General features: G+C 39.7%; 2 protein-coding genes across 11 annotated transcripts; one reads left to right on the top strand and one right to left on the bottom strand.

Annotated features, from left to right (window-relative positions):
• Positions 1 to 1,313: 1,313 nt before the first annotated feature.
• Positions 1,314 to 9,580, bottom strand: ATP5PF (ATP synthase peripheral stalk subunit F6). Of its 4 annotated transcripts, XM_061425264.1 has the most exons (5): positions 9,106 to 9,192; positions 8,588 to 8,627; positions 4,933 to 5,103; positions 2,099 to 2,223; positions 1,314 to 1,494 (listed from the first exon to the last, which is right to left on the bottom strand). In XM_061425264.1, the coding sequence occupies exons 3-5, from the start codon at positions 5,094 to 5,096 to the stop codon at positions 1,457 to 1,459; spliced, it is 327 nt and encodes a 108-aa protein (XP_061281248.1). In that variant the 5' UTR covers positions 5,097 to 5,103; positions 8,588 to 8,627; positions 9,106 to 9,192; the 3' UTR covers positions 1,314 to 1,456. The 4 variants fall into 4 exon arrangements, with proteins under 4 accessions (XP_061281248.1, XP_061281406.1, XP_061281481.1 ...); XM_061425422.1 differs by lacking the exons at positions 8,588 to 8,627; positions 9,106 to 9,192 and adding an exon at positions 8,455 to 8,542; XM_061425497.1 differs by lacking the exons at positions 8,588 to 8,627; positions 9,106 to 9,192 and adding an exon at positions 8,466 to 8,534.
• GABPA (GA binding protein transcription factor subunit alpha) lies at positions 8,570 to 46,850 on the top strand. 7 transcript variants are annotated; one of them, XM_061424875.1, is made up of 11 exons: positions 9,646 to 9,735; positions 12,395 to 12,540; positions 16,641 to 16,743; positions 20,646 to 20,790; positions 25,228 to 25,312; positions 27,452 to 27,697; positions 29,564 to 29,758; positions 33,948 to 34,001; positions 34,908 to 35,048; positions 38,528 to 38,720; positions 43,261 to 46,850. In XM_061424875.1, exons 3-11 carry the CDS (start codon positions 16,667 to 16,669, stop codon positions 43,487 to 43,489), a joined length of 1,365 nt encoding a protein of 454 aa, XP_061280859.1. In that variant the 5' UTR covers positions 9,646 to 9,735; positions 12,395 to 12,540; positions 16,641 to 16,666; the 3' UTR covers positions 43,490 to 46,850. The 7 variants fall into 7 exon arrangements, with proteins under 7 accessions (XP_061280778.1, XP_061280816.1, XP_061280859.1 ...); XM_061424981.1 differs by lacking the exon at positions 12,395 to 12,540 and adding an exon at positions 10,728 to 10,803; XM_061424902.1 differs by having other exon boundaries at positions 9,649 to 9,735; positions 12,398 to 12,540.
• The last annotated feature ends 14,098 nt before the right edge of the window (positions 46,851 to 60,948 follow it).

The following is a 60,948-nucleotide window of genomic DNA, read 5'->3' as shown; positions in this document are numbered from 1 at the left end:
CAGAAGCCCTCTTTGGTTAACAGTAGCACTAGACAGACACGTAACAGGCAGGCACATGTCCATTTCTGGTTCCCATACCTTTCCTCAACTCAAATTTGTCCTTTTAAGAGCACTGGGGCTCCCCTGGTGGCTTAGATGGTGAAGAACCCACCTGCAATGCAGGAGGACCCACGTTTGATCCCTGGATGAGGAAGATCCCCTGGAGAAGAGAATGGCTACTCACTCCAGTATTCTTACCTGGAGAATTCCATGGATGGAGGAGCCTGGCTGGCTATAGTCCATGGGGTCACAGAGTCAGACATGACTGTGCAACTAACACTTACACTTTCACCAGGTTTAGATTTCAGCTAATACGGTATGCCATAGTAAAAATCTATTCCTTTCGAAGTGAGATAACCTAGTAAGACTGTTTTTTTCGACTTCACTTACAACAATCTCCAAAGTTTTACTAAAGAGACGTATTTATTGACACGAGAGAGTGTCAGATTTAAAAAGGCACAGTTGCCTTTTTTAAAAAAAAGAAAACTATAAAATAGAACTGTCTACTTACTGAAATTTTGATGCACCTGCTCTCCCACTTATCTGGCACATCTACTTGATATTCCATCCACTGGGCAAACACCACCATACAGCTTTAATCTATTTTCAAGGAAATTCCTTTGTAGAACCCTCCTCTCCTCCGCCCCCAGCATTCCTTGATCTATCTGCATAGCCTTTAATAGATACAGTGACCATTACACTGTAAGGGGAGAGGAGAGAGGTGAGTTATTGGGATAATAAGAACATTCAAGACAGGAGATGGAAGTTAAAACATAAAAGTCAGTCCCTGGACATATTCACAGTCACACCCGAGTTCCCTGAAAAAGCTATCATCAATGATTTCTGAACCGTTTCTTCATATTCTGGGAGCAGGTGTGACATCCCCCACTGAGAACACTCCTTCGTTCAGTCAGGGTGGCTCCTCTCCAGCAGTAAGTCTCCAAAATAAACAGGACACCTCAACACTCTGAGAAGACTCTGCCAAGTTCGGGGCAAATGGTACTCAGTTAATCCAAGGTCTCCTTCTGTTTTCATATAACCAAATAGGAGGATCTCAAAACAAAGAATTTGGGGACTTCCCTGGTGGTCCAGTGGCTAAGACTCCAAGCTCCCAGTGCAGGGGGCCTGGGTTCAGTCCCTGGCAGGGAACTAGATCCCACATGCTGTAACGAAGAGATCTCATGTCACAACTAAGATCCTGGACAGCAAATAAATAAATATAAAGTAAAATCAATCGATTAAGAAAAAAAAAAACAGAATTCAATACACTCAGCTGTATACCTAACATCACCAAATAATTTATTTGAAATCAGAATTAAAAGAACATTTGACAGCTATGAAATGTTTATTCTGTTACTTGTGGCCAGCTGTACAACTAATCTAGGACAAATTACCAGATCAATTTTACATTACTTCTTCAGGATTGTGGTTTCTCGACAACTTCGAACTTGGGGTCTAAAAAGAGGAAAGAAAGGTTCAAACTTAGTCATATTGCAATAAAGCATATTTTCTAAAAAACTTTAATATTTATCTCATCTATCTTCCAATTTTTTAAAGAAACATCTACACGTAAATATAACTTAAGATTTATTTAGGACTTAAAATGAACCAGGCTCTATGAATTTACATATATTACATCATTTAACTACAACTAAGACGACAGTATGATCTTACCCAAATGTCAGATTAGAAACAAGGACCAGTTAACTATCCAGAATCCCAGAGCCCATAATGATACTGTCAGGCGTTTGATTTTAGGTCCCCACCGTTTCACCTCTATGCTATGTGATCTCTTCCAGTGGCATTTACCACAGTGCTTGCCACACATGCCACTGTCCTAATACCTTCACATGTTCAGTTCAGTTGCTCAGTCATGCCCAGCTCTTTGCGACCCCATGGACCACAGCACGCCATGCTTCCCTATCCAGCACCAACTCCCGGAGCTTGCTCAAATTACATTCACGTGTAATTGTCATTTAATCCTCCAAACAACCCATGTAAATATTCTCTACTTAAAATGATCTCCCACAACAATGAACCTGTGATTACAAAGACTTACCTTCAAACGTGAAGTTAGGGAACGTATTCATGTCTGCTTTACCATACATTTGCTTAAGTTTAAAAAGCTCCCGGTCTAGGTCTTGCTGATATTCTGGGCCAGCATCAACAGGTCCTCCAGATGTCCTGTAGTGTACATGACCAAGTGAAAGTGTATTTTAAACATTAGTTTACAGAAACAAAATTAAGTTTCACAGATCTTCTGAGCGTAGACAAGAGCAGACTTTTCTGAAAGGTAACAAGTATTTCAATTTGAATGTAAATGTAAAATCAAACAATTTTAAATATGATGAGGGTTCACACAAATGAGGCAACTTCAAACAACATTCAAGGTCTGTCAGCATCAGTGTTATGAAAAGTCAGAATTTCTCAGCGTCTGAGCAGCAATAAGGTGTAAAGGCTAAGTCTATGCGCTTGGGGTGAATAACTGTTTGTTTTATTGTCAGTTCTACAATCTAGTTACTGTGTGAACTAGAGCAAGGCATGAAGCTCTCTAAACTCTAGTTTCTACACCGACAACTCCAAAATCCTACCTGACAGTGCTGAGGGAATTCAGAGACTGTGTACATGTACCACTCGTGGGCCAGTGCCTGGCACACCGTGAACACGCAGTTATCTACTATCACTGTGCTTTAAATCAAACACCACTGAAGGGTTTAAGTCTGTAACAGCGGCCTATCAAAGAAGCAAATTACTTCCTATCCTCAGAGGTTTTACCATTTACAAGAAAGAAAAAGTAGCACTTATAAACATTTATGCCGAGAGGCAGTCAGTTTAACAAAAAGCTACTGGAGGTGAGGGGTCACTTTTGCTAAGCTCAACAGGCAGATTGCATTTTAAAAAGGTGGCATTTGTGACAAACCATGCATTTGGGTCAGACTGTAATTTGAGACATTCTAAGACTCAAAAGCAAGGATGAGAAGGTGGGAAAGCATTGGCTGTATGTGGGAAATGCTAAGCAGCCTAGATGGAAAAGCTAGCAGGACCCAGATCACAGGAGGCCCAGAATGTATAGTCTGGGAGTCTGTATTTTGTTTGCTAAGCAATAAAATGACAAAATTAAAGAGCTGTGCTTTGTAAAGATAAACACAGCATCATGGATCAGCTGGGCTTCCCTGGCAGCTCAGATGGTAGAGTCTGCCGGCAATGTGGGAGACCTGGGTTTGATCCCTGGGTTGGGAAGATCCCCTGGAGAAGGGATACCCACTAAAGTATTCCTGCCTGGAGAATCCCCATGGACAGACAAGCCTGGCAGGCTATATAGTCCACAGGGTAGAAGAGTTGGGACACAACTGAGCGATTTTCACTTCACAGACCAGCAACGGGCCAATTAGACCTAATTAACTATTTGCACAAATTCTTTTTTGTCATAATGTTACTGCCCATTTAACAATGAACAATAAAAAAATTATAAGTGAAAATTCCATCAAGGCTAGTATTTTCACCTATGCCTATGATAAGGCATAGGATCTTATTTGTTATTTCCACAAAAAAATACTAAGCCAGCTCTAATTTAAGAACTTGTTAATGATGTTTCTTGTCACGGACTCAGTTTTCTTCTATATCAGTATGTACAACAGAAACTTTCTATGATAACAGAATACTCTGTGTCTGTGCTGTCTAACATGGTAACCACTAGCCATATCTGGTATTGAGCACCAGAAATGTGGCTAAAAGGCAAATGAGGAATTGAATTTTTATTTATACTCAATTAGAATTTGAATAGTCACATGTGGATAACAGCCACAGAAATATATAGCACAGTTCTAGACAGAGCCTTCTAACTGGATACTTGATGATTGACGATCATTGTCCAGTTCTTGGATCCACAAGCTTTTGGAAACATTACTCTTCCATGCCACCTTTCAAATGTACCAGCTAGAAAAGAGGATTCCTTCCAAGAAGTTCCCCAAACACTGAATGTGTCAGTACCTTATCACTTAATCTATTTTACCTTCTATTATATTTACTTGCTTACAAACTTTCTACCCTCTTAGACTTAAAGAATATTATGGAAATGCCAAGTGGCTTCTTTCTTTGTAGCCCACCATTCTCAATAGTCCAGTGCTCTGCATATGGTAGACAACTAAATAAAACAAAACTCTGAACTAATCTGTATCACTTTCCCAAAGATTTTGGGGTTAAATCTGATGATGGCTAAGGTCATTAATCACCTTCAAAACTTTGCGGTTCTGTAATTAGGTTTACCCTGGATTTGCTTTATACCATTTCAGAGTCTTCTGTCTTTTGACAGTCCCAGAAATATATTAACTATGGAAATAATGTTAAAGAAAAAAATGCTGTGCTTATACATTTCTCCCCAAATCAATTTAGTGGCCCCAAGATCACTAAATTGAGAGAATATTCTGAGTATATTTTCCCCATAATTAGTTTTATGACCTTAGGATAATCATTGTCCAAGGGGCTTAATTTTCTCAAATACGGTTCCTAAATGATTTCTAAGATCCTGGTATGGATCTTGTATGAATTGTATGGATCTTGTATGGTATACCTGTATGAATTGACTCCAGTTTATAATAAATGACATTACAATGGGGATATATCTAAAATGGCACTAGATTTAATGCAATTCTCCCTGGGAATTCATAATATAAAATTTGGGACTTAAAAAAAAATATATCAAGGTCCTCCTCTTTTTCTTTTGGAGCAGCTAATGAACCTGTACCACAGGGATCAGCTCAGTGAAGGTCTTAGACACTTTGAAACGCCAAGTAATTCTTTACCATCTCAAAACATACATACTTTGAATATGCACATTAACACCAAGGTTTGAATATGCACATTAACACCAAGGTCCGTGATCTACCCACTTACTCTCGCTTAGTTCTATATTCTCTAATCTTATCCACGAAGAGTTTCTGCACAGGATCAAGCTCCTTATTAAATGCCACTGCTGTAATACCAATGTTCCTCCTCCAAGAGACTGAGATTGCAGACTGAACAGCAGAGGACAACCTGAAGAGTCTCTGAAGAATCATGGTGATCCTGTTATTGGAAACAAGAACCAGCATGTGAAGATACATTAAGATTGACATAATTGTAAAAGCCCTGTAAAAGTGTTACAGTGGGTACCCAATTCTACTAAGTGCTACAGAACTCAGTGAATACTAAGAACAGTCACCTGACCAAAGATCCTTTTCCCTCTCTACCCCTCACTGCAAGTGTTCTGCTGCTCAAGTAAAAGGCCCTGGGATCTAGAATTCAGAATCACTCAGGCCTGCATGCACTCCACTAGGTCAGATGCAGAAAGAAAGCACAAAATCAGGGATGGCGTGTTTCTTCTCCACGAACTTTTTAGTCTTGACCGCCCACCCTCAGCAGAGAGACAGTAATACCGGTTCCAAAATTAGCCTACCAGGTTCCCCTGACTCCCTCACAAGGCAAAATGGGATATAAACAGGAAGCCTGGAGACAGCTGCCTCAACCTCAGTTTGCATTTCACAGGCCCACAGGGAGAGAAACTGCTCTGCCTGGTACAGCTGCAGGATTCCAGGCATTCATGAATACTGTAAAAACCAGATCTGAGTCCAAAAGAACCAGCAAGAAAAAACAGTAAGGGAGTCCAAAAAAACAAAACAACACACAAGGGAGTCCATCAACAAGAGAGGGAAAATCAAGCAGTACAACCTCATTATATGCAAACAGGAATTCCAAAAGAAAAAGAATAAGGAGATCATAGAACAATTAGAAGAAACTGCCCCAGATTAATAAAGGGCTGACCAAGCCATGTTGGAATGATAGAGTCACACTTCGATATAGCCTGGTCAAACTTCTGAACCTAACACGCTAACATGATTCCCCAGCTCCCCAAATGACTTAAACAAGCACCGTCACACCAAACTGTTAAATTTAACACTACTGCTCCAAGTGTGGTCTGAGGACTCTCAGTAGTACAGTGTTAGTGCTCCACTATAGTATCAAAATTGGGAATAAGCATTTAGAAACTTTTACAGCAATCTGACAGAGTAATTCATACCTGCAGAATTCAATAGTGAAAGTGAAAGTCGCTCAGTCACGTCCAACTCTTTGCGGCCCCATGGACTACACAGTCCATGGAATTCCCCAGGCCAGAATACTGGACTGGGTAACCTTTCCCTTCTCCAGGATCTTCCAAACCCAGGGATCAAACCCAGGTCTCCCGCACTGCAGGTGGAGTCTTTACCAGCTGAGCCACAAAGGAAGCAATTAAGAGTTCGTATTTTGTGTCTCCATGTTTTGTCTTTCATCTACTACATTTTCCAGTAATTCACTTTTACTGGATTCTTCAAAGAATCCACAAGGGCCAGGGGGAATGTGGCCCTTTACTAGTGAGAGTTGGAAAGCATTAAGCTAGAAGACTGAAGAGTGGCACTGCAGTTCTCTAATCGCGGCGGGGATGTCCCACAGGAAATACCTGGCAATGTTTGAAGACATTTTTGGTTGTCCTGACAGGGCGAATGTTACTAGCCTCTAGTGGGTAAAACCCAGCAGGCTGCCAAAATCCTGTAACAACAATAATAGCACCCTCCCCACAACAAAGAAATATTTGGTTCAAAACGTCAATAGTGCCGGGAAGCTCATGAAATCGCACATAAAAAGACTATCAAAATAAATCCTACAATCTACCAAATATCCTTCACCTACAGGATGAAAGAAAACTATTTGAATGACCTTAAGGTGCTACTTCCCTGGTGGCTCAGGTGTAAAGAATCTGCCTGCAATGCAGGAGACCCAGGTTCCATCCCTGGGTGGGGAAGATCCCCTGGAGAAGGGAATGGCAACCCCCTCCAGTATTCTTGCCTGAAGAATCCCATGGAGAGAGGAGCCTGTGGGCTATAGTCTATGGAGTCACAAAGAGTCGGGGACACAACTGAGTGACTAACACCCAAGGTGCTACTTAATATCATTCTCACTTCACACATACAGAAACTGTGGCTTAGAGGTAAGTACCTGATTCCAGGTTACACAACAGAATCTGACAGGACACAGGTACATTTTTAAAATTGTGCAACTCAGTGTATATTTTCCCTTTTGGCAACATAAACACAAACAACACTTTCCAATAGGGTCACCCTAACATCTGTTCAGACCTAGGTATTCTGCCAAGTACTTCCATACATATTCTCTCCTGGTACCCTTACAGCAATCCTGTTAAGAAACAGAGCAAAGTATTCTTAAGCCTCCTTCACAGATAGTAAGACAATATGCAAGACAGTTTATTAATGATCCCCAAATCACACCTAATTGTGCGTGGTCTTCTTCCTGAATTCCAAACCTATACATCATCATCTCTCATCCTTTCAGAAGTCTTATCTTGCTCTCGAACTCAATTTATCTAAAAAATGAACACATCTCACTATCAAAACTTGTTCCTTTTCCTCTGTTTCAGTTTTTTCCCCAAAGATTGAATATCTATTGCGAAACATACACGTCGTTACACAAATAGGTATTGACGTGTCCTACTCTTTACTACCTCATGGACTGTAGCCCACCAGGCTTCTCCATCCACGGAATTTTCTAGGCAAGAGAACTGGAGTGGGTTGCCATTTCCTTTTCCAGAGATCTTCACGACCCGGGGATCAAATCCGGGTCTCCCGCATTGCGGGCAGACGTTTTACCGTCTGAGCCACCAGGGAATCCAAATAGGTAATATAAAGTATCAACTATGATTAAGCCCTCTATTCAAGTACTATGCGAGGCCACGCACGCCAGCTATGACAGGGATTGGACATACGCAAAGAAATTGGGGAAAGCAACAGCTAGAAAAGAACACAGCAGAAGAAGCGGCCCTGTGCTGAGAGGGAGCATGGCTCTCCCGTTTACAGTGACGACTGGCCAGTACAAGGTTAGTGCTCTCCTCCAGGAAACCGTGATGTAAAACAAAAGCTGCTTAACCAAATTTCAGCACTACCAACATCTTTAGGTGGCGTCCAAACTTTTAAGATGACCATTGTCTTTTTCTCTCAAGTTCTATTCCTAAATAGTTCAGAACCACCTCCCACGCGTCCGGGATGAGCAGGCCTGGCTGCAGACCGGCCCCGCGGACATGACCTTGGGCTGCCCCAGACGGGCTGCAAGTCCACGAAGCGCCGGCCTCCCTGCAGCCCGCGCCACCCTGTGAGCCAGGCTGGCCCTCAGAGCGGGATTTTCTGGCTACTTATTGAATCTACAGCAAACTTCAAGGCCGAAAGGCGCCGAGGTCGAAAATAACCCCGGGCCAGGCCGTTAAGGCGCCCCGGGATATAAGACTGCTCTCTTTTCCAAAGTCCTAGAGGGAAAAGGGCATCCCAGACCTCGTGAAGAAACCCAAACCCAAATCCCAAGAGGCCACGTTAGTCCAGTTACCCTCCCAGTCACCTTGCACTCACTGCCGAACCGCCAGCCACCGCCGCCACCGCCCCGTTCTACTTCCGGCCCTGGCTCCGCCCCCACCCGCCTACCCGCCATCGCAATGCATTATGGGCCGCCGTTTCAGACGGTCGACACTCACCGGACAGGAAGCGTCTCGGAGACACTCTGCGACCGGACGGCTGTAGGTGAGACAGAAGCCAAACAGGAGGAGGAAGTGGAGGGTAAGTGCTTCCGGGTCCTCTAGTGACGCCTCCGCCATCTTTCCTTCGCCCAACTTGACCCGCTCTCTTTTTCCCTCTCGGAAATCGTGTGGTTTACGCATGCGCCCTTGGACTGGCCTGTCTCCTAGTTCAGTCCCCCGGGCCCCGAGTCAGCGTCCTATTCCTTGATTGACAGGGGAGAGGGGGGGTTGTTGAGATATACGATTGTGCAAAGTGACAGTGTAAAACAAAGCGAACTGGGGCGTTGCTGCTCCCTTGTGCCTCGTGAGCCTCCGTTGCCTTAGGCGTCCGTTTCGCGCAACCTGCTGGGAGTTGTAGTCCCGGACCCGGGGGTGCCTGGGAGGTGGAGGGGGGGTTGTTGTAGTTTCTCTGCGCCGTTTTCGCGGGAAGGGCCCAGGGGCCTCCCACTTCGAGTCGCGGGAGCTGCGGGTCTTACCGGGAGAGACGCTGCACGTGGAGCCCGCGCCGCTGCGCTTCTCAGCCGGCTCTGGAGTGCGGGCGGGGGCGACGGGGCCGAATCCGGAGCGGGTGAGTGCGGCCGCGGGGGAGGAAGAGAGCGCGGGCCCGCGCGGGCCGGCTTCGTTCCGGGGCCTTCTCCCCCACCGCGGCCCCCCCGCGGCCGCCTCTGTGTTTTGTTTCCGCTGGTCCCCGGCGCTGTGACTCCCATTTCCGTTCGTGGAGACTTGAGGGAGCCGGGTGGGGAGGGGCGGGGGAGGCTGTGCGGGGAGGGGCGGGGGGCGCGCGGCGCGGGGCTCCGCGAGGCCGCGCGCCCCCGGGGCCCGGGTAGTTCCTGTCACCTCTCGCCGCCCCCTCCCCTCCCTGTGCCCCTGCTCGGCTGTCCGCCGTGCTTCGCAGCCGCCGCGGTCGGGACCTGATCCCGACGCCCCTGGGATCTCACAGCACGATGCCATATCGATCTTCTTGCCAACTCAGCGATGCGCTCTCCCTTCGGGTCCAGTGGTCTTTCTAGAATTGTCTTACAGTTGCGTTAAAGCCATCTGTTTAATGTCTGTGGAGTCCATTGGGTTTCTTTTAAAAACGAGGAAGTGAGACGAGAAAACGATGGGTTAATGTGGCTTGTCAGCTTTTTAAGTGTATTTTTGCAGGCTGGAAGATAAGCCAACAACGTCTTTGTGTTTAGGAATCCCAGTTTGATTAGGTTAACGGCAGGGAGGACCACGCCTAATGTTGCACTGCAAGAGATTAGTGATTTAGAAAGACTCGCGGTAGTTCTGAGTCTTGGAGGCAGCAAAGGTTTAGAAGGGTCCACGTAAGCAAAGAACTGGGCAGGGATAACGTTCTTAGGTATTGTCTTAATGTCAAAAGAAACTGGGTCAACTAGTTCGAAAGTGGAGGGAACAATGAGTTATCTCTCTCTTGGGATTTGATCCAAGCTTTCCAGCCTTAATTATTTTGAGACAAATTCTGACGCTAGATGGACTTATGTCAGTTTTACCTGGATTGTGTCTACAGGAGCAGTGACATGAGGCTTGTATCATCTTAAAATAAGAATCTAAATAATGAGCTAGGTGTTTAATGGAGGAGCAGCAGGTGGAGGCTGAACAATTAAAACTGTTGACTTACCTCCCTCCAGCTTTTATTTATAAAACTTCAAGTCTAAAGGAAAATTCAAAAAATTATGCACTGAAATTGTACAAGGTACACCTTCACCCCCCAGAGACGCCAAGTTTGCCACACTTTGTCCACACTTGCTTTCTCTCTGCATGTGTACACACAGATGTCTGTGTTTACTTTTTCTTAGCTATTGACTTTTATCTTTAAAAACCAAAATGTCTTTTTTCTCAGACTATTTAATAGTATTTTTTAACTTGAGAAAAACTCCCAGATTACACTTGTATTTATTTATCCTTCATTTACTTATTGTCCTTCACTATGAAAAATTATTCTAAACTCTAAACTAATAACGTGCTCCAATGGAGAATAATCCTCAAGTTTATCTGTAGCTTTAAAAGATAGTGGTAAATATAACTATTTTAAAGAATACTAGCCTTTCCTGGAATTTTTAGTTAAATATAAATTTGTATTCGTTTTGTGAAGTGTTCTGAAAGCAGGTTAGGTTTAATCCAGGAAAAACCAGTGTCAAGGGACATTTTCCTGTGTGGAAAGTCTCCAGGTAATGCTGTCTTCTCCATTTTCTTAAGTTTTGACGTAGAATCCTGGGCAGTTGGCTCCAGGAGAAGAGCTAAGACCCACTCGAGCAATGACAGCAAAGATTTGGACAGCTTGCCAAATGTCTCCATTGCTTCTTTAGGCTTAATTTAGAGAATTGAGAAAGAAGATCAATTCAGAGACTTAAGTAACACAGTGTTTTCCAAAAGTGTATTGGATTCATACCCCAACACCCCCCCCCCCCACCTTTGGCACCTTTTGGAGACTGATCTCTAACTTTTTTGAAAGATCACAGTATAAATTTCTTTTAACAACTCTCTGTCTTAGTGCTTCTGTCAAGAGGTGTGCCAAGTATCCTTGTTGATCAAAGCCCTTAGGGCCATTTCTCTGGTAGGTACAGAAAACTGGATTCATCTTTTGGTGGGTGTAAGACAAAAGACACAATCAAGCCAAAGAGCAGGAGAAGAGATTTATTACTTAGAGCAAGAAGAACACTGTGGGATCTTTCCCAAAGCAGCAAAATTGGGAAAAGTCTTAAGCTAAGGGTACATGCATATTTATGAAGGAGCTTGAAGAGGAGAGTTCAAGATAGGATTGGGGCAGAGGTTGACAGCAACCAAGCTTTAGTTGATTGAAGTCACAAAGGTCAGAAAAGATCAATATTATCATCCTTTGGGTTATAGCTGATCTAGTGGTTGCCACTAGAGGAGGGTTTAAATTCTGCAGAGCAGCTCAAGAAAGGGCTTCAGGCTAATCTTTACCATGGAAACAGAACCTGGAGTTTTTATACTGATTTACTATCTTTGCTATTGTTATTCCTTAAGAACATTATTACTGAGCTGTATTCAAGGGTAAGCATTGTGGTTAGGCTTAGATCTCAAAATGGCTTAGGACAAAAATGGCTTCTGTTTGTCAAAAGCCATGCCTGATTCTTCTTTTCTGGGGACCTCCTAACCTATCTGCTTACGGTGCTTTCTTTTTTGTTGTTGTTTTAATTGTTTATTTGAATTTTGTTGGTCATGCTGCATGACCTGTGGGATATCAGTTCCCTGACTAGGGATGGAAACCATGCCCCCTACATTGGAAGCATGGAACTGTAATCACTGGACCACCAGGGAAATTCCTAAATTTCTTTTCTATTTTTCTGAAGTCCCTAGAAAATTCACTCGTTTTAAAAGTTGATTATGGAAATGGGAGTGGACTTGCGCGTGGACCCTGAAAAATAAAACAAATGACCCTTTTAAATGCTGTCCTGCTATAATATAAGCCTTAGTCCATTTCTCACTTTTTTTTGTATGGTTTTTATCCTTTGTGTGTTCATTATCTCTTTGTTTCTGACTGTTACTAAGGTTCCATAGTGTGTTTCACATTTTCTTGCATCTGCAGTACTCTCATCACAGGTTCGTGTATTGGCTCCTGCTTTCAGCTGTCTCCAGCAAAGCTACCCTTAACATACTATTATCAGTCACTGTGAGAATGTCTCTGGAATGCTTATCTAAGGGCAAGATTGCTGGGTCATAGGTATAATCCCTTTATTTGAGCAAGTGCTGCTAGCTGTTTCTCCAGAGTAGTCAGTCCTGTCTGTCTTCCATCAGCAGAGGCAGGATCCCTGTGCTCCAAGGTCCCTGCTGCTCTTTTCAGTATTCAGCATTCTGATCTTTGCCACACACACACAGAATAAGGTGAATAGCTTGAACGTGAGCATCTCCTCGTGTCCTTAGCCATTTTGGTTTCTCTTTAGGTGAGTTTCCTTCTTTACCTACTTTTCTACTTTGTCCTGACTTGGGGGGATTATTATCAACTTGTTCACTGTGTATTCCAGTAACTATTTCCTTATCATATATGGATTTTGGAAATGTCTTTTTCTACACTATATCCTGTCTGTCGAACGTAAATCTTAACTTTTATGTAATGAAATTATCAGGTTTTTTTCCTTATGATATATGTTTTTGGAATTTTAAGAAATGAATGCTTTTTCAAGAAATGAATCCTTTTTTATCCACAAAATTCCACCACTTTCTTCTGTTAGTTTTATAGCTTTACCTTTCACATTTAAGTCGTCTAGATTTCTGGAGTCAATTATACGGTGTGAAATGGTTCTCATCAGTCTGTTCAGTCACTCATTTGTGTCCGACTCGCTGCGACCTCATGGACTGCAGCACACTAGGCCTCCCTGTCCATCACCAACTCCTGAAGTTTACTCAAACTCATGTCTGTTGAGTCGGTGATGGCATCCAACCATCTTTTCCTCTGTTGTTCCCTCTCTTCTTGCCTTCAGTCTTTCCCAGCATCAGGGTCTTTTCCAGTGAGTCAGCTCTTTGCATCAGGTGTTCAAAGCATTGGAGCTTCAGCTTCAGCATCTGTCCTTCCAATGAATATTCAGGACTGATTTCCTTTAGGACTGACTGGTTTGATTGCCTTGCAGTCCAAGGGATTCTCAAGAGTCTTCTCCAACACCACAGTTCAAAAGCATCAATTCTTTGGCACTCAGCTTTCTTTATAGTCCAACACTCACATGACTACTGGAAAAACCATAGCTTTGACTAGACGGACCTTTGTCATAAAAGTAATGTCTTTGCTGTCTAGGTTGGTCATAGCTTTTCTTCCAAGGAGCAAGCATCTTTTAATTTTATGACTGCAGTCACCATGTGCAGTGATTTTGGAGCCCAAGAAAATAAAGTTTGTCACTGTTTCCATCGTTTCCCCATCTGTTTGCCGTGAAATGATGGGATCGGATGCCAGTCTTTGTTTTTTGAATTGAGTTTTAAGCCAGCTTTTTCAAGAGGCTCTTTAGTTCCTCTTCACTTTCTGCCATAAGAGTGGTATTATCTGTGTATTTGAGGTTATTGATATTTCTCCTGGCAGTCTTGATTCCAGCTTGTGCTTCACCCAGCCCAGCATTTTGCATGATGTACTCTGCATATAAGTTAAATAGGCAGGGTGACAATATATAGCCTTGATGTACCCCTTTCCCAATTTGGAACCAGTCTATTGTTCCATGTCCAGTTGTAACTTGCTTTTTGACTTACATACAGATTTCTCAGGGGGCAGGTAAGGTGGTCTGGTATTCCGATCTCTTTCAGAATTTTCCACAGTTTGTTGTGATCTACACAGTCAAAGGCTTTGACATAATAAAGCAGAAGTAGGTGTTTTTCTGGAATTCGCTTGCTTTTTCTCTGATCCACTGGATGTTAGCAATTTGGATCCCTGGATCTTCCCTACCCAGGGATTGAACCCAGGTCTCCCACATTGCAGGCAGATTCTTTACCAGCTGAGCCACAAGGGAAGCCCAAGAATACTGGAGTGGGTAGCCTATCCCTTCTCCAGCAGATCTTCCTAACGCAGGAATCGAACCGAGTCTCCTCCATTGCAGGTGGATTCTTTACCAACTGAGATATAGGGAAGTCCAAAAATGGCAACTGTTTGAAATACAGGAGCCCCAAGGATCTGCTCATAGATGAAAGTTGCTCAGTTGTGTCCAACTCTTTGCAACCCCATGGGCTGTCTTTGCAGTCTATGGAATTCTCCAGGCCAGAATACTGGAGTGGGTAAGCTCTTCCCTTCTCCAGGGGATGTTCCCAACCCAGAGATCGAACCCAAGTCTCCTGCATTGCAGGCAGATTCTTTACCAGCTGAGCCACCAGGGAAGCCCCTTGGGTTTTTATAACATTCACTTATTAAACACACTTTAATACAGTGCCTACAAAAGGAGCGGCACTGTTCAAAGTTCTGTGTATACATCTGTCAACAAATACGCCTTCCCAGGTGAGCTTATGCTGTTCTATAAGGTCCCTACTGGGTTACTGCCACCGGTGTTTTGCTTTAGTGCTCATGTTGAATTCCAGTTTTAACACATAGTATCAATTAAGAAATAGGCTTTATGAAGAAAGGAAAGACTGACTAGGCTGTGGTCAGCAAGAAAGAAGAACAAAAGCCCTTCATTCTTCTGTCATCCCAAACAAAACCTGCTGGGGCCTAGGCATTCTGCTGGATGTGCATGATGTGTATCTGTTCCAGTGGGGAGCCCCATCCTCTTATTATTCTTCTTTCTTGTTATGGAGGAGCTGTGAGAGGAGCCTTTATAGTGAGGGAGAAATCAGATCATTTTTATACCGGAAAGTCTAGATTCAGATGCCAGAATTTAGAGACTAAGTTATCAGAAAACCAGCTCCCCAATAGTTGGAGATTTTTGGACCTGAGGAGAGTTACAACCCTCTCTAAAGTGGGAAAGAAGACTTACTAGTTTCCTAGAACTACAGTAACAAATTACTACAAACTTAGTGGCTTGAAAACACCAACTTACTGTCATACGTTCCTGAAGTCAGAAGTCTGAAATGGGTCATTCTTGGCTAAAATCAGGTGTTGGCAGAGTTGTATTTCTTCTGGAGGCTCTGGGGGAAGGTCTGTCTCCTTTCTTTTTCCAAATTTTAGAGACTGCTTGTCTTCCTTGGATTGTGGCTCTTTTTTTTTCATCTTCAAAGCCAATCACAGCCTGTCAGTCGTCCTCACTTTGAATCTCTCTGGATCTCTTTAGATTCTTCCTCTCTAATGATTCTTGTGATTTCACTGGACTCACCTGGATAATCGAGGATGATCTCTATTATAAGGTCAGCTGATTAGTAAACGTCCCAAGAAGCGCAGTGGTAAAGAATCTTGTCTGCCAGTGCAGGAGATACAAGAGATGTGAGTTCAGTCCCTGGGTCAGAAGATCCCCTGGAGGAAGAAATGGCAACCCACCCCAATATTCCTGCCTGGGGAATACCATGGACAGAGGAGTCTGGCAGGCTACAGTCCGTGGGGTCTCTAATAGTCAGACACAACTGACCGACTGAGCATGCATGCAAAGTGAAGTAGTAACAACCTGCAACTTACAGCATTAACACCTTGGAAATGGCCATAAAGGAATGCCAACATATGCAGCTATTTTATACATTACTTAGCATTTTATAAAATTATAACGTTTTAGTATTGGTAGTGCAAATGGTACAGAATGGCACATAATGTATCAATGGTACAAAAATCAATGGAAGTTTAATGTAAGTAAAATTTTTACATGTGAGAATTAAAAACTGATGTAATAGTTTGATTAAAAGGTATAAAACCACATCTGAAAAATAATCATAAATAATTCTAGTGTGTAATCAGGGCAATAATTCACATATCTGTGATTTTGTTACTTTATTTTGCCATTTGAGAATATTGTACTGGCATGTATAAAGTATGTAATTTGTAACATAAATCATAGCTTGGGTTAATTTTTAATTAGCTAATTTTTAATTTAGCTTACTCTGTCAATAGTGGTTTACAGTAAACTCTGCTAATAAAGTACAGCTTTTTAGCTGGACAGTTGTAAATTTTTCAACTCCATGTTGATCCCCCTCACCCCCACCATGCTGTGTGGCATGTGATTATCTTAGTTCCCTCACCAGGGATCAAACTCAGGCCCACTGCAGTGGAAGTGCAGAGTCCTAACCACTGGGAATTCCCATGTTGATTTTTAAGGTGCAGGTTTAAATCTGTTATTAAGACCGAACTGCTGTAATAACCGTCGACATGCCTTTCACTTGATTTTGAAGTAATCTTAATTAATTTGTTGACTGAGACTAGGGTCAAAAACATCCCAGTAAATCCAAGGGAATGATATTGATGTCATGTCAGACTGGTAAACACCATTTAAACAAAAACTGGTTTATAAATATTGCTTGTGGATTGTCTTTTATATGTGAAGATTGCTTCCTCCTCTTCTGCTTACCCTCGGGTTTTATTTGAATTGGGTCTTTACTTCTTGTGTAACGTGTCTGCTTATGCGTTTCAGAATGTCTTAAAATTTAACTCTTGTAGGGCTGAACTTTTGAAATACTTCAGCCATGACGAAAAGAGAAGCAGAGGAGCTGATAGAAATCGAGATTGATGGAACAGAGAAAGCAGAGTGCACAGAAGAAAGGTTGGTATTTTTTTAATTTACTATTTTTTATATTATCAACATGCCTAATTAAAATAAGAATAGCCAAGTTCTTTGAGGACCTTTTTTTTTTAATCTTCCCAACTGACCCCAACATTTTGAGGGATAATGTATTGCCTTTTTCCTCTGACTTAATGGCTTTGTAGCTGGAAGGAAAAGATAGTTTTAAACTAAAGATGGTAGTAAGCATAGGTAATAATGGTCAAGCAATTGATTGTGGTGGTTTCTACCCTTCAGACACTGTTGGATTCTTTTTCCTTTTGTCAGTGCTGATTTCTTTTATTTCAGCAAGAGTTTAATTCACAGCCTGAACTAGTTCAACAAATAGTAATTATCAGGAGTACATCAATAAATGAGACTCTAATCTGCCCTGGTAGAGACTACCTTATATTTGAAGAAACACACAGCTGTATGAGCCATCATCAGGCAGGCAGGCAGGCAATTCAGTTGCTTAATCCTGTCTGACTCTTTGCGACCCTATGGACTGCAGCAAGCCAGGCCTCCCTGTCCATCACCAACTCCCAGAGCTTGCTGAAACTCATGTCCATCGAGTCAGTGATGCTATCCAACCATCTCGTCCTCTGTCGTCCCCTTCTCCTCCTGCCCTCAATCTTTCCCAGCATCAGGGTCTTGTCCAGTGAGTCAGGTCCTTGCATCAGTTGGCCAGAGTATTGGAGCTTCAGCTTCAGCATCCGTCCTTCCAGTGAATATTCGGTACTGATTTCCTTTAGGATTGACTGGTTTGATCTCCTCGCAGTCCTTGGACTGAAAGACTCTCAAGAGTCTCCTCCAATGCCACAGTTCAAAAGCATCAGTTCTTCGGTGCTCAGCTTTCTTTATAGTCCAGCTCTCACATCCATACACGACTACTGGAAAAACCATAGCTTTGACTAGACGAACCTTTGTCGGCAAAGTAATGTCTCTGCTTTTTAATATGCTGTCTAGGTTGGTCGTGAGCCATCATAGTACTAAGCATATAGAGAAGTGAAAGGTGTTAGTTTTTGGAATAGTAATAGAATACTGCTTACTCCATTAAGGAAGGTGAGCAGTGGTAATGAGTTCAGGATCCAAGGAGAGAATATGACTGAAAAGAGGGATTTGGGAGTCAAGGACAAGGAAGGTAATCACTAATGGTCCTAGTTTACTCTGGAAAGCAAGAGCTGAGATAATGTAGTAAAAGTAAAAGGGGCTGAAGAGTGCTGCAGAGCTTCAGTAGAACTCCAGTGGGAATAGACAGATTACTAAGGTTGAGTAGCTTGCTTAAAGTTGAGCGTGCAACTGAGATGAAAGACCTAAATTGTTTAAAAATTACTATTTTATTGTGGTAAGAACATTTAACACAGTATCTGCCCTCAGTAAATTTTTAAGTGTACCATACAGTATTGTCAGCTGTAGGCACAATCTTGTGCAATAGATCTTTTGCAACTTTTCTGTCTTGCATAATTGAGATTTTTGTGCCAGTTAATTAGCAGCTCTTCTGCCCTGTGGCCATGATTACTCATGAAGCCATGGTTACTCAGGCCACTTCATCTGCTCAGGCAAGACGTCTTGCTCTGGCTTAAAATACAAACCTCGTTTTAGTAACCCCCCACCCTGTCCTCGCCCATCATGCCCTGGCATGGAAACATTTTCCTGGCCAAAAAGGTCTAAAATACCTTGATGTGACTGCACAGGAGACATTAAGTTTTGAATGGAGCTTTTCAGCATGTTTGATTATGCTATTTTCTCCAGCAGAAGAAACAATAGGCTGTATATACATACATACATACACTCATTTATGTAACACGTTACTCCAGAACTTCACAGCTTAAAACACCCAACAGTTATTCTTGCACAGAGTTTCTCAGAGTCAGAAGCCCCTCATCCAGTCAGTTAGCTGCTTGGTTCTGGCTCAGAGACTCTCAAGAGCTTGCAGTTAAGCTGTCTGTCTGGGCTACAGTCATCTGAAGTGTTGGCTGACGGTAGCATATCTGTTTCTAAAATCACTCATAAGACCGGTGACAGGGCCATTCACTTCCTCAGCATATGGGCTTCTGTGTAGGGCTGCTCGCCACATGTGGCTGGCTTTCCCTGAAGCAAATGGTCCGAGGGAGCATTCACCAGTGTCTTTTTAAATAAGTTAATCTAAGAAGCAGTACTTGTATCACTCTGCCGTAGTCCTTTGGTCACACAGTCCAGCCTTGGGACAGTTTGGGAGGGAACTGTAAAAAGCTCTAAATATTAGAAGGTGAGGGTCATTTGAGCTGTCTTGAAGCCTGACATGAGTATATTTATGTTTTTGTACACACATGTATGTATAAATGATCCACAGAGTGTAAAGTTTTTACTGTTTGACTTCGTAGAGAAGACCTTTGTTGATGTCTCCTGTAAGAGGTTGGTAGTTACTGTGATTGTAGTTACTGTTGACTTGGGGAGTAGCTATGTGAAACGAGCAGTTAGAGTTTCTAGCTGTAGCAGAGTGCTATGCAGGAATGTTGATCCAGTGATGTGAGATCATCCACATTTTCTCAAGGGAAATTGGTAATCAGATTTTTTTATATGAATCTCCCAAGGTTTAAATGATGGCAACAGAATGTTAAAAAATGTTTTAAATGTTGATCCTATGTAAAATGGGTCCTTAAAAATCTGTGTTAAAGTGACATCTGACTCTTGTAAAGATTATTGTTACCAAAAAATATATATATATAGCCCACTCTGCTATAGCTGAAGAGTTTGTGAAAATATTTACATAGCCAAAAGACCCTTAACAAATTTACCTTAACAAATAGTAATAATAATGTTTATTATTTTAATATAATTTTTTTTCAGTCATGAGTGGTCTCTTTTATAAATTTTAAGTTTTAGGAATTTAGGCTACATATATTCACTGAATATTATGTATTTATTGAATTATACTTGGAATTTATGTGAAAATGTAATGACAAATTTTTAAGGACACACTTTTTGACAACTATAAGTGAGATTTAAACCATATTTAAATTAAACATGTGAAACTTGATTGAATTGTAGATTTACCAATTCAGCAAATACTTACTGGTATCTACTTTCCATTTGGCCTCAAGTAAGGATTCACAAAAGATATATAAAATTACTTACCAAAGATTTTACTCTTAAGGAACTTAACGGTTTTTTGTAGAACTTAGAATATGAAGTTGGAGAAGGAAATGGCAACCCACTTCAGTGTTCTTGCCTAGAGAATCCCAGGGATGGAGGAGCCTGGTGGGCTGCCGTCTATGGGGTCGCACAGAGTGGAACACGACTGAAGTGACTTAGCAGAATATGAAGTAAAAATGCAAAAGAGCACATAGAAAGTTTTAAAGGAAGAATATAACTTTTTAAGGTGAATCTAGACTGATTATAACCAATAGTTTTCAGATTAGATGGAAAATATTTTATATAACCTGTATTTTCATATCTTATGACTTGTATTATTGTGTTGATTTTGGGAAGTAGAGATACCATACAAGTTTTGAGGAGACTTTTTATATTCCTTTCTGAGCCTGAAATTCTTCAAAATAACTTGGAAATATAAATGCAGACATTTCCCCTTAAATATTTTAGTGTAAGCAATATTAGTATGCACACACACACACAAGTACGTGCGTGTATGTGTGTATGATGTGGTCTATTTGCAAAGGTGCCTTAAATTTCAAGCTTGCATTTCTTTGTGTAATGTGATTCGTTATTAAGTTTGGCAACACTAGTTGATGATGAGCCTACCACTATAAAAGGTGTCTGTGCAGAAATGAGTTTCAAAGACCAGAAATGTGTTTTGGAATTGAATTTTGTTTTGAACATATTGTTGGGTTAATATCCAGGGTAAGAAGGTAATTGTTAACCATTACATTCTTTAACATTGGGTCCTCTAACACTGTATTCTTCAGCATTGTAGAACAGACCTACACTCCAGCTGAATGTGTAAGTCAGGCCATAGACATCAATGAGCCAATAGGCAATTTAAAGAAACTACTAGAACCAAGACTGCAGTGTTCTTTGGATGCTCACGAAATTTGCCTGCAAGATATCCAGGTATTATTATTTTCTTTTTTGAGATTTATATTTCAGCATTTACGTCTGCATTAGAAATGGCTTTGTTGTTACTGTTGGCCTTTTCTAACTATAGCCTTTATCTCCCCTTTCTCTCCATTTGGCCTATATTTTTATAAAATGTAAGCATTTAGAAATAGAGTTCTTTCAGAAACATTTCTTCCACTTAGAATTATTTTTAAAAGATTGAGTAATAAATCAAACTTTGCTTTTTTACCTGGACAAATGTAAAGTGGGAAGTTTAAATACAGTTTAATCAGAGCTTAAACGTAGCTTCTGCACATTGACCTTGAAAGTTGAAGAACTGTGCCCTCACATCCTGTTTCTAACTAACTTTTAACTTGTTTGTACATTCGTTTCCTCCTTTTTTAGATTTTTGACCAAATGATTTTATATTCCCTTCCATCTTTGTTTGCTCCAGCAGTAAGTTTTGGATAAAAATTTACCACTATATGTATATTTCTTGGAGATTGTTGCAATAGGAGTTTACCTGTGGTTTGCAGCATATTTATAGTCATGTTTTATGGTATTCTTTCAAGAAAGGGAGTATTTTTATGTATAAAAAGTAGTTGCCTATATGCTATGCTAAGTCACTTCAGTCGTTTCCAACTCTGTGCGACCCCATAGATGGCAGCCCACCAGGCTCCCCCATCCCTGGGATTCTCCAGGCAAGAACACTGGAGTGGGCTGCCATTCCTTCTCCAATGCATGAAAGTGAAAAGTGAAAGGGAAGTCGCTCAGTCATGTCCGACTCTTAGTGACCCCATGGATTGCAGCCTAACAGGCTCCCCCGTCCATGGGATTTTCCAAGCAAGAGGTACTGGAGTGGGGTGCCATTGCCTTCTCCGAGTTGCCTATATAGGGTTGCTCAAATAGTTTCTTCAGACCTTTCTTGAACATATGAATAAGTACTAGAGATTTATTTTGTTTTTCTAATGCTGTCTTACATATATCATGTCATCTTTTCAAATGTTTGGTTTGGTTTATTCTTCACTCCTCCCCGCTCTGCTTTGTATTATAGCTATTCCACAAATCAGAACTTCTGCCTTAGTTTTTTAAAAATTCAAATCATATCTCCTCTGTTTTTAAATAAAATACTGATGTAGAATAACTTGAAATGTTTTGATGAAATTTGTGAATTTTAGTTGCCATCTAACCATACTTTTTTTCCGCAGTAAGTCTAATAAATATTAGGGGAGGAGAGGAGGGAAGTTGCTCTTCTAAAGAGAATATATGTGAGTCTAATAATATTGTGATTTAAGGTTTTTCTTTTCTCAGCTGTGAATTAGCATAATTCATAACATAATTCATAGGGGTGAATTAACATAATCTTTTTGGAAGGTAACTTAGTATTTAGTGTCTTAATGTTGAATGTGAAATATTTAGCAGCTTTCCTCAAGGAATTTTTTTAAGTACTCCCCTCAGTGAGCAAAGGCGTACATTGCATAGCTGTACATAAACTAAAAATATCTCAAATGATCCAAAAATAGGGAATGAGATAAATAAATTCTGTTGATTAGAATTCAAGGCAGCCATTAAAAATAACTGAACCAGGGCTTCCCTGGTGGTCCAGTGGTTAAGACTCCACACCTCCACTGCAGGGGATGTTCCCTCGTCAGGGAAGTTCTGCATGCTGTGAGGTGCAGCCAGAAAATAAATTGGTGAACTAGAGTTATATGGTTGTAAGACATTTCTAAATTATCTCATTCTTGACAGCGGTCTTTGAAGTTGGCATATTCTTAATCATAATCTGCAGATGTAGCAACTGAGATTTAAATTAAATAATTTGCCCAGTGTAGTGGGGTGCATTGGAATTTGAACCGAGGCCTACTGTAACTATAGAACTGTCTTCACTTGTTTGAGGCTGACATTTTAGGAAAGTTTTCCTTGCATAATTCAGTGTCACTAGACTTACCTTGTTTTTTCTTACGTGTAAAATTAAGGGGAATTTGGACTCAATCTCTTGTCTTTTAGCTCTGACATTTGTTGCTGCTCTTATAATACCTGACCTATCTAAAATGAAAGTTTTAACCTGCAAAGTAGCCAAGCTATCATAGGATCTCAATAAATATTGGTTGAAGGGATCAAACCTGGGCCATAGCAGTGACAGAGCTAAATCCTAACCACTAGGCCCCCAGAGAATTGTGCTGGAGCAGATTCCTGAGAATCCCTTGGACAGCAAGAAAATCAAACCAGTCAATCCTAAAGGAAACTGACCCTGAATATTCATTGGAAGGACTGACGCTGAAGCTAAAACTCTAATACTTTGGCCACCTGATGCAAAGAGCTGATTCATTGGAAATACCTTGATGCTTGGAAAGATTGAAGGCAGGAGGAGAAGAGGGCGACAGAGGATGATGGTTGGATGGCATCATCAACTCAATGGACACAAGTTTGAGCAAATTCTGGGAGATAGTGAAGGACAGGGAGGCCTGGCGTGCTGCAGTCCATGGGGTAACAAAGAGTGGCACAGGGCTGAGCGCCTGAATAACAATGCACCGGGCCTTGCCTCCCATGTCCTCAGCCTGCCTTTTTGTCCGTGGAAAAAACTTTAGCCAAAGAATAAGTTTAATCAGAGAAGGAGAAAATGCAGAAACAAAGGAAAACAGTCATGACAAAACAAAAATAATTTAGTCACTAAGCAAAGTCAAGGACCTTTAGTTCTTTCTCAAGGGCTATCATATCCTATGAGCTGTCTTATAGATACTAAAACCCCCACCAGGTGGAAGAAGTTTAACTACATGATAACCAGACTGTAGCCACACCATAAGCTGCCACAATTCCAAGAATTGACCTTAAGAAAATGGGAACCTACTGACCCTGGAACTAAGATTAACTGTACTTAAAACAACCAAGATGATACCGGTCACACCACCAATGTCCAGTTTCAAGATGACTATCAGAGCTGACTGTACTGTTTTTGCATGTAGCCCTCTCCTTGCATCTATAAAAGCTCTTGTCCACTGATTGTCAACCTTTGGATAGGAGTCTGCTCCCCACCGATTGCCAGCATCCCAAATAAAGCAAACCTTCCTTACCACCAATAAATAAATAAGTGGATATTGGCTGAATAAATGGGAATATGCATAAATTATAGTATTGAAGAATTCAGAACTAGCTCTGGATCTAGGGCATTTTTCATTTCTTCCTGTCTCCCTTCCTCTCTTCAAAAAGAATATGAGGATAGCAACTTCTGTTTTCCATATCATTTAAAGCAAATATAGTTGGAGTCAGAATGCTTTCCACTTGTGTAATACAAATACAAATGCTTTTATGTTTTCAGATAAGTGCTGACTTTAAAGCTGATGAACAACAATTGAGTTGCGCTTCTCTAAGGAATATGACCCAAGATCAAATACCATGCTTGAGTTTTGTCCTTGCGCCAGCTCTTGTGTCAGCTAGTATGCTCAGTACCTGGGAATCCTGTTTCAGAGTTACACAGGCTTTAGCTTCTAGTCGATAATACCATTACCAGTGTCTACTAGAGAGGGGAGAATTCTCAGGAGAATTTTTAGCAAAATGTCACACAGAGACTGTTGTATTAAGGAGTGCAGCTGCCACGTTTGACCAGTCTATCTGCAGGGTTACACAGTTTGTCTTGTCTCTATTTAAGTTAGATGCAGTCACTTAAGACTTTAGGCTTTATATGTATGGCGTTTTTCATTTTAGAAAATACGTTTGTACCATGATTCCCATATTGGCTGAATTCTAGGAATAAAAGTGGGAGGACTTTGTATCTCCAGCTGTATGTATACACAGAAATACACCTTATTCAAAATAATTTAACAGAAACATGTTTTTAAACTTGATAAAATGCCCAGAAGTCAGAAGTTCTTTTTGCCATTTGTGTGAAATGCATTCAAAAGCACTGATACTGAAAGGTACCAAAAGGATGTAGAACTATGACTAAAGATATTCATAGCTAGGTCAGGTAGTATGGTTGTAAGTCCTTTAATTTTATTAACTTCATGATCAGAAATTGAATTAACCCTGATCTTAAATGTGTATCCTTGGTTATGAAGAGATTTGGCAAGAAGTATATAAATAAATTTGTATAAATTGTCCCCACTAATAAAAAACCCTTCATGGCAGATAACTTGCATTATCTTCTACCAGAAATACTTCTGCAGAAATAATATTTGCCTTTTGGCATTATTTAAAATTCTAAACTAGACTCCAGAGCTAGAGAAAACCACTATTTAAACAAGTCCTGTTTGTGTTGTCCCTAATTGCTACCCACAGTGGTGAAATCCTTTTCAGTTTTGGCAGAGAATTAAATGATACGACAACTTGAATAATTAAGTGTGTTCTTGCAATTTAATTAGTATACCTCAGTAATTAAGTCCTATTTGGCGCATCCATTTATATTAAACCAGATGACTGAGCTAAAATAATCTTAATCCTTTTACCCATGTTTAGCTGGATCCAGAACGAAGTTTATTTGACCAAGGAGTAAAGACAGATGGAACTGTACAGCTTAGTGTACAGGTAATTTCTTACCAAGGTAAGTTAATTTTAGTGTTGTCATTTAAAAATTTAACTCGTGTTTTTCTAATATGGGAACTCAGTTTTAAAAGTTTTAGATGATTGTCTAAGTTAGTTAATGTGATTTTATAGTTAAATATTCATGCTTTTCATTGTTTTATCTGTCAGGATGAAGCAAATTGTATAACACATTCTGCCTGCTTTAATCAGGAAAGGATATATTATAGGATAGTAAATAACAGAATTCCAGGGAGGGGTGGAAGAACATGTGCTAGTTGACTTTCTAGAAGTGCCTCGGCCACACTGCAGAACTGAACTGCCAAGGAAGCTGCTGCTATGCTGGGATCTGGAAAATGCCAGATCTGAAAGGCATCACTACAGCTATTGACTTGGAACTATGCTCCCTTTACAGTGATCCACATCAGCCAACGATGGATTGCTTGTCCCCTCTTAACTCATTTCCAAGTAGAACGCTCATGCCAGTACTTCTGGAACCTAAGTCACATCTGTATTCCTGCACGGAAGTCTAGTCTCTGCAGTTTAGCACACAGAGAGGAATTTGCAAAGGCTGTGGGGTGACCCAGTCAACCATATCCACACAGTATTTTACTGATCTTTGCAAATACACAAGTTAGAAAATTGGGAAACCATTTTTGGTAGATTGAATTTTAGTTTTTTAAATGGGCTTATTGGGATTTCTGACCAGAGTTTTAGACTAATTTTAATCTCTGAACATGTTATTTGTTGTTGTTCAGTTGCTTAGTCATGTTTGACTCTTTGCAGCCCCGTGGACTGCAGCATGCCAGGCTCCTCTGTCCTCCACTGTCTCCTGGAGTTTGCTCAAATTCATATCCATTGAGTTAGTGATGCTTTGTAACCGTCTCATCCTCTGCTGCCCCCTTCTCTTTTTGCCTTCTCTCTTTGCCAGCATCACAGTCGTTTCCAGTGAATCAGGTGGAACACATTATATTGTTTACAGTTATGTTTCACAAATCAAAGTTTTTTTCCACATTATGAAAGTCGTAATTACCTACTTATGATCCTTAATTTCCCCAGAATTTTCCTATTGTTGGAAACAGGAAAGAAAAATCAGTCTTTATTTTTTATCTTTAAAAGCTTAGTGACCTCTCAGTGCAAGTGTGTTTAAGAAGAGTTGACTTGATGAAATTTGGTGGGGGAATTAACAAATAATTTTTAGGAAAATTTTTTTTTTCAAAACTTACTATCTTTTTTTCTCATGAACATTTGAAAAAAGCAACTTCTGTTTACACCACCTAATGAATGAAAGCAGTATATTTTTCTGTAATACAGCTTTTGAGATTGAACTTCACAATAATGAAATTGAGTTTTATTTTTTCTTTCAAGTACACTTTGATTAAATTTTGATATAGATTATAACTAAATCAGTCAGCAAACAGTAGCCGTTATGTTGTATGATAGTTTCTTAGAACTGTCATCTTACCATTAGTAACTATGATTATTTCATAAAGGGCTAGTTGTAAAACATGTACTTTGTCTTCTAAAAAGACAAGGAGTCAGTAAATAATTTTAGTTAGCTTAGAAAGACTTTTTAACTTTTAAAGATGAGTAGCTACTCATTTATACTCTTCCTAGTGTAGTTTTAATTTCCTGTTACATGTTGGTTCTTTTTCTCTGTAGGTAAGGTGTGTGTGTTTGTATGCATGGTGGTGGTGGTCTTAAATTATTTTAGATTTATAGAAAAATTCCAAGTATAATAATAGAATTCCCGGATTCCCCAAATGTTAACTTTTATTATTACATTGCTTTATTCTGTCTCTTCCTCATCCCCACATTATTTTTTTGACCTGGTTAAGAATAAGATGTAGACATGATTTTTTTTCTGTCTCTAAATACATTAGTGTGTGTGTTTTCCAAAACAAAGAATTTTTTTACAGGACCACAGTTATCAAAATCAGGAAATTAATACTGATACAGTACTGTCCTGTGATCTACCCAAGTTCTGTTCAATTGTTGTTTTTGTCATTTAATAGAAATCTGTTCAAGTTCTCTAGACATAGTGCTAAAAATATTTAACGTGGAGTTTTGCTCTACTACTTGAGAACACATAAACTAAACTAAATTTTGCTGTGTTACTTTCGTGTTTTCACTTAGATATACTTTTTTTTTAATTGTTAAGGAATTGAACCAAAGCTAAATATCCTGGAAATTGTTAAACCTGCGGAAACGGTTGAAGTAGTTATTGATCCAGATGCTCACCATGCGGAAGCAGAAGCACATCTTGTTGAGGAGGCTCAAGTGATAACTCTTGATGGCACAAAGCACATCACGACCATCTCAGATGAAACGTCAGAACAAGTGACGCGATGGGCGGCTGCGCTGGAAGGTTATAGGAAAGAGCAAGAGCGTCTTGGGATACCCTATGGTAATAAAATACGTAATAATTATGTTCGGTAGAATAATATTTAGGCTTGACATAGAAAACACTATGGTGAATAAGTTATCCATTTTAAATATAGAACTTTTAGGAAACAGATTTTCTGTGTATCTTTTTTTTGGACTGTTAATAGATGATGGTGCTGGGAATACAATGATATACATTTTTTAAAAAATCCTGCCCTTAGGGCATTCATAATTTAGTTAAAGAGAGAAACAGTAAATGAAAAGAAGTAGTTTCCATAAAGGTGACATGTTTTAAGTTGTCAATAACTGGTATAAAAGAAACATACTACTAGAATCTCAAAGGGATCATAGTGATCTGGGGGAAAATTGGGAGAGTTTATTGTAGACAAGGAAACTTCCGGACATTCGAGACAGGAGCTGTTTGTGCAAAGCTGACAGGTGGGAGTGTGCTGAGTAGTGAGAAGATACAGTGGGTGAGGAGTTATTCTGTAGCATTATAGAATTGATTTTGATTGATGCAGGTGACAATTGAAAATGAATGTGGCAGTGGGATGTGACGTAAGTTGGAGCGGGTAGTTTTCGTGTGCTAGGTAATAACATTTAGGTTAGCCTAGACCAGGTGATTGCTGTGGGAGCAGAAAGGAGATGAATCAAAATAGTGATAGGACTGATCAGCTGGTTGATGGATTGCATGAGGATAGAGAGGGGAGAGTCGAATATTTATCTAACTTCTCAAGCTAGGGTGACTAGGCAATAATAATATTGATAAGAATTGGTTACATCTTCATATTTCCTGAGCTAGGCACCATGGTAAATGCTGGGCTTTCAGTAGTGCGTAAGAAAGACAGTCCATGCCTTCTAAACCTTTGTGGGGAAGGTAGGAAAGTCTGGTACTGGAAAGATTTTTCAAGGGAAAGTGTTGATAGTGCTTGATTTTCAAGAGTACATATTCAGTTGAGGGTCACCAGAAAGTAGTTTCAGGGGCACAAGATTTGGACTGGAGATAAAGGTGTTATCTGGGACAAAGTCACACTGAGTTTGTATTAAAGTCATACAAGTAGGTGTAATCTCTGGTGAAGAGAGAGAAAAGGAATGATAACACAGTGCTGAACCTTGTCCACATTCAGGGTTGAGGAACAGGACGTTGGGGAGACATGAAATAGCTTACCAGATAGAAGAAAAATAAGAACTGTACATATGTGCTGCTGCTAACTGCTAAGTCACTTCAGTTGTGTCCGACTCTGTGCGACCCCATAGACGGCAGCCCACCAGGCTCCCCCATCCCTGGGATTCTCCAGGCAAGAACACTGGAGTGGGTTGCCATTTCCTTCTCCAGTACATATCTAGTGCCATTGAAATTGAGGAGGAGTTTTAGATGGTCACAAGTCTCGATGCTGCTGAGAAAGTCAAAGAATGCTGGCTGAGTAGTATCTACTAAATTTGGTCATCAGGGGCTCATTGGTGGATTTCAATACAAATAGCTGTTGGAGACACAAAACTGAATTATAAGAAATAAACATTGCAGAAATGGAAAAAACTGAATATTAACTTGGTGAGGGGGCATTTCCTGCAAAGTAATCATGTATTTTATTCTTCCATTTGGCTCACTGGAGAGCAGTTGTGCATTTTGTTTTTTCTTAATAAAATTCCAAACTGATGTAGAAACACGTGAACCCATCAAATTTTAGATTAAGGAGTTGAAAAGGAGCTAAGAAGAAAATGGAGTGTAAGCATCTTTTTATTTCATATAATGAGTTTACTTACTTGGGTGGGGGGAGGGGAAACCTGTCTGGATTTTATCTGTGTGTTTTTGTGTGTGTTGACAAGTTAACTGTAAATTGTAATATCTAAGATGCAACTAGGCTAATGGTAATATTTTTGTCTTTAGATCCCATACAATGGTCCACGGACCAAGTCCTGCATTGGGTGGTTTGGGTAATGAAGGAATTCAGCATGACTGATATAGACCTCACTACACTGAATATTTCTGGAAGAGAACTCTGTAGTCTCAGCCAAGAAGATTTTTTTCAGCGAGTTCCTCGGGGAGAAATTCTCTGGAGTCATCTGGAACTTCTTCGAAAATGTATAAAATTGAAACTATTATCTTTTTTGCATTATAACTTAAGTTTACTTGTATTTCTTTATAACTTTGTTTTCATCTTAATTGTTCATTGCTAACAGCAGTGATTATTAACATTTACAGCAGTAAATAATTAACATTTACTGTGTAAGGCTGTGATGTGCTGAGAATTTATATGTATTATCTCATTTAATCTTAAACTAAAGCCAGAGATCATTACTTTCCTTATTTCTTCAGATAGGAATCTGAGGCTTAGAGAGCCCCCACAAGGTTATAGAACTAGGGTGTGGCAGACCCAGGATCCAAACCCAGGCAGACTAACACTAGACTCCAAGTTCTGTTCTATCCAAGTAAGATTCTGTGCCTTGCAGTTAGCTCTGTTCGTATATTCTAGTTGTTGACTTCTGGTTCATCAGTCAGTTCTTTCACCGATGCTCATCTTTTAGAAGTTTACGATTATTTGTTCACAGATGGCTTCTCTCTCATCCTCTTCATTATGGGGATTAAATCTTTTAAAATTTCTTTTAGTCAAATGGGATTTTAAGGGAGAAAGGGGAAGTAGACTTAAGTATGCAACCCACCATCTTGAATTGGAAGCCACTGGTTTCAGTATTTCCATGTTGCTCAACAGACATTATTTTGATGATTAAAGCTGTCCAACAAAAAGAGCTCAAATATATGTAAATTATTTTGTTTGAATTTTAATCCATGTTATATTTCAGTGACTGTTAAAATGTTAGTAGTAACCCATTCCTTGACATTGTTATATAAATTAGAAACGCTGACCAAAGAACAAATTTTTCAGAATGTGTGACTAGGACACGCTGACTTTGTTTTTATAATCACTGTGGATGAAAGTATAAATGGTAGCATTTCATCCTACTGTGTACGCAATTAGGGAACAGTTCTGGTGGAGGGATTTTTCAGTCATTTAATGCTTAGGATTTCATCTGCTGTTGAATAAGAAATAAGCTCAGTGGGGAGTCTTTCCTTCATTGTTTTATTGGCAGTATCTCTCCTGTGTTGGTTCTCTTAAATATTAGGAGGAAAAGTATTGAAAAGACTTAGTAGATTAATTACATTTACAGGGTTTATTTCTAGTTTCAGTTCCTATTAGATAAATAAGTTGAATGTTCTAGTTGAAAGTTTATCCTTGGTGTCACAGGTTTTCTTCTCTGTAGAGCTTTTTAGATGAGTAAGGTAAATTCTGAAATATTTCAGGTTTTTAACATGTGAGTCATGTTTACAGAAACATTTTCTTGTAGGAACTCTCAAGAATAAAACAAGGACAGTGTTTAGACTGCAGTTTGGTTTTTCTCAAGTTCATGATTTTTGCTGTCTATCCCAGATCGGCACTTCGTTGTTTCTCTGTGGCTCTCCTAGGGCTTCTCAAATGTTAAAGCTCACTCAGAGGCTTTTCCCAGCACAGGGGGCTGTGAGAAATCTTACATATCTTTCTATCTGCCTGCAGTAGAATGGGTCTTCTACAGAAGAGCTCTGCTTTGGAATTGTTTTGTTTACAAAAGTAACAGCCCCATGGCCTACATAAATATCTTAAGAAATTCCTTGCTTATCTGGCCATGATTCTTTGCTCTGCCTGGCAAGGAAATTCCATTGGGTTTGGAAATCTAACTCTCAGAATCTGGGAGTGGGTAGGGTGATGTGTAAGGCTATGTTTGATCGACTTTCTGTAATTCACAAGCCTAGCTTCTCAGAGGAGAAGGCAATGGCACCCCACTCCAGTACTTTTGCCTGGAAAAATCCCATGGATGGAGGAGCCTCGTAGGCTTCAATCCATGGGGTCGAGAAGAGTTGGACACGACTGAGCGACTTCACTTTCACTTTTCACTTTCATGCATTGAAGAAGGAAATGGCAACCCACTCCAGTGTTCTTGCCTGGAGAATCCCAGGGGCGGGGGAGCCTGGTGGGCTGCCGTCTATGGGGTCACACAGAGTTGGACACGACTGAAGCGACTTAGCAGCAGCAGAAGCTTCTCAGAACAGGCTCCTTGGGGCACAGTCTAGCTCTCTGGCCCCTCTTGTAGAGTGAAGTCTGTAGCATGTCCTTAGTAACCTAGCATTTACTATCTGTTCCTGAGTGATTTATCAAGGAGAAGCAGTACTGAACAGACAGACCTCTTTTAAGTATTTGTGTTAGTTTTCCCACCCGGGCCACCAGCCTCCTGCAGTTTCCCTTCTAGTGAAACTTGATCCAAGTCCTACCATACATGGAGAGGATAATTAGGAAATGTTCCAGGAGTCCCAGCTCTCTAAGGTGTCCTTCTTGGTGTGAATATGTCTTCTGTGGCCAGAGGCACAAAACTCAGTTTGCTGAGTGTTTTCTTTGGGACAAAGAATTGCCTTATACCTTCAGTGTTCAGAGTTTGCATAAACTTGCTCCATACACCGTAGAGCTTTTCCCCTTAGGGCTCTGCTTCCTTTATGCGGGACCAGGGTTTGAGGGCTGGAGAAGGAATTTGATATTTAGAGTGTCTGTGCGGTCTTGGACCAGCCTTTCAAAAGCCCCTCTGTTTCTGTGTTCTGCCTTCTGTTAATATCTTGAGAGTTCCCAGGAAACAAACCAAACTCCAGTCCAAAAATCAGGGCTGAGCGGCTGATTTTAACAGGTTGGTAATGCCTGTGCTGTGTAGTGGTGACTCTTTGCCTCTTTTTAAGCTAGGGTACTGTGTTCAGTCACAGTCAAGGGTTGAACAGTTTCATTTCAATAGCACTTTGCCCTTTCAAGGTACTTTTATAAAATTTTGGGGGAATATACCACAAATATAAAGCATGAGTTTTTCTTCAGAACAGTTGTCCTTGAGAATAGTCAGAACTATGAATCTGGATAAAAGAATAGTGTCTTCAACTTACTGAAAGTTAACTATATTTCAGGTATTGTGCTTCTTAAAAATATTTTCCTTTAATCCTCACAACAGCCTCATGAAGTGGTAGGTGGGGGTATCTCATTGCATTATGAAGAAATAAGTGTTCAGGTTAGTTGAATAATTTACCATTGTCATACAGCCGATAAGTTAGTGCTAAGACCAGAACCCAGATCTGAGGCTAGTCTCATATAATTGTTTACATTCCCAAACTCGGGATCACCAAAGAAAGCTCCCATCTGACAAGTAGGAGTCGGATCTCTCTTTAGTTTGCCAGTCCTCTTCAGCTCTGTGCCTGGCGTTGGAGCCTGGTGTGGCATTCTCAGTAGAACTGTGTTAGGAGCCCAGGCCCCAGGACTCAGCTCAGTACACAGATGACTGCTGGTGGGTACAACGTCAGCTGGAGAGAGAAACATCCAAGTCTGTGATGGGCACTAAAAAGGCTGAAGGGATATAGACTGGCAAGTGTAACTCTTATCTGAAAGGTGAAGAATAACATTTCAGTAGGAAATAGCAAGGGATGAGTAATGTATAGTTCTCCAAACGGTTATATTAGGACGTTTTACACTGTAACTCATGGGGGGTTTTGTTTGTTTTTGGGTTTTTTTGGCTGCACTGCGCAGCTTGTGGGATCTTAGTTCCCCATCCAGAGACTGAACCTGGGCCCTTGACAGTGAGAGAGTGAAGTCCTAACCACTGGACGACCACGGGGGAGTTCCCTTCACTGTACCTCATTTGAGACCTGTATTTGTAGACGTGTTAAGTTACTTAGTTCATTTGTGACACAGAACAGCTGTAATTCCACTGAAAATTTGGCTGTCTATCTTTAGAAGAAGAATTCTAAAGTTAAAGCAATTTTTTTTAATGGGTATTTGATCATGCATACACCAAATTATGATGATCTCTCCAGTCATCTTGAAAGAGCCTTTTTTAATGAAGAAAATGTATCTAAATAATTTCACTCTGGTGATCTGATCTTGAATATTTCCTGTTTTACATAAAGCCTAAATAAATAGATTTATAATAGACATTTTCAAACCCTGGTTCTCTGAACGACTTTTCTGAACATTGAATTGGAGCTTTCTTTCTGTTGCTTCTCTTAAAAATATCTATTCCTGTAAAATGACTGTTAAGTATTTTTTAGGTTCTTAGGCCAATAAGTTTCAATTATTTGATGTTTTGCTTTTTTGTTTGCTTGGTTTTTGTTTTAATCATGGAGGGTGTTTTTTTTTTTTAATTGAATTTTACTGAATTGGAGTTTGCATTTGTGGTTTAAATGAAAACAAAAAATTTTTATGTGTGTTCTTCAGATGTATTGGCAAGCCAAGAACAACAGATGAATGAGATAGTTACAATTGATCAACGTGAGTATTCATGTGCCCATAATATAGGGTTGATTTATCAGTAAGAAATGTTCCATTTAGTACTGCAAGGTAGTAAAAAGAAAAGCTAATTTTTAAATTTTGTATGAAGTATTTTAGATATACAAAGACATAAAGTATAACCAACATCTGCATACACCATAAGAGATAAAACTTTATATGTTAAGTTTACCTGTTGTAGATCCCATTTTAAATGACTGTCCTGAACTTGAGGTTTCTTATTCTATGCATATTTTATATTTTTATGAACTTTTGTAACCATAAACACTTTAGGGCATTATTTTATACATGTATAAACTTTTGGGTAAAGATGGTGATAATACTGTGTCTATCCTTTTGTAGCTTGCTTTTTTGATTTACATTTATGAGACCTATGTTGATATCTGTAGCTCGATTTTATTTTCACTGCTATTTATCATTTTAAAAACTTTGTGAACATCATTGAATGAGCATCTGTAAGAAAGTGTGTGAGATTCTCTGGTTGTGATTTCATGGGATTCTACCCTTTCGACTTCACTGGATATTACTAAAGTTTTTCTCAAAATGGTGGTATGTTTGTACTCCTGTCAGCAGTGGAACATGAATTCTCATTTGTCCTCATTCTCCAAAATTTGATAAACCATCTCTTACGAACAAATATTTTTAAAAAATAGATTTTTTTAAACTTTATCTACTGTATATACATCAATAAGTTTTTCTAAAATAAGGAAACCAACTTTTATTCACTTAAGATTCATAGATAGTAATGCAGACATTATACCTTAACCTCTGAACTTTCGTTGAGTAATTAGGCATCAGTTAAACTACTTGCATTTTATTTTCTTTCAGTAGTTTTTTCTCTGTATTGAAAGGAGAAAAAAAAAATTTTCCCCTTGTCTTGCTTTGCAGCTGTGCAAATTATTCCAGCATCAGTGCAGTCTGCTACACCAACTGCCATTAAAGCTATAAATAGTAGTGCAAAGGCAGCTAAAGTACAAAGAGCTCCAAGAATTTCAGGAGAAGATAGGAGTTCGCCTGGAAACAGAACAGGTATTTTTGCATTGTCATCTGATATTTATAAAATTTGTCAAATTATGTATATTTTGTTTTATTTCACTGTATAAAAATGTGAATATGGACTTTTTCTCTTCTGGGACTCCTATGATTTGAGTGTTGGGGCGTTTGACATTGTCCCAGAGGTCTCTGAGGTTGTCCTCATTTCTTTTAATTCTTTTTTCCTCTCTGCTTCATTTATTTCTACCATTCTATCTTCTACCTCACTTATCCTGTCTTCTGCCTCCATTATTCTACTGTTGGTTCCCTCCAGAGTGTTTTTGATCTCATTTATTGCATTATTCATTATTGATTGACTCTTTTTTATTTCTTCTAGGTCCTTGTTAAACATTTCTTGCATCTTCTCAGTCCTTGTCTCCAGGCTATTTATCTGTAACTCCATTTTGTTTTCAAGATTTTGGATCATTTTTACCATCATTATTCTGAATTCTTTTTCAGGTAGACTCCCTATCTCCTCCTCTTTTGTTTGGTTTGGTGGGCATTTATCCTGTTCCTTTACCTGCTGAGTATTCCTCTGCCTTTTCATCTTGTTTAGATTGCTGTGTTTGGGGTGGCCTTTCTGTATTCTGGCAATTTGTGGTTCCTCTTTATTGTGGAGGTTCCTCCCTGTGGGTGGGTTTGGACGAGTGGCTTGTCAAGGTTTTCTGGTTAGGGAAGCTTGTGTCGGTGTTCTGGTGGGTGGAGCTGGATTTCTTCTTTCTGGAGTGCAGTGAAGTGTCCAGTAGTGAGTTTTGAGATGTCTATGGGTTTGGTGTGACTTTGGGCAGCCTGTATATTGAAGCTTAGGGCTATGTTCCTGCATTGCTGGAGAATTTGCGTGGTATGACTTGCTCTGGAACTTGTTGGCTCTTGGGTGGTGCTTGGTTTCCGTGGAGGTATGGAGGCTTTTGGATGAACTCTTATTGATTAATGTTCCCTGGAGTCAGGAGTTCTCTGATGTTCTCAGGTTTTGGACTTAAGCCTCCTGCCTCTGGTTTTCAGTCTTATTTTACAGTAGCCTCAAGACTTCTTCATTTATACAGCACTGATGGTAAAACATCTAGGTTAATGATGAAAAGATTCTCCACAGTGAGGGACACCCAGAAAGGTTCACAGAATTATATGGAGAAGAGAAGAGGGAGGAGGGAGTTAGAGGTGACCAATTATATGGAGGAGAAGGTGGGGAATCAAAAGAGGAGAGAGCAAGCTAGCCAGTAATCACTTCCTTATGTGCGCTCCACAGTCTGGACCGCTCAGAGATGTTCACGGAGTTATACAGATACAGAGAAGAGAAGAGGGAGGAAGGAGACAGAGGTGGCCAAGAGGATAAAGGGGGGACTTAAAAGGAGAGAGACAGATCCAGCCAGTAATCAGTTCCCTAGGTGTTCTCCACCGTCTGGCACACACAAAGAGACTCACAGAGTTGGGTAGAGAAGAGAAGGGGGAGGGAGGAGATAGAGGTGACCTGGGGGAGAAAAAGGAGAGTCAAAAGGGGGAGAGAGCAGTCAAGCCAGTAATCTCGTTCCCAAGTAAAAATGGGTACTGAAGATTGGGTTCTTAAAGGTATAAAATTTATAACAAATACCAAAAAGCAAAGATTAAAAATCTAGAGTAGAGGTTAGACTCTCAAAAAGACAATATTAAAAAAACAAAATCTCAAAAATTATAAAAAATACATATGAAGTTTGCTTTTGTAAGGTAATAGTAGGTTATAAAAATGAAAATTAAAGGCATAATAGAGAACATAAAAATAAAAAACATTTTTTTTAATTTAAAAAATGATAATAGTAAAAATATATCTAGGAATTTCTCTGGAGCTGTTGCAGGCAGTGTGGACCAGTTCAGTTTCAGATCGTTCCTTGTTCAGCTTATACTTCTCAAGATCTATAGGCCCCTTCCAGTGCAGTCAGTGCTAACTACAGGTTTTAATCTATTGCATCTGTCACTTCCAAAGCGGTTCCCTCAGTTTATTTTAGCGTCTTCTGTTTGCTGGTCTCTTCACTGTCTAATTTCCGCCCTGACACAAGGGGGCGGTGGTGGACACTTTTTTAGGCTCCCTTGTTCAGTCGTGCTGTGGGAAGGGAGGGACGCTGCAAATAAGTAACACTTGCGTGTGTGGAGTGCTCACAGTGCCTCAGCCACACTGAGTTTGCCCCCTCTCACGGCGTGTATGCTTTCCCAGTCTACACTGCTCAGGCTCTAGGTTGCTTTGCAGGGGAACTGTCTAAAGCGGGCCCTGGGTTGCGTGCACTTCCCAGGTCTGAGCCCAGGTTCAGGGTCTTGGGTACTCCACAAAGGCGCAGACTCAGTTGGGCCTGTGTTTTGTGCCCTTCCCAAGTCCAAGCAGCTCAGGCAGCCAGGTGCTTGGCAAGCACACTCTCCCCAGGTGGGACCTGCGTCTTATCACCTCCCCCATCCCAGCCTCTCAGGTGTGCAGTGTGTCTCCTCTGGGGAGCTGATCTCAGGCTGTGACCCTCCCTGCGGATGTCAACCATCCAGAATCCCAGGAAGTCTTGGTTAGCAACTGGGAGCCTGCTCGCAGTTTGGTAGAGGATGCCATCTCTGGGGCTGAGTTTGCCCCTTGTCTTCCAGCTCTGGCTGGCACCCGCCTGCCTCCCTGTCTCCAGCAGGGGGTGGGCTGGTCCACAGCCAGCTAGCTCTCCTCTGGTATTCTCTCAGTCCTTTGTTCTGTGAACAGGCTGGCAGTGCCTTAGGTTAGAGTTTTTCCAGGGAAAGTTCTCTCTCTCTCTTTTTTTTTCCCCTCTCTCTCTCTCTGGCTATTTCACAATCTGGGTTGCTATCTCATGTTAGCTCCCTCAGATTGCCCCCAGGGCATTCAGGCCCGGTCCTTACCCTGAGCAATGCAGCCTGCTTCTCCCTATTCAGCCCCTACTTGCTAGTGGCGGATGCCAGCCTCTGGGCTACTTCTCCGCTGGGAATTGCTGTTAGACACGTAATCTGTGAGTTTTATTTATTTATTTATTTTTCCTCCCAGTTATGTTGTCCTCTGAGATTCCAAAACTCCCCACAAACCCGTGGGGGAGAGGGTTTCCTGGTGTTTGGAAACTTCTCTTTTAAGACTCCCTTCTTGGGATGGGTCTCCATCCCTAACTCTTTTGTCTCTCTTTTTATCTTTTATATTTTGTCCTACCTCCTTTCAAAGACAATGGGCTGCCTTTCTGGGCGCTTGATGTCCTCTGCCAGCGTTCAGAAGTTGTTTTGTGGAATTTTCTCAGCGTTCCAATGTTCTTTCGATGAATTTGTGGGGGAGAAAGTGGTCTCCCTGTCCTATTCCTCCACCATCTGAGGACTGCCCCCTGGACTTTTTCTCTGAAAATACTTAGATAGCGTTTGTAAAAAGAAGTTTATGTTTTTCATGTGGCTGAGATACAAACCAGAGGACCTGTTTGTTCTCTTTTGCCCTCTGAAAATCCATAGCATTATGGTCAGTGCTTGTCATTCTTGTCAATTTCTAGGAAACAATGGCCAGATCCAACTGTGGCAGTTTTTGCTAGAACTTCTTACTGACAAGGATGCTCGAGACTGCATTTCTTGGGTTGGTGATGAAGGAGAATTTAAGCTAAATCAGCCCGAACTGGTTGCACAGAAATGGGGACAACGTAAAAACAAACCTACAATGAACTATGAGAAACTTAGTCGTGCATTAAGGTAAGCATTTTAAAAGTATCAGTCGTTTCTAAAAAATGGCTTATTTGTATAAACATTGTTATGTAATGATGTTAAAATACTTGACTTATGTTTTCTTTATGTAAATAAAATAAAAATGTTCACATTTATGTTAAAAATTACTTCTTAAAAAGGTTTTTAGTAGTAATTTGAGATACGTAGAATTTTTTAAAAGATGATTCTAGATTATTTGTTTTTATCTGATTAAAAACATACACCACTGTTTAAAACCAGCATATTTAATCTTTGAGGTTTCTGGTTTTTTTATTAACAGAGATGCTTTCATTTGGCATAGGTGCATTGAGTGTCTGTAAACTCTAGTAAATACGTAGATATTGTCAGTTTTTATAATTAGATGCAAAATGTTAACCCATTTCTCTGTTTTTCCTTCCCCCCAGTCAGCCTAAATCTGAATATTCAAACTTTTTCATCAATTGAGTTGAAATAGAATAATTTATAATTTCTCATAAATGGTATGAGAGTTTTGATGCAATTACTGTCAGAATTTATGCTTACTACAGTGATAGAAATTCAGTATATGCACTTAAGTATCTGAGAAGTAGGAATTATGTCTGTTTTTGGGGAAAAGTGAATTTGATAAAGCAGTTCTGTGAATTTCACACAGAGTGTGATTTACCTCTCATCATTAACACATGCAACCTTTCTATCCCCTCATCCCATTGTAATTATATAATTATGTGGAATACTGGTTAAATCAGTATTCCTTGTTACAGGATCATGGCATTCAAGTACTATTACCTAGTTTATCATGATAATTTTTCTTTTCCACAATGACAATTTGTTTTCCTTAGCATATATAAGTAACTAAAATGCTTTATTTTCAGTGTACTTATTACTCAGTGTCAAACACTTTGCTAACTATCTAAAAGATCCTTTCTGTGTAATCAGAGTTGAAACTGTCATTTTTGACAGTTGATGTGATTGTGTACACACAAGTCCCCTCAAAATTACAGATGAATTATTAGAATTAATAATTAAGATGTCCCTTGTCTGCAGTTGGCCTAAGTTTCAATGCAGTAGCTGCCTGAATAAGTATTTTCATATAAGTTGACAAGATGATTATAGAATTTATATGTGAATGTAAAGTGATGATGGACAGGGAGGCCTGGTATGCGGCAGTCCATGGGGTCACAAAGAGTCGGAAACGACTGAGCGACTGAACTGAACTGATGAAGTGTCGTGAGAACCAGGACACCTGAAGAAGATTAACAAACTGGACAGACTTGCTCTACGGGGTATAGAGACTCACTGTAACAGTAAAACAGTGTGCCATTTGCTTGGGATAGACAGAAGACCCAAGATTAGAATTGATAACCTGAATAGAACAAAAAATATAGGAGCATTTGATTTAAAGATGGCAGTAGGCAAGAGGCCTGCATTTCAGTCAGTAGTGCTAGGACAGCTGACTATCCATATTGACCCCCTTCTTTATAGCATACTGAAAATCAATTTTGTGTAACTTGTAGCTCTGAATTGTGAAAGTAAAATAGGGAAGCATCTAGAAATGCCTTCTTGACTTTAGTAGATGAGAAAAGACATTAAACAGAACCAGAAGCACTAACCTAATGGAAAAGATCAATAAATTGAACTACATTTAAATTAAGAACTTTTGGCCATTAGAAACCATCAAGAGAGTGAAAGTCAAGCCTCATATATCTCATGTAAGACTCTTACCTGGAATAATTAAAGAACTCTTAGAGATCCATAGGAAATTAGGAAAAATTTAGAAATTATCCAAATGGCCAGTTTGCTGACAAATGTCCATCTAGTCAAAGCTGTGGTTTTCCAGTAGTCTTGTATGGATGTGAGAGTTGGAGCATAAAGAAAGCTGAGCACCAAAGGAATGATGTTTTTGAACTGTGGTGTTGGAGAAGATTCTTGAGAGTCCCTTGGACTGCAGGAAGATCCAACCAGTCCATCCTAAAGGAGACCAATCCTGGGTGTTCCTTGGAAGGACTGATGCTGAAGCTCCAATCCTTTGGCCACCTGATGCAAAGAGCTGACTCGTTGGAAAAGATCTTGATGCTGAGGGCAGGAGGAGAAGGAGACAACCAAAGATGAGATAATTAGATGCCGTCACAGACTCCATGGACATGAGTTTGAGCAAGTTCCAGGGGATAGAGAGGGACAGGGAAGCCTGGCATGCTGCAGTCCATGGTGTCGCGAAGAGTTGAACACAACTTAGCGGCCGCACCACAACATGTCCAAGAGTGGCTAAAATGAAAATAATTGCTTGTACCAAGTGTTGGTGAGGATATGTAGCAGTAGGAATGCTTCTACACTTTTGGTAGGAGTGTAAACTGTGACCAGTAACCTAGCAGTTTATCTTCTAAGGATTTACCAGACAAAAAATGTATATATATATTCATATGGATGCTTATAGCAGCCTTATTTATAGCATCCCCAAATCAGAAGGGGCTTCCCCAGTGACTCAGTGGTAAAGAATCTGCCTGCAATGCAAGAGACACAGGTTTGATCCCTGGGGTGGGAAAATCCCCTCATAGGAAATGGCAACCTGCTCCAGTATTCTTGCCTGGGAAATCCCATGGATAGAGTAACCTGGCAGGCTGTAGTCCCTGGAGTTGGCCAAGAGACGGACACAACTGAAGTGACTGAGCATGCAGGCATGCAAAAATCAGAAACCACCCAAATATCTTGCAACGGTACAGTGAATAAGTAAACTGTTATATACTACAGAATACTGTGTATCCATGAAAATGCACTGATATGGGTGAACCTCAAACATAATATTCAGTGAAAAAAATCCAGACCCAAAAGAGTGTATACTGAATTTATATAGTAGTGTGCAAATAACAACAAAACTAAATTACAGCACTTACAGATACATGTTTGGGTGATAAGAATAGAAAAGCAGCAATGAAATTACTATCATGAACTAGGATTGTGTAACCTTCTAGAGCAAGGGAGGGGTGATGATTGAGAGGGGCTGTGGAGGAGCTGTGGGGTACATACAGTGTCTGTGTCCTGGCCGGAGTCACAGTTAACAGGTGAATGAATGTTCACTTTGTAGTAAGTCACTGAGCTGTTCACTTAACTCAAAATGCCTACAGTATTTTAACTGGATGACAAGCTGTTGGTAGTTTGTGGGCTGAGTTATAATTCTATATTAATGTAGTTGACAAAAAAAGAGACACAAGACTGCCCAATGTGTTACATCCCTTACTGGGAAAGTGGACATAACCATTATACTTCAGCTGTTCTGGAATTAGGCAAAGATGACAGTTTACTGCATGTAGTTTTTTCGTTAATGGATTTTTGGTTACACTGAGTTACTTCTATAACAAAGTCCTACTAAGTGTGGTAGTTTATACCACCTGTACTTTTGCATGTAGTTTGTTTTGTAACAGCTCTTCATCAGATGAGTGCAAATGCATACAAGTGGGCAGCACGGTTTTAAGATAAAGTCTCCAAAATCTGCCAGCCCAGAAGTTTTGACCTACCTTTTTTCCTGTTAATTGGAATTGGCAGTGCACGTGTGTGTTTGAGTGTTAGTTGCTCAGTCGTGTCAGACTCTCTGCCACCCCATGGACTGTAGTTTGCCAGGCAGTGCATAGGGGTAAACAAAGTCTTGTCCAAAGTAAGTATAATTGCAGTCTGTTTTATACCCATAAACCAGGCTTCTAGAGTGATTTCCCCAAGTTTGCCTGTGTAGCTTTAGAAACATTATTTCTTTATGAAGTCCTCTTCTCTGTTTTTCTGGTCCTATTTTTTCTTTTTTTTTTTTTAAACCCTTTTGCTTACGGTTTTGAGGCTCCCCTATTGGTTTGGAGAATTTCTCTGGAAGGAGAGCTTTTAATATATTAAAATGATAAAGATGAAGGCATAGATATGTAATAACACATTTGTACCAGACAGAAAAATGGACATTCCAACAACCCGAGAATATGTATATTAAAACTTTTTATACATACCATATGGGTTCTTAATTATCACCATAGCTTCTATTTTATAGTAGGCTATATGTGCCAGTCATTGTGTGCTAAGCACACAGAGATAATCCTTTTAATCTTCAATAATTCTATTAGGGTCCATACTTTTTTAAATCTCATTTTATAAATGAGGGATACAAGCTTAGAGCAAACAAATGTGGCTTTCCTGTGGTCACAGGAAAGACGTGAGGTTTTGAATCTTGGCATTCTGATTCAGACTCCTTGTTCTTGGATTCTGTTACTGCTCCTCAGGTTTTTTGGTTTTGCTTATAATGTTTATTTTTAAATTCAGTGTTTCAGCATAATTTTTGAGAATATGTTTTGAAGATTTAATATATAAAATTTTAGAGTACTTAGCATTGAAATTTTAGTGAATATTTTAAAGTTTCTTTGGATAACAGCATTAAATATTTCTATATAACCTCATTGTTAGTTGCTGTTGTGATATAATACTAGGCTTCTATTTATGGAATAATCTGTGAAGTATTGTAAGAAGTCCACATTTTTAAAATATTTTTATATGGTCGTAATGCAGTTTTCTCTTTTTGAAGGTATTATTACGATGGGGACATGATTTGTAAAGTTCAAGGCAAGAGGTTTGTCTACAAGTTTGTCTGTGACTTGAAGACTCTTATTGGATACAGTGCAGCAGAGTTGAACCGTTTGGTCACAGAGTGTGAACAGAAGAAACTCGCAAAGATGCAGCTGCACGGAATCGCCCAGCCGGTCACAGCGGTAGCCCTGGCTACTGCGTCCCTGCAGACAGAAAAGGATAACTGAACCCAGGACCTTCTGGGAGTCCAAGGTCTTTCTTAAAATGTTAGAGCAAGCATTGCTCTTCCCTTTATTACTGAATTTGAATCTTCTTTTATTTCTAGACTGTACAATCTGATGCATGATTTTTTTTTATAAATATTTCATACTCTTGTGAATTTGGATCTTTTTACTTTGAGCATATATTTTAGAATATGTGTATGTTAAACAATCACCACAATGTCTCTAGGCTGGTTCATTGTGGGATAGTTTGCTAACAGTCAGAAAAGCTAAACTGGTCAGTATTAATGTCTAGCCCTACCAAAAACAGCCAGTAGCATCTGAGGATGAAAAATAAATGAAGTATCTCCAGGAAACAGTCTGGCTTAACTATTAATATTTTTGAAGATATAACTGTTTCCCCTCTCTGCTGCTTTAGATGTTGCTTTACATAAAAACCAGAAAATGGAATTTTTCACAGCTGAAGCATGTATGCCTGTTTCATCTAATCAAGCAGAGCTAAAGTAATCATATCCAATAAAATTCTAATATTAATAAAATTACTAAGAGTATCATGTTATTAAAATAATTTATGTATTTGCAAGCAAAAGACAGTAAAAAAGACTGGCAGAAGAGCAGTGCTGAAGAAAGAGATCCAGGTTTAAATCTGGCTTTACTCAAAAGCCAATTTTAAGGATTTACTGTATAGATTATTCATAATGTCAGGCCAAGAATTTAAATTATTATAAGAGAGACATTAAATCCTAATAAACCAACTATTAAAAAATTCTCAGATGATCTCTGCTTTTCCTGTCAGAGATTTAAAAATCTGAAAAAGTATACCTCAACCAGAAATAAAATTTTGGTTTAGTTTGGTTTGTTATGGCTCCCTTTTTTAAAAAATTAATTATCCTATAGTGCTGGTTTATTATACAAAACAGCTTTCATAGTCTTGTGTTTCTGATGAAGACTTTAAATCAGTCAGCAGTACTTGATCTTTCAAGACATGAGTAAATTACTTGCAAATAGTTCTAAAAGGAAAATTTGACCTCCAGTACAGGCAGTCTTCTCTTAAAATTTCCCATTTATTTAATTTTTTCCTTTGAATATTACATATGTGAGTGTACAAATATCTGTATACATGTCCAGTTGACCATCTTATACACACACACACACACACACATGTACACACATATAAACAAAGACATAATATTCAAAAGGGATATTTCAAAACTTGCTTAGAAATCCTTTAAAAATTAAATAATTCTTACATACATGAAACTCTTTTCCTACTACAAGCCAACACTGAACAGAAATGGCTAGAAATGTCTTTTTCTTACTTGCTTTGCTTCCTTACTTTTTTTTTCTTGGCGTTTGTTTTAAAGTATTATGCACAAATCATGATATGAGATACTTTAATCTTCTTATAGCAGAAGACTGATTCTCAAATATTACTTTATGTACTTTCTCCCTCACCATCTCCTTTAAATCCATCCCCTAAACAGCTTTATAAGAGCTCATTTAGTGCATTTAACTAACTAGGAGGAAAGGGCTACAGTAATGCAAGGAGGCATTGTTGATAGTTGCTGCCCCCCAGCACTAAATAGTGGTTTGGAAAGAACCACAGGAGGCAGGGATCTTAGGAAGAGGGAGGAGGGGGAGGTGTGTATGACCTCCTTTTCTGATAACTTCAGATCATAATATTAAGTGTTACACTGTGGGACTACAACATATTACGTCAATTCCCTTTATTATTGTATCATGTCGAAGTCCTTTAAGAAACAAGCAGTAGAAAGAATAAAATCTGTAATTTCCATTTTTACCTTTTTATAAACACAGAATAGACTGACAGACTATTAGTTCAGCTTGGATGCTGTGATTGCAAGAATATCTGAGTAGAATAGCAATATGATACAGATGTTCTAGTTCAGATAACAGGTAGCTGAAAAGAGGGTTTTTCACCATCCTCTTATGGTCTAGGAAGTTGACAAGTCAGTTACAGTTTTAAAATAATAATGATAAAGTCTACTTTTCTGTTATATTATCAAGAGCTTAAAATTATTGACTTTAGACTTAAAATACTTTGAGGGAGACATTATGTTAAAGTTTTAGCCAAGATAACAGATTTCCATTATATATATCTCAACTATATGTGTATGTATTTTAAAGCAAGGAATTCTCCTAGATCTCTAAAAATCAATCTATTATTTCTTTTTTATTTTCCCCTGTGTTCCTCAGATACCTTAACAAAAATTCTTTTCACTTTCTTCCTTTTGCAGTTTTTCTTTTATTCCTTGTTATCATTTGAACAGTGAGTTCTCAAACACAATCTGATGCTGTTTCTTTTTTCTTCTTTGCCTCTCTACATCACTTTATGCACCATAAGCAAAGAGACTAATTTCCCCAGTTGATTCAAGAAACTTCCGTTACTTTGTCTCAGCTTATAAACTGTGTCTATTGTGCTTATTGAGGTTGCAGTTATCAGAAGCCAAGTAGTCTTTTTTTTTATTGAAAGATAACTTGTATTTTGAAAGAAAATATAATTTATGCTATTCATTCTTTGCCCTGATTTTATGAATAAATTTTCCATAGGAAAATTTATAGTATATCAGAGGAAGAAAGATAAAATTATTGGTCATTTCTATACCATATAAGTATAAAAATAATGAAACGCTCATTTTTGTTTTAAAACTTTTTCCACATGAGATTCTCATTGAGCCAATTTTCATACATATCTGGCTAGCCTGAAGTTTAGGAATTTGTGTTGGCATCAGAAAATCAAACAGATCAGGGAAAATTGCTGTGTGGTTGATTGTCACTTGAATTGACTCATCACATTTATTTTTGTGACAGTCCATGTCAGTTAATTAGGAAAGATTGTGGTTTTTTTTTTTGCCCCTGATAAATGGTGAAATTCAAGTATGATATTTCTTTAAAGGGTTGTGCCTCCAAATATTTTTGGTGAGGTCTGCTGTTTTTCATATTCATCATTTTATGCTACTGCCTTTTAAAAAGAACTAATGTATCTTTGAAATAGCACAAAAATGTTTTAAATTTCATAATTTCAAAATAACCTGTGACTAACTTAATGTCTTCATATCTAGAGGGTATAAAAATATTGATATTTCAGTGATATTTCACTTGCTGCCAGAAAAAAATATTCTCAATCTTTTGTAAGAGGGAGGAGGATTTTTGCATACATTTTTACTCTTTAAATAAAGACACTTATACTGTCATAATAACAATTATGTATTTCTTTGTGGTTTTTATTTTTTTTTTTTTGTAATTTTACATAAGACAGTTATTTTCTATTTTTACTCAGATAAAAAATATTTGTGCATAAAATGTAAAAATAGTAAAATGAGAAAAATAAAACTATTATACAGTATATTTCTGTGTTTTTTAGAAGTTTTTTCCCCAGCATACAGATAGTCTCAAATTCCTAGGATATTTGGTTAGATGAAAATGTGACAGTTCACATCTGGTGTATTATACATGTGATTCCCATATACTTTATTTAAAAACTATTAATATCAATTTGGGAAGAACAGATTCCACTGAACTAAAAATAGGTGTTAGAGAGTTTAGTCTTTTTAAGAAAATAAATGAAAACCCCGTAAACAAAGCTGAACTGTTTCAGAATAGCAACAGAAGAAATAGTAACACTGAGTACTTGTCAAAAGGCAAGTTGATGATTGTTAGAAATACTTAGTCAAGTTTGCTAGGTTTCCTTTTTGTTTGTTTTAAATTATGAAAAATTGCTTCTTTGTGTTGGCTGTGGATACTTCAGCCAGGAGCAGAGTGTAGAGGAATCAAAGGGGAAAGGAGAAAAACCTTACTTTCACTTTTGTTTATGGTCAAGCAATGATCACATTTTAACTGAACTGCTTTAAAAGAAATGGTTTGGAAAAAAAAAAAAAATGGTTTGAGTAGAATAAATTGCTTTTCGCACAATCTAGTTTTATCTAGTTTGAAGTGATGAAAATCATCAGGTATATTTGTTCTCCCAAGACACTAATTTTTTTGTGTGTACAACTAACTGTAAAGCTTAATTTGCAAGCTAATAAGCACCTATTTAAAAGGCTTTTTTTTTTTTTTTTTTACTACAAGCAAACTGATTTAGAACATTGCCTTTAAAGCTTTCTGTAGTGAAAGTGAAAGTCACTCAGCTGTGTCTGACTTTTTGCAACCCCATGGATTATAGTCTGTGGAATTCTCCAGGCCAGAATACTGCCTTTCCTTTCTCCAGGGTATCTTCCCAACCCAGGAATTGAACCCATTGCCGGCTGATTCTTTACCAGCTGAGCCACAAGGGAAGGCCAAGAATACTGGAGTGGGTAGCCTATCCCTTCTCCAGCAGATCTTCGCAGCCTAGGAATTGAACCAGGGTCTCTTGCATTGCAGGCAGATTCTTTATCAACTGAACTATCAGGGAAGTCCTTTTATTTCCAATTAGAAACTGAAAGTTTTATAAAAAGTGAATTAGTGGAGGGAGGAGGAAATGAATTTTTTAGTGGGTAGAAAGTTTGTTTTACAAGATGACAAAAGTTCTAGAGATTGGCCACACAACAATGAATATACTTAATACTACTGAATTGTACACTTATGTGTGGGTAAGATGATAAATTTTATGTGTATTTTACAATTAAAGCTTTTATTAAATTAGAATTTAAAGATTCAATTAACTCACCAAATTAACAGAATACAGAGAAAAAAAAACATTATCTTAGTAGATGGCAGGAAAAGTATGTGTTAAAACTCAACATCCATTCATGACAAAACCTCTGGGCACGCTAGAACTAGAAGGGAACTTCCTTAACAATACAGAGCATGAAAAACCTACAGTTAGCCAGTTAGCATCATGCACAATGGTTTGTTCTCCATCTAAGATTTGCTTGCTTGCTCAGTCGCTTAGTCATGTCTGACTCTTTGCAACCCCATGGTCTGTCCATGGAATTCTCCAGGCAAGAACACTGGAGTGGATTGCCATTCCCTTCTCCAGGGGAGCTTTCCGACCCAGGGATCAAAGCCGGATCTCCTGCATTGCAGGCAGATTCTTTACATCTGAGCCACCAGGGAAGCCCAAACATCAAGTATTCCAGGCCAGAATACTGGAGTGGGTAGCCTTTCCCTTCTGCAGGAGATCTTCCCAACCCAGGGATTGAACCCAGGTTTCCCATACTGCAGACGGATTCTTTACCAGCTGAGCCACCAGGGAAACCCAAGAATACTGGAGTGGGTAGTTTATCCCTTCTCCAGTGGATCTTCCTGACCCAGGAATCGAACTGGGATATCCTGCATTGCAGGTGGATTCTTTACCAGCTGAGTTACCTGGGAAATCTAAGATTTGGGGAAAGGCAAAAGAATTCTGGGCTTCCCCAGTAGCTCAGCAGTAAAGAATTTGCAGGCAATGCAAGATACTTGGCTTTGACCCCTGCATCAGAAAGATCCCCTAGAGGAGGAAATGGCAACCCACTCCAGTATTCTTGCCTGAAAAATCTCACGGACCGAGGAGCCTGGCAGGCTACAGGGCATGGGGTTGTAGAGAGTCAGGCAAGACTTAGTGACTAAACAACAACAACGAAAGAAATACTTGCTCTCACATTTCTAGTCAACACTATACTTAAGACCCTACCTGGAAATAAGGCAAGAAAGAGAAGAAGCATATGTATTGTAGGAAATGAAACTGCAGAAGACATCAAATGTAATGAAAATCCTAAATAGATTTAAAAAAAAAAAAAAAAACTAGAATTAGTGAGTTTAGTGAGGTAAGATACAAGATCAGTATACAAAACTCAGTTGCATGCTAGCAACAAATAATTGGATATTGAAATTAAAAGCATGAAGTAATTAGGGAAACAGCAAAATTTGTGTAAGACTAAAAAAGTAGAAAGATATATATCATTATTGTGAATTGGAAGACAATTTTGTAAATGTTAATTGTCTCTAATGCATAATCAACTCAAAATTCTGATGGTTTTCTTTGTAAACATCATAAAATATATATGTAAATAATATGTAAATACAAATGACCCAGAATATCCAAAATGATTTGAAAAAAATATTAGAGAACTTGATCTATCTATAGAAAGGTTTGCTATTGTTACACTGCAAGATACAATGAGATTAGGATAGATACGGATTAGTGAATAGAACTGTCCAGAAATAGACTTCCACACACATGGCTAATTGAGTTTTGATAAAGGTAACAAGGTTCCTGAACAGGGAAGAGATAGCCTTCTCAATAAATGTTATGACAACTATATATTTATGGAGAAAAGTGAACCTGTATCCTTACTTCATGTCACATAAAAATTGGATGGCTTAAGATGGATCAACCTGAACATAAAAAGTCTCAAACTTCTTGAAACTGATACAATGTTGTCAATTGGCTGTACCTCGATTTGAAAATAAAAAATCTTGTTCAGTTGCTCAGTTGTGTCCAACTCTTTGTGACCCCATGGACTGCAGCACACCAGGTTTCCCTGTCCTCCACCATCTCCTGGAACTTGCTCAAACTCGATTGATGTGGCAGTGCCATCCAACCATCTCGTCCTCTGTCGTCCCCTTCTTCTCTTGCCTTCTATCTTTCCTAGCATCAGGGTCTTTTCCAGTGAGTTGGCTCTTTGCATCAGGTGGCCAAAGGATTGGCTTCAGCTTCAGCATCAGTCCTTCCAATGAATATTCAGGATTGATTTCCTTTAGAATTAACTGGTTGGATCTCCTTGCTGTCCAAGAGATGCTCAAGAGTCTTATCCAACACCACAGTTTGAGTGCATCAATTTTTCAGCGCTCAACTTTGTTCATGGTCCAACTCTCACATCTATTCATGACTACTGGAAAACCCATACCTTTGACTACATGAATCTTTCAGCAAAGTAATGTCTCTGTTTTTTAATATGCTGTGTAGGTTTGTCATAACTTTTCTTCCAGGGAACATGCATCTTAATTTCATGGCCACAGTCACTGTCTGCAGTGATTTTGGAGCCCAAGAAAATAAAGTCTGTCACTGTTCCCAAATCTTGAAACCTCTCAAACTTCTAAAACAAAATTTTCATGACCTTGGGATAGTCAAAGATTTCATAGATAAGCAAAATCATAAACAAAATAGTAAAATAGACCATCAACATCTTTTGAAACCTCTCTTCTTTGAAAGACACTATTTAAAAAAAAGACAAAACAGTAGAAAAAATACAAGCACTACACTTAAACCTTACAAAGTTCTTATTTCAAAAAATGTATGGATCTCTTAATAAGATCATCCAGTAATATATGGTCAAAGTATTTGAACAGACACTTCACAAAAGATGTACAAATAGCCAATAAGTATATGAAAAACTGCTCAGCGTTATCAGACTTCAGGGAAACACGAAGTCACACTTTGCTGCTAAGTCACTTCAGTCGTGTCCAACTCTGTGGGACCCCATAGACGGCAGCCCACCAGGCTCCCCCATCCCTGGGATTCTCCAGGCAAGAACACTGGAGTGGGTTGCCATTTCCTTCTCCAATGCATGAAAGTGAAAAGTGAAAGTGAAGTCGCTCAGTTGTGTCCGACTGTTAGCGACCCCATGGACTGCAATTAATTGATAAGAAATGTGAATACTGTTTCTTAATAGATCTTTTTTCAACATAAGTTTTTAAATTTTTATGGTTTTTACCTATGGTCTAAATTTCTTTTATTTGCTTCTATCTTTTTTATTGCTGTTTCAACTCTCGGCTTACTCAGTGGCAAGCATCTTTTTTTAAAAAATCATTTATTTATTTATTTTTGGTTGCACTGGGCCTTTGCTGCTGCAATGCAGGAGACTTGGGTTCGATCCCTGGAGAAGTGAATGGCAACCCACTCCAGTATTCCTGCCTGGAGAATCCCATGGACAGAAGAGTCTGGCGGGCTATAGTCCATGGGGTCGCAGAGCTGGACACAACTGAATGACTGACACTGTTTCACTTTTTCATAGATATATAGATCTCTCTCTCTCTCTGTCTGCAGCTCAAAGGAGGGTCCTCATTTGACCACACTGGCACCCTAATCTTGTAAATTTCTGTTGTTTATAAGCCAGTCTGTGGTATTATGTTATGGCAGCCTGAATGGGCTAAGACACAGGACTTCCTTAAACAAGTGTAAAACCATAAAAAGAAAAAGTGAGACAACATTTTCCAGACCTTGGGCATCAAGCAGCACAGGACAGGGATCCTAAGAAGGGGAAATACTGGAGGTAAGCCCTGTGATTGCCCCAGCTTAAGCCCTGGAGCAAGAGTCCAAGGAGCAGCATGAGGCAGAGGAACTCAGGGAGACCCCACTGGGAGGTCAAGACAGGTAGGGTGTGCAGAGTGTGGTCCCAGAGGGAAGAGGGCTGCACAGAGATGGAGCTTGGAAGAGGGGTAAGGGGTTCCCTGGGAGTCTTCAGCTGATCTGTGCAAATAAGTGAGGACATTACCCAAGGATGAGGAAAGAACCACCAGACAGAAACACGGGGACCAATGCTCAGAGTTCACTAAGCATTGGAGTCGGTTGCCATTTCCTTCTCCAATGCATGAAAGTGAAAAGTGAAAGTGAAGTCGCTCAGTCGTGTCTGACTCTTAGCGACCCCATGGACTGCAGCCTACCAGGCTCCTCCGTCCATGGGATTTTCCAGGCAAGAGTACTGGAGTGGGTTGCCATTGCCTTCTCTGTTGGTTCTACCTAGTGAAGATTGAAAACAAGCTTAGTCCCAGAACAAAAATTCAGATTCCTGGTAAGAGTTAAAAATAATATAGCATTGCTTATTTTAATAATTAGCATTATTTTGAAAATTCTTAATCTTCAAATTTCAACTAAGATACTGATTTTCTTCCTCTAAGCTCTTCCAGTATTCTTTTAATGGCATTTGATACACCCTACATTTTATGGGTTTTGTCCAGTTGTATCGTAAGTGGGTTTTGTCTAGTTGTCCTCCTCTGTCCAGGAGGTAGAGCATCCAAGAATAATGAGTATTTGTAGCTGTCTTGCATTGTTGATGCCTTACATGTAATCTGGTTTCAAAAGCTTTATTGCCTAATAAATGAATAACTATTTCAATAAAGCTTATCCAAAAGTATTAAGTATTAATGGGATGTTAATTGTATGATGAATATACTTAGAAATCTACATTTTGAAAAATGTAAAAGCCAGTAGTGTAGAAAATGATTCATTTGGGGGTTTCTGTGATACTCAGAAATTCCAGTTCCAGCTTTTTCCAGTTGATGTCACTATGGCAAAGGTATCGCAAACATCTGGCATAAAACAGTAGAGGGAGGAGAACACATCTAATAATATGGTTGAATCAAGAGGAAGCCTGTATGCTGGAGGGGAGCTGCTAAAACGGGAATGGGGAACAAGGCAAAACATTAGAACTCAGTTCTTGGAATCAGTGGCTAAGTGAATGCATTGATCTGATTTTAGAAGAGTCGGTGAAACAGTAAGCAAATAAGTCTGTAATGAGTTTGGAAGCTGTGGAAACTGCTGCTTTTTGCGAAAACACCACAGGTAAATCTTCCCCGTGATCTGAACTGCCATGGTGTGTTGAGGGAGCGGATAACAGCCTTTCCTCTGGCTTCTAGGCTCTCTGCACGGACCCCTTGAGGCTAAACTTCCAGCAATGGGCAGGTGGACTGTCTGTCTCCTTCTTGGAAGGCAGGACAGAGAACAGAGTACGTCCAGTGCAAGGGCAATGTGTATTAAAAGGAGTGTAACTGCTCAGAGTGTCTGAAAATTAACAGAAGTTAAAATCAAAATATCTGCTTGGGCACTTTAGGCTCCAGAGTAAACAATAAGTCCCTGAGTTTCAGCAGCTGCGTAGGGCCTCTTCTATGTGGTATTAGTTGAAATGGCAAGGTAAAGGAACTTACGTAAGTAACTAAAACACTTTGTCCACAACCACTTACTGGGTGTTTTTCTGAAATGGGAAAATACAGATCTGTTTTCAGATATTACTCAGCTGTGGAGGGATGCAAACAGATGTATTCATTAGCACTCCCTACAGAGCATATTGTGATATGCACGAGTGGGAAGAGCTTGAGCTGAGGTTACACAAATGTTTTTTGTTATGAAACCTGCCTCCACAGGACCATGCTTTTCAAGGAGAATCTCATTTTGGACCATTTCCTGTTGTTACAACTTGATGTGAAAAGTGATTATTCTAATTAAGATAATAATAGGCTGCAATTTACCTTATTTCAAAAAACGACTACTCTTGGTTTTTAAATTTTGTTTCTGTTTTTCTTCTGCCTAAAAAGAGGAAACGAAATCTGTCTAAAATTCAATTTTCCACGTCAAGATACTAGATGCCCCAGGTGAAGAAAAGGGTTTTTTTTTGCAAAATCAAAGGAAATTCAAGACAAGACTACGTGATGTGGTCAGGGTTCAAGCTGTAACTAAGCACAGCAACTCAGAGTTGCTATTTCTGTTTTAAATCTGTGAACTGGTAATAATGATGAACATGGAGGACATTTATTTGGAATTCAGCTGGAGAAAATCAGAATTGTGCAGTCTTCATGGCCATTGACAGCTTAAAATGCTGAAGTACTCCATTGTTTAAGGGTCATTTTGCCCAGAGAGGGGCATCAGGCTGGGTTCTTAAGGGGAAGGTATCAGTCCTGAGATGAAGAAATGGGGGAAGTCACTCTCTCAGTGCTCCCATAAGTGTTTCAGAAGCAGTCACTGAAACTATTGCAGGAAGGGGGACCCTTTCCAGGGCCCAAGAGGGGGCTCTTGTCTAACACTAGGAAATGAATTGTCCAAGGAGACACACATACTGACAAAGCAAGAGATGTTTTTGGGCCAGGGTGCCTGGGTGGAGAACAGGAGGGTAAGAGAACTCAGGAGAATCGCTCTGCCACAAGGCCCACAGTCTTGGGTTTTATGGTAATGTTTTTGGTTTGTCTCTGGCCGTCACTTTGACTCAAGGTCCTTCTTGGTGGTGCATGCATCGCTCAGCCAAGATGGATTCCACCGAGGAGGATTCTGGGAGGTTAACAGGACATTTGGACTAAAGTCTCCTCTGTCCTTTTGACCTTTCCCGAATTCCTCTGATTGGCGGTAGCTTGTTAGTTCTATATTCCTTACCAGAACCTCCTATTGTTAGATAACTCATGAAAATGGCTACTATCTTGTCTGGCCAGGGGGAGAAGTTTTACTCAGTGTTTCCCCTAATGAAACTATGAAATGGGTTTTAAAGGCACAGAGAGGACCTGGGTCCCCATGGCCTTGACCAGGACTTGGTTACAAATGGACCTTGAATGGGATTCCTTGGCTAGGCAGGTAGGAAGACACAGCTGATTCTAGAAAGCATCTGAGAAGTACCTTCATCCCACAGAGGAGGCAGAGAGACAAACCCCTTGGAGCGGGACACTATTAATAACCAGAGAAAAACAGAGCATAGAAAAAAGAGGGAGAGGAAATGTTGATTCCTAGTCACAGAATAAAATGTATAAAGGAAAATAGTCTTTATGAAGCAAAATTCTGTCAAAATAAATCTCCTTTTTCAAATTTGGGTTTAGTATTAACAGCAACACACTTGCCAGTTTGTCTGGTGGGTGTGTGTTGAAGCATTTTCTTCACCCAGAATTTTTTCAGTGATCTTTCTGGGAGTTTTTGCAGTATCCCAAGGTTTCAGCAAATAATTAATTACATGTCTGCCACTCTGTGCTCTGATATACAAAAGAAGCATTTCTCATCCCTTTGTAAGACAAAACCGATTCATAATAAATTGAAATGAGATTCCGAAGATTTGGGGATTTCATGAAAGGGTAAAATTACACAAACAATACAAGCAAAAATATATTATTTTCCTAAGGACTGCTGTAGCAAGGTACCACAGACTGGGTGGCTTAAACAACATAAATTTGTTTTCTCACAGCTCTAGACACCAACAGTGCCGAATCTAGGTTAGTTCGTTCAGAGGCTTCTCTCTTTGGCCTTCGTCTCCATGCGTCCTCACATGGCCTTCACTCTGTGTGTGTCTGTGCCCCAGTCTCCCTTATAAGCACACCAGTCATATCGCATTAGAGTGCATCTTAATGGGGCTTCCCAGGTGGCTCAGTGGCAAAGAATCTGCCTGCCAATGCAAAAGACGCAAGAGGTGTATGTTCAATCCCTGGGTCAGGAATATCCTCTGGTGGAGGAAATGGCAACCCACTCCAGTATTCTTGCCTAGAAACTTCCATAGACAGAGGAGCCTGGCGGGCTTCAGTCCATGGGGTCACAAAGAGTTGGACACAGCTCTGCATGCACACATGCCTTTGATCGGCCACTGTTTTTTATGAAGATCTATGTGAGTGTTGTTGTTATTGATGCTGCTGTTTTTATTGTTGTTTCTGTTATTTGAGAAGCTGTTCATAAGGAATCAGGAACTGAGACTTAATACTGGTAGAATCCATACGAAGCCTGATCTTCATCGCACAGGAAGAGGGAACTAGACTGGTCAGATGGAATTCAGCCTGGACTGTGCTATTGATCTCCTGCTAGTGGGGCTATTATAACAGCAGAATCATCCATATTTGTAGAGATATTCTGGTATTGTACTAATGTGTTCTGATATTTCTTACGGAGGCACTGTGACCAATTCAAAGCCCAGTGGGCAAGGCTTTTGTTGAACAAAGGAGATACGCCTACCATCAATTGTCCTAGGAAGAAATGCATTCTAACAAAGGAAATTAGGATTGATGGTTCAGTCCTTAGATTGGCTTGGGAGGAGGTGGGTGGATCCTGGTTCTATTGTCTACAGATTCTATAGATCTTCTGGTGGTAGGAGAGGACAGCGAAGTCAGGAGAAAAACTCAAGGGTCCTCTTGGTGGAGGGTAATGTACCCTCTATTCTCAAGCAGATTAGGCCAAGGTGCCCAGTCAGGATGACTCTTGTCTGAAGAGCTCTGAGACCAGCAGTATCCTTTGGTAGCAAAAGGAAAACTGCTCATCTATTGCATTGAAATTATTTCCTGTAACTCCGGAGTCTGAAGACTGTAACCTGTCTCATATGCATTTGTGCTGTGAGCAAGTGAAGTCTTGGTTCCATGTTTGACCCATGTATGAAGGATTTGCAATGTATAGACAAGATAATATATTGCTCCTGATGTAATTTAAAACCTATATTTTGTTCATCACAGAATTTTTTATGCATACACTTAAAAAAATATTGCATTAAAATATTATTTACCCCAATCACTGGGTTTTGTGGTGCCTTTGTAAATTTTGCACCTTAGTATCAGTTCTGATTCCTTCAACTCTAAAATTCCAGGGTCTGTTTGAGTTTTAAGTTTGGGAGTTTTAAGTTTCTGAGTTCACAGAAAATGAAACAAAGGATACAACAATAATGTTTTATATCACAGTTGGAAAAAGTTTAACAAAACACATAAAATATTTCATGATTATAAGAGCTGTTATAAAAACTTTCTTGGTAAATGGTACTTAACATTGAGTATAGAAGAAAGAAGAGAGAGAAAGGGAAAAACTATAGCCTTGGGGTGGCTATGGCAAATCTAAACGTGACAGTCACGTGCACAAATCACTGGTAGCATGAAATTCTTGGCCTGAAACTGTGCATTCTGATATGATGTGTTTATGCTTATTTTTGGATATGATACTAGGGCAAGTTGAAAATATTTTGACCCACATGTGGAATAAATCATTACAGTGGAAACATTATATCACATTCACTACGTTTTCTTGAGTTTAGAAAAATATAAAAATTACAATATCTGGAAGACTTCTGATTCCAGCTCCAAAATGTAAAGCAGTTGTCAGTTACCACTCCTGTCCTCACAATAAGAAAAAGCCAAAAAATATTGAAACTCTATAATTTTTCTTGGACCCATCAGAGAGTTGAAGTTGCAAGATGAACCACCATCTGAAACCTGGCAAGACAAGTGAATTCAGAAAACCAATATCTGCTCAATTCCACTCAAATAGGAGTTAGTGGAGCTATAAACTGGTGGGAACACACTTAACTAGTAATCTTGATGAACTGCTTGAGACTTCATGTGGAGGAGCTTGAGAGTTAAAACTCCTGGGGTCTAGTCTAAGAGGGAATTCCCATACTTTCAAAGGTTTTTTCCAAGAATCTCATCAGGTTCTCATGATAAAACAGCCAAGAAAGATCCCTTCCCCGGCCTTGGCAGAGAGAAAGAATAACTGCTAGGAAACATGCCCAGAGCATTCTCCGTAATAAAGGAGACTCTTTAGTGGACAAGAATTTATCTCAACATGTGGCAAAAATGAATAGAATGGGAAAGAGAAATACACAAATCCACAATTACAGACGGAGACTTCAACACTCCTCTCTAAGTAATTGATGTTTCAAGTAGGCAGAAAACCAGCTAGGATATGTACAAGAATACTTTGACTTCCATGGTGGTCCAGTGGTTAAGAATCTGCCTGTAAATGCACGGGACACAGGTTTGATCCATGGTCTGGGAAGATTCCACAGGCTACGGGGCAGCTAAGCCTGTGCACTGCAGCTACTGAGACCATGAGCCCTAGAGACCGTGCTCTGCAATCAGGGAAGCCACCACAATGAGAAGCACACACGGCAACTAAAGAGTAGTCCCCACTTGCCACATCTAGAGAGATCCTGAACACAGCAGGGAAGATGTAGTACAGCCAAAAAAAAGAAGAAGAAGAAACAAAAGAATATAGTTAACCTGAACAGCTCCATTAATCAATTGGATCTAATCGACACAGAATTCTTCATCCAAAATAACATAACAGGAGAGGAGCTAAGATGGCAGAGGAATAGGATGGGGAGAACACTTTCTCCCCCACAAATTCATCAAAAGAACATTTAAACACCGAGTAAATTCCGCAAAACAACTTCTGAATGCCGGCAGAGGACATCAGGCGCCCAGAAAAGCAACCCATTGTCTTCGAAAGGAGGTAGGAAAAAATATAAAAGACAAAAAAAAGGGACAAAATAGGGAGGGACAGAGCTCCATACCGGGAAGGGAGTCTTAAAAAGAGAGAAGTTTCCAAACACCAGGAAACATTCTCACTGCTGAGTCTGTGCCGAGCCTTGGAAGCACAGAGGGCAACATAACAGGGAGGAAAAATAAATAAACAATTAAAACCCACAGATTACGAGCCCTACGGTAACTCCCCCAGCAGAGAAGCAGCGCAGACGCCTGCATCCACCATTAGCAAGCGGGGGCTGGGCAGGGAGGCGCAGCGCGGGCTGCATCGCTTAGAGTAAGGATCTGGCCTGAATACCCCGAGCGCTACCTGAGCGAAATAATTTGGGCTAGCAAACCAGACTGTAGGATATCTACCACACGAAAAGCCAGCCCTAACCTAAGACACCACCAGGCCCGTGCACAGAACAAAGGACTGAACAGAGATAGCCGGCTGCAGACCGTCCCCCTCCGGTGACAGGTAGCCAGAGCCGGAAGGGGAAAATTGCAGCCCCAGAGAGACATTATCTACAAAACTGTAAGCAGGCTTCTTTGCTAACTAAAACTTCTTGGGGTTCTGGACAGTCAACATCCGCCTGAGAAGGTGTGCTGGTTGTACACCCAGATAACCCAGGGGCGGGGAGGCGATAAGTCGCAGCAACCGTGCTCGCCAAACACCTCATCGTTGAAAGACAAGTATATGTCTTGTCTTTCTTATCTGAGCTGCTCGGACCTGGGAAGGGCACAAAATGCAGGCCCAATCAAGTCCGCACCTCTGAGGACTACCCGAGTGCCTGAACCTGAGCGGCTTAGACCTGGGAGGTGCAAGCAGCCCATGGCCGGCCGCGGACAGTTCCCGGCGGAGCAATCTAGAGCCTGAGCAGTGTGGGCAGGAAGGCTACACGCACCATGAGCAGGGGCAGGCCCAGTGTGGCTGAGGCACTGCAAGCACACTCCAGTCTTATTTATTTGCAGCGTCCCTCCCTCCCCACAGCATGACTGAACAAGTGAGCCTTAAAAAAAAAAAAAGGTGTCCACCACCGCCCCCTTGGTATCAGGGTGGAAATCAGACACTGAAGAGACCAGCAAACAGAAGCTATAACAGAGGGAACCGCCTTGGAAGCGACAGGCAATAGATTAAAACCCCGTGGTTAGTACCGACTACATAGGAAGGGGCCTATAGATCTTGAGAAATATAAGCCGGAACAAGGAACTAGCAGAAAATGAACTGAACCCACAATAACCACAACAACATCAGAGAAAGTCCTATATATTTTTTTACTATTTTTACGGTCATTGTTTCTTTCTTTTTTTTTTAATTAAAAAAAAATTTTTAAGTCCTCTATTACTCCTTTAATTTTCACTTTTATAACCTACTATTACTTTGCAAAAAAAAAAAAGACCCTTTTTAAAAAAAAAAATCAAACTTCATATATATATTTTTTATAACTTTTGTGACCTTGTTTTTTTTTCTTCTTCTTCTTTTCTTTAATACTGTATTTTTGAAATTCCAAACTCTGCTATAGATTTTTAATTTTAACTTTTTGGTATTTGTTATCAATTTTGTACCTATTTTTTTTTATAATTTTTGTGACTTTTTTTTTTCTCTCTTTCTTTCTCTTCATCTTTTCTTTAACATTGTATTCCTGAAATTCCAAACTCTACTCTAGATTTTTAATTTATGCTTTTTGGTATTTGTTATCAATTTTGTACCTATATCTTTTTTATATTTTTTGTGATTTTGTTTTTGTTTTTTTCTCTTTCTTTTTCTTCTTCTTTTCTTTAACATTGTATTTTTGAAATTGCAAGCTCTACTCTAGATTTTTTAACTTTTGCTTTTTGGTATTTGTTATCAATTTTGTACCTATATTTTCTTTATAATTTTTGTGACTTTGTTAAATTTTGTTTTCTTTTTCTTTTTCTCTTTCTTTTCCTTCTTCTTTTCTTTAACATTGTATTTTTGAAATTCCAAACTCCACTCTAGATTTTTAATTTTTGCTTTTAGGTATTTGTTACCAATTTTGTACCTTTAAAAAGAACCCAATCTTCAGTACCCATTTTTTACTAGGGAGCAAGATTACTGGCTTGACTGCTCTCTCCCCCTTCGGACTCTTTTTTTTTCCCCACCAGGTCGCCTGTGTCTCCTCCCTAACCCTTCTCTACTCTACCCAACTCTGTGAGTTTCTGTGTGTTCCAGACGGTGGAGAACACTTAGGGAACTGATTACTGGCTGGATCTGTCTCTCTCCTTTTCATTCCCTCCTTTTATCCTCCTGGCCACCTCTGTCTCCTTCCTCCCTCTTCTCTTCTCTGTATAACTCCGTGAACATCTCTGAGCAGTCCAGTTGTGGAGTGCACATAAGGAAGTGATTACTGGTTAGCCCACTCTCTCCTCTATTGATTCCACCTCATCTCATTCGGGTCACCTCTAACTCCCTCCTCCCTCTTCTCTTCTCCATGTAATGCTGTGAACCTCTCTGGGTGACCCTCATGGTGGCGAAACTTTTCATCTTTAACCTAGATGTTTTATCAATGGTGCTGTATAGAAGGAGAAGTTTTGAGACTACTGTAAAAATAAGACCAATAATT

The sequence above is a fragment of the Bos javanicus genome, chromosome 1 (assembly GCF_032452875.1).
Source record: "Bos javanicus breed banteng chromosome 1, ARS-OSU_banteng_1.0, whole genome shotgun sequence".
Classification (NCBI taxonomy): Eukaryota; Metazoa; Chordata; class Mammalia; order Artiodactyla; family Bovidae; genus Bos; species Bos javanicus.
This window is presented reverse-complemented; position numbering and strand designations above follow the sequence as displayed.

Excerpts from the sequence above, each read along its gene's own strand:
- ATP5PF (XM_061425340.1), bottom strand. The coding sequence starts at position 9,580 with ATGGCATCGTGCTGTGAGATCCCAGGGGCGTCGGGATCAGGTCCCGAC. Across the intron at positions 9,006-9,105 it reads CACGTGCAGCGTCTCTCCCG|GCACCCCCGGGTCCGGGACT; the intron begins GTAAGACCCGCA and ends TCCACCTCCCAG.
- GABPA (XM_061424794.1), top strand. The coding sequence starts at position 16,667 with ATGACGAAAAGAGAAGCAGAGGAGCTGATAGAAATCGAGATTGATGGA. Across the intron at positions 16,744-20,645 it reads GCAGAGTGCACAGAAGAAAG|CATTGTAGAACAGACCTACA; the intron begins GTTGGTATTTTT and ends TGTATTCTTCAG. Across the intron at positions 29,759-33,947 it reads TCTGGAACTTCTTCGAAAAT|ATGTATTGGCAAGCCAAGAA; the intron begins GTATAAAATTGA and ends TGTGTTCTTCAG.